Raw genomic sequence first — 60,948 nt, forward strand, 5'->3', positions numbered from 1 at the left:
TGAATTGTCTCGGGGTCTCTTACCCTTCTTTACACCCCTGGGTTTGTTCAAACATAGCACCCCAACAGCGCTTCCTTCCCACATTCCCTTAGAAAATGGCTTCCTTCTTTAATGGCTGTTTATATTCTTAATGATAACCCCACCTTCCTAAACCACCGTTGTGGATAAAAACTCTGAGGTAGGGTTTTACTGAAATGTATACAAATGATTGGGAATCCCAGGCTGAGAGGTTAAGTGACTTGCAGAGTTAGAAAATTAGAAACTCTTATTCGGAGGAGTTAATAATCATAGCCAAGAATTTCTCCCAACAACCCTTTGAGGTAATTTCTAATATCCTCCTTGTGGATGAGGAAACTGAAGGTTTTAAGTGGTAAGTGATAGAGCCAAAATTCCGGCACCAACCTGTGTTTATTCTAAAAGGCTCATCTACTTAGCCACAACTATACTGCAACATACAACATCTGGGCCTGATCGGCTACCCTTAAACGTGGATGTCTCAGTTTTTACATCTTAAGAATATAAAAATAATATGGTTTATATGTTTCCAGTTTAAAATAGGGAATATTAAAATAAAAATAGCACAAGCAAAAAAGCGAAATATAATTAGAATGTGTATTGTGAACAAATAAGAGACGGGAACACAATACTATTGAGATGGGCAAAATACAAGAAAGAATCAGTTAGACAGATAGCACAAAACCCAAATATGATGAGAGGTCCTACAGAAAAATGACGAACAGAAAGAGAGCCAACTATATAAGCAGAGTTTCTAGGTATATATTGAAAAAAGATTTAAAGCAAAAAAAAAAATAAAAGAGAGATGAAATCCGTAATGAAAATCTAAGCTCCCATTAGGTGGAACATGTTTTAATATTTCAAGGTCACAAACTTTGTACCCTCCCCTTTCCAGACTTTTTTTCACACGTCCTTTAAGTCTTAGCTTTTGTACTCTTTCCCTGGGAAAAGTATTCCTGGACATCCGAGTTGACTTAGACTCTCCTGGGCTGCCCTTCCCACCTCATATGAGTTCTAAACTACCCTGTAAATGAAGGCAAATCCTACACCTTACAGGGATTCATATATATATGTATATTTTTAAAAAATTTTTTCAGGTACCCGGCGAGGGACTGACTGGGATCTTTTATGTGGTAAGCCGGTTCTCAACCATTGAGCTACATCAGCTTCTCTTGTAGGGATTCTTTGTTTCTTCCTTTACCTTTCTTTTGACACAGCTGTGCTGTGGAGCCTTTTTCATCAAGGACATTTTCTTTGGGTAAGAAAAACTTAAAATCTCAACTTATTTGTTTTTTACATATTAAGTAATGAGGCAAACAGAACCCTCCTGATGCCATATTTAATAAGATGGCAACACATAATAGCATAATATTTGTTAAAAGAGTAAGGAAACAAATGCATTCCACAGCTTACTCCTCTACCCACCCTCCCCTATTACTCATGCTTGCTTGCTTTTTTTTTTTTTTAAAGGAAATAGCTGGGTTTGAGCTATACCCATTCCTCTTTTATGCTTTCTTTTTAATGAAGATTATGTGGAACCAAAAATTGAGTTACTCTATAGTTTAGCTTAAATCTGAAAAATTGTATTTTAAGAGGCACTTCCTGAAAGCACAAACTGTCTCTTAGAAACAGGCAAAGTCACACATACATATACCAGTTTACAACTGAGGAATATACCTTGCTTGAGTCACCCAGCTAGTAATTGGAGTCAGGAGTTCTTCACACTGTACACTGTTCTCTTCCCATGGAAGGTACTCAACTCAGGTTAGATCTGAGATATAAGCAAGTCAAGTCATATTCATTTCTAAGCCCAGTGCCAGTTATATAATAAATAGTCATTAAATGGTAGCTATTACTTTTTAAACAAATCAATTTTATTGATACATATTAATGAAGCATACAATCCATCCAAAGTATACAATCAGTGGTATTTGGTATAATCACCTAGTTGTGCTTTCATCTCTTCAGTCATTATAGAGCATTTTTATTATTTCTTTTTTTTTTTTTTTTTAAAGATTTATTTATTTATTTCTCTCCCCTCCCCCCGCCACCCTGGTTGTCTGTTCTCTGTGTCTATTTGCTGTGTCTTCTTTGTCCACTTCTGTTGTTGTCAGTGGCACGGGAATCTATGTTTCTTTTTGTTGCATCATCTTGCTGTGTCAGCTCTCCGTGTGTGCAGCACTATTCCTGGGCAGGCTGCGCTTTCTTTCGTGCTGGGCAGCTCTCCTTACGGGGTGCCCTCCTTGTGCGTGGGGCTCCCCTATGCGGGGACACCCGGCGTGGCATGGCACTCCTTGCACGCATCAGCACTGCGTGTGGGCCACCTCCACACGGGGTCAGGGAGGCCCGGGGTTTGAACCGCGTACCTGCCATGTGGTAGACGGACGCCCTAACCACTGGGCCAAGTCCACCGCCTATTATTTTTTTAATAATAAACAAAAAAAAGAGACAAAAAATTCACCATCTCTCAATCTTGCTGTGCTTCTCCTGTTGTACATAGCTGCTATTTCTGGCAAGCCTTGCATATTTATTTATTTCAATGCAGCTTTATTGAGATATATTCACATACCATACAATCTATACAAAGTATAATCAGTGACTTTTAGTGTCATCATAATGTTGTGCATACATCACCACAAAAAATTTTAAAATGATCTCATCCCTCTGAAAAGAGAAATCTATATCCCCTAGCTGTCAATTCTCAAGTCCTTTATCCCTCTCCAGTCCTACAAGAACACTAATTTCATTTTTATAAATTGATTTATATTTAACTTTATTTTGTATATTTAATAATTAAAGACATAATTATAAACTAAAAAGAAAATACAGTTGAATAAAAATGTACATTTCTCAGTTGAATGTACTGGATACCTATACTTTTTTTTAAATCATACAATACGTTGCACGATATATTTGGTTCATAGTAATGCAATTACACAGTATTTTGTGTCTGACTCACTTAGCTCAACATAATGTCCTCAAGATTCATCCATGTTGTCATATGTTTTATGACTTCATTTCTTCTTACAGCTGCATAATATTCCATTGTATGATGAGACCACAGTTTATCCATTCTTCTATTGCTGGATACCTGGTTGTTTGCAATTTTGGGCAATCGTGAATAATGTCATTATGAACATCGGTGTGCAGATGTCTGTCTGTGTCACTGCTCTCCGTTCTTCTGGGTATATACCCAGTAGTGGTATTGCAGGGTCACGTGGGAAGTCTTTAGGAACTGCCAAACAGTCTTCCACAGTAGGTACACTGTTCTGCATTCCCACCAGCAGTGAATAAGTGTTCCTATCTCTCTATATCCTCTCCAACACTTGTAGTTCTCTGTCTTTTTAATAGTGGCCATTCTGATGGGTGTGAAATAATATCTCATTGTAGTTTTGATTTGTATTTCCCTAATCATTAGTGATGTTGAGCATTTTTTCATTTTTTTTTTCCATTTTTTTCCACTTCTTTGAACAAATGTCTATTCAAGTCTTTTGGTCGTTTTTTAATTGGGTCATTTGTCTTTTTATTGTTGAGTTGTAACATCTCTTTGTATATCCTGGATATTAAACCCTTATTGGACATGTGATTTCCAAATATTTTCTCCCATTGAGTCAGTTGCCTTTTCACCCTTTTGACAAATTCCTGTGAGATGCAAAAGTGTTTAATTTTGAGGAGGTCCCATTTATCAATTTTTTCTTTTGTTGGATTTGCTTTGGGTGCAAGGCCCAAGAAACCACCACCTACTACAAGGTCTTGAAGGTGTTTCCCTACATTTGCTTCTAGTAGTTTTATGGTCCTGGCTTTTATATTTAGGTCTTTGATCCATTTTGAGTTGATTCTTGCATAGGGAGTGAGATAGGGGTCCTCTTTTATTCTTTTGGTTATAGATATCCAGTTGTCCCAGCACCATTTATTGAAGAGACTAGTTTGTCCCATTAATGTTAATTTGGTAGGTTTGTCAAAAACCAGTTGACCGTATAGGTGAGGATTTATTTCTGGGTTCTCAATTCTATTCTCCTGATTGATGTGTCTATCTTTATACTATTGCCATGCTGTTTTGGCCATTGTAGCTTTGTAATATGTTTCAAGGTCAGGCAGTGAAATTCTTCCCATGTCACTCTTCTTTTTCAAAATGCTTTTGGCTATTCAGGTGCACTTTCCCTTCCAAATGAATTTGGTAATTGCCTTTTCTAATTCTGTAAAATAAGCTGTTGAGATTTTGGTTAGTATTACATTGAATCTAAAAATCAGTTTGGGTAAGATTGGCATCTTCACAATATTTATTCTTCCTATCCAGAACACAGAATATCTTTCCATTTGTGTAGGTCTTTTAAAATTTCTTTTAGCATTGTTCTATAGTTTTCTGCATTTCCTGTACTTTGGTTAGATTAATTCCCAGGTATTTGAGTCTTTTTGTTGCTATTGAGAATGGAATTTCCCCCCCTGATTTCCTTCTCAGATTGTTCAGTACTAGTGTACAAAAATATTACTGATTTTTGCATGTTGATCTTGTATCCTTCCACTTTGCTGAACTCATTTATTAGCTCAAGTAGCTTTGTCGTGGATACTTCAGGATCATGTCATTTGCAAGCAGTGAGAGTTTTATTTCCGATTTTCCTATTTGGATGCCTTTAATTTTTTTTTTTTTTTTTTGTCTAATTGCCCTAGCTAGAATTTCTGTTACAATATCGAATAACAGTGGTGACAATGGGCATCCTTGTCTAGTTCCCGATCTTAGAGGGAAAGTTTTCAACCTTACCCCAATGAGTATGATGTTGGCTATGGACTTTTCATCTAAGACTTTTATCATGTAGAGGAATTTTCCGTTTACCCCTATCTTTTGAATTGTTTTTTTTTAAGATTTTTTTTTAAAATTTCTCCTCCCCCATTTTCTGCTCTCTGTGTCCATTTGTTGTGTGTTCTTCTGTGTTCTGTGTTCACTTTAGGTGGCTCTGGGAACTGATCCTGGGGCCTTCCTGAGTGGAAGAGAGGCGATTACTCTCTCGCACAACCACATCTCCCTGTTGTGCTACATCTTCTTATTTTCTCTCCTCTGTGTCTTCTTGTTGTGTCATCTTGCTGCACCAGCTCTCCACATCGGCCAGCACTCCTGTGCGGGGCAACTTTCACATGCTGGGCAACATTCCACACAGGGCGGCACTCCTGCACTGGACCGCACTTCTCCATGGGGCCAACCCTCTGCGTGGGCCAGCTTGCCCTCATCAGGAGGCCCTGGGCATCAAACCCTGGACCTCCTATATGGTAGATGGGAGCCCAGCTGGTTGAGCCACATCTGTTTCCCTTTTGAATTGTTTTTATCAAAAAAGGCTGCTGGAGGGAACCGGCTGTGGCTCAATCAGTTGGGCTCCCATCTACCATATGGAAGGCCCTGGGTTTGTGTCCTGGGGCCTCCTTGTGAAGGCAGGTTCACCCACACTCTGCCGAGAGCCACCTGGCCCGTGAGTACCGCAGAACGCTGCCCAGCCCACAGACGCCGCAGAGAGCCAACTCAGCAAGGTGATGCAACAAAAAAAAGGAGACAAGCAAAAACACCGAAGAGCACGCAGCAAATGGACGCAGAGCAGAAAGCAAGCAAGCTGCAAGGGGGAAGGGGCAATGAAATAAATATAGATACAGAAGAACGCACAGTGAATGGACACAGAGAGTAGACTGCACACAAAAAGCCCCAAGGGGGGAGAATTAAAAAAAAAAAAAAGAATGCTGGATTTTTTTTTTGTTTCTGTTGTATTTTTGCATTTTTTTTTTCTTTTTTTATTGTCTTTTTTTTTTTTTTTTAAGACACATGGATCACACAAAACAGGATGCTGGATTTTGTCGAATACCTTTTCTGCGTCTTTTGAGATGATCATTTTTTTTTCCCTTCAGTTTGTTAATGTGGTGTCATACATTGCTTGATTTTCTTATGATGAACCAGCCTTGCATACCAGGAATAAATCCCACTTAGTTGTGATGTATATGTTTCTTGATATGCTGTTGGATTCGATTTGCAATTATTTTGTTGAGAAGTTTTGTATCTATGTTCATTGGAGAGATTGGTCTGTAATTTTCTTTTCTTGTATCTTTTTCTGGCTTTGGTATTAGGGTGATGTTGGCTTCAGAAAGTGTGTTGGGTAATTCACCCACCTCTTCAATTTCTTGGAAGAGTGTAAACAGTATTGGTGTAAATTCTTTTCAAAATACTTGGTAGAATTCACCTGTGAAGCCATCTGGTCCTGGACTTTTCTTTGCTGTGAGATTTTTGATGATGGATTCAATCTCCTTAAATGTGATTGGTTTGTTAAGTTCCTGTATTTCTTGTATCATCAGTGTAGGTTGTGCTTTACTAGGAATTTGTCCATTTCATGTAAGTTGTCTAGTTTGTTGACATACATTTTCTCAAAATACCCTCTTATGACTTTTTATTTCTTTGCGGTCAGTTGAACTTCCCCCTTTCATTTCTGATTTTATTTATTTGCATCTTTTCTCTTTTTTTTCTTTGATAGTCTAGTTAGGGGATTGTCAATTTTATTGATCTTCTCAAAGAACCAGCTTTTGGGTTTGTTGATTTTCTCTGTTTGTTTTTTTTTTGTTCTCAATTTCATTTATTTCTGCTCTCATCTTTATTATTTCTTTTCTTCTGTTTGCTTTGGGATTGGTTTGCTGTTATTTTTCTAGTGTCTCTAGTTCAGTTAAATCTTTGAGTTTTGTTCTTTTTTGACATAGGCACTTAGGGCCATAAATTTGCCCTCAAGACTGCCTTCGCTATATCCCATAAGTTCTTATACATTGTGTTCTTGTTTTCATTTGTCTCTGTTTACTGATTTCACTTGCAATTTCTTCTTTTACCCACTGATTATTTAGAAGGATGCTGTTTAGCCTTCACACATTTGTAAATTTGCCTCTTTCCTGTCTGTTATTGATTTCAGGTTCATTCTATTATGATCTGAGAAGGTGCTTTGTATAATTTAATCCTTTTATATTTATTGAGGCTGCCCTTTGTGCCCTAATATGTGGTCTATCCTGGAGAAAGACCCATGGCCATTTGAGAAGAATGTATAACCCACTGAGTTTGGAATTAGTGGTCTGTATATGTCTGTTAGGTCTAACTTGTTAATCATGTTGTTCAAATTCTCTGTTTCCTTATTGATCTTCTGTCTAGTTATTCTATTTAATGATGTGAGTGGGGTGTTGAAGTCTCCAACGATTATTGTAGAGATGTCTGTTTTTCCCTTCAGTTTTCCCACAGTTTGTCTCATGTATTTTGAGGCACCCTGGTTAGGTGCATAGATATTTATGACGGTTTTATCTTCCTGGTGGATTTTCCCCTTTATTAATATTTAATGGCCTTCTGTATCTCTTATAACTTTTTTGCATTTACAGTCTGTTTGTCTAATAGTAATATAGCTACCCCTGCTCTTTTCTGATTACTATTCATGTGGTTTCCAACCTTTCACTTTCAGCCTGTGTCTATCCCTAATTTAAAGTGAGTTTATTGTGAGCAGCATATGGATGGCTCATGGTTTTTTTAATCCATCTGGCAGCCTGTATCTTTTGATTAGGGCGTTTAATCCATTCACATTCAATAATATTACTGTAAATGCATCATTTACTTCCTCTATTTTATTCTTTGGTTTTCATATGTCGTATCTTATTTTTGTCTGTCTTTTTATGCTTTTGGTTATCCTTTCTGCCATTCTTTCTTTTATACTCTCCTCCAAGCCTGTCTCTACTGTCTTTTTCTTTCAGGTTTTAAGGCTCTTTTTAATATTTCCTGCAAAGGTGGATTCTTTTTTGCAAACTTCCTTAGTTTCTGTTTGTGAATATTTTATACTCACCTTCATATTTTAAGGAAATTTTGCTGGATAAAGAATTCTTGGCTGGCAGTTTTTCTCTTTCAATATCCTAATTGTGTCTTACTGGACATCCCTTGTATTTGATGGTTTGCTTTTCCCTTGCTGCTCAGAGAATTATGTCATTATCTTTGACATTTGACATTCTGAGTAGTATGTGTTTTGGAGTAGGTCTATTCAGATTCATTCTGATTGGGATATGGTGTGTTTCTTGGACACCTAAGTTCATTTCTTTTGTGAGAGTTGGGAAATTTTCAGCTATAATTTCCTCAACTACTCTTTTTGCCACTTTTCCCTTCTCTTCTCCTTTTGGAACTCCAGAATGTTGTTGTTGTGTTTTGCGTTGTCATTGAATTCTGAGCCCCTGCTCAATTTTTTCCATTCTTTTCTCTCTTCAATTTTGGTTTTTCTGTCTTCAGTATCACTTATTCTTTTCTTCTGTCATTTTGAGTCTGCTCTTAAATGCCTCGAATGTTTTTTTTTTTAAGATTTATGTTATTTATTTCTCTCCCCTCCCCCCCACCCCAGTTGTCTATTCTCTGTGTCCATTTGCTGTGTGTGCTTCTTTTTGTCCGCTTCTGTTGTTGTCAGCGGCACGGGAATCTGTGTTTCTTTTTGTTGCGTCATCTTGCTGCGTCAGCTCTCCATGTGTGCAGCGCCATTCTTGGGCAGGCTGCACTTTCTTTCACGCTGGGCGGCTCTCCTCATGGGGTGCACTCCTTACGCGTGGGGCTCCCCTATGTGGGGGACACCCCTGCATGGCACGGCACTCCTTGCACGCATTAGCACTGTGCGTGGGCCAGCTCCACACAGATCAAGGAGGCCCAGGGTTTGAACCGCAGACCTCCCATATGGTAGACAGACGCCCTATCCATTGGGCCAAGTCCACTTCCCTGGAGGCTAGCCTTGTAATCAAACTTTCTCTGTGACAGTTCTGCAGCCTTCTCTGGCAGCCTCTCCCCTTTCCTGGCTAGGAAATATTTCCATTCCACTCTGAGTCCCCAACGATCAGTCCCTGTTAGTAGAGAAGAAGATTGGGAGGGTCATACATCTTTAGCCCCTTGCTGGCTCCCAAGGCAAACAATGGTGTGTCCACACCCGGCCTGGAAGAGTTCCTGAGACACAGAAAACCAAATCTGTGGGTCAGAAGCTGAGTCAGCTTTTGGCTGTGTCCCTCTCTCTCCCCTTTCCTGGGGTGGTAGATCCCTGGAGCGTCCTTTGTCTGTACTTACAGACCCAGAGGCCTGAGAATTCTGAAGTGTCTGTAGTGTGGGGGATGGTGCCAACAGCAGCAGCCTCTGGTTTCAACTCACAGTTCTGTTGTCCATGATTTCCCTTCTTTGTCCCTCTCTCCTCTGGGTGGTATCCAGCATTTGCCTGGTGTCCTAAACCCTAGAAGATCTTTTTCTAGGCTCTTTTAGCCTGTCCTCTAGCTACTTTTCTGGAGAAGAGAGTCCAGTGTCTTTCTAGTCTGCCATCTTCCCAGAACTCTTTTGATTTATATTTACATTTTATATAAGTGGAATCATACAATAGATAGTACTTGGCGCCTGGTTCTTTCACTTAACATAATTGGTTTTTTCCCCTGATATTAACATCTTGTAACATTAGCATACTTTTGTTCAGATTCAAAGAAAAATAGTGTTATATATTCAATATTACCCATATTTATATTTCATGTGTGGTTTTACTATGATACACAGTCCCATGTTACATTTTTTAGCTTTTCTTTTAGTAATTTACATGACCTTAGACTTTCCCTTTCAACTACTCTCATACATATATAGTAGCACTGCTAGTTACAAACATTTTATTGGCCTTTCATCTTTTCTGTTCGTTTCCAAAGATTAATACACAACCTTTTTACCAATTTTGCACTACTTAACTCTCAGCTTTCTATTCTCTAGCCTCATTCTATTTTCTGGTGACCCATATTCAAGTTATTAGCTTCATAAATTACATAATATATTTAGTTCACAATAGCACAATCATACTGTATTTGTCCTTTTGTATCTGGCTTGCTTCGCTCAACATTAATGTCCTCTATGTTCATCCATGTTTATAATTATTAAAGTATTAGTATTAGAATTTATTTGTGCTTAGCCTGGGATCACATTTAGAGGTTTCCATCCATTTTTGTTCAATTTCTGTATTCCAGGACCAGAAGGTGAGCTGAGTGAGTGTGGGAATATCTCCAACTCTCTAATTCCAAAAATCAGTAAAGGGTTAAGGCAAGGAAGACAGAAACACGTTAGGCTGAAATTTCATAACTCCCCAGTCAGTGAAACTGTGGGTCATGATGAAGTGGTAAGAGGGTAATGAGGTAATGGGGCCATCTTAGTTGCTGGGCAATGGCCTAGTCGGGGAGTCCATAAGTGGCAATACTTGGGAGTGGATGCCATATTCTAGACTCTGGACCTCAGCATTAGCAGTCCATAGATTTAGCCATTATTCACAGAATTATTTGTTCTTTGGGAAATAAATAAATCATATTGTCATTTTTTTTTTGGTTTATTTGTTTATGTATAGTGTCAATTTTGTATTAAGCTATAAATAACCCTACTGTGAATTAAAACACCTTTATCCAAATTTCATATTATTAAAGATAGGATTCCTTTCTATTTTTTCCTCCTTGATGAAGATGCTTATATGCTTTTCTTCCCTCTTTTGCCTTATTAATATGGTGAATTTTAATTCACTCATATTGGTGCATCCTTGCTTTTCTAGTATTTCTTACATAGTCATAGTCTGTTTTCATATGCCTTTGTCCACCATTGTATTTTATGCTGTTGCATCAATATTTGTAAGTGAGCCTGGCCTGTAGTTTTCTTTTTAAGACCATTTTGTCAATTTTTGCTTTGGGATTTTTTAAAGAAACAATTCTGTTTTATAGAATCAAACCTGCAGCTAGTATAACTTGTGATAAATGAGCTGGCTGAAGGGCAGACTCTACCCTGTTATGGAGGGGGGGATGTGCTCCAATTGGGAAACTATGCATTTTATCTGATCCTAGTTGTTTGTTGTTTTTGAGCTCTTTTAGAACTCTGTGTACAGTAGATAAACTGAGACCTGTTAATTCTGTCCAGATCAATTGATTTTCTTACCTTATCCCCACCCCCACTGGAGGCCATTTATTTGCACATTCATTTTAATATCCCTGATCTTATTTTGAATTTTCCTTGTAGAATCACCCCAGAGCAGATGGTATTCAGAGTGGGAGTGACGCTCCTGGAGAGTTTTAAGCAGAGGAGTGACAAGATCTGGCTTAGATCCTAAGAGGTCCAAGGGTAGGAGCAAGGAGACAAGTTAAAAGGCCATTTGCAATGTTTGGGAGGTAGGATGCTGGTGGCTTGGTAACAGTGGAAGTGAGAAGTAGTCAGAACCTAGGTATATTTTGGAGGTGGAGTCAACACAATTGACATGGGGTTTGGGGACAGTGTCCATGGGGTGTTCATGGTGATCTTGATGATAAAGGCAAAAGTGGAATATTTGCTGTGAGTCCCCTCCTTCGTGCCATGGAAAGCCTTCACATTGCACCTTCTCCACCTTCCATCATGGTTCCCTTTCTGGAAACGAAATGCACAACAGAACATTTGGAAATCAAAAATCATTATCTGCCCCTTGTCAAAAAGAAAAACAGAAACAAAAAAAAAATTAAATAAAAACTTGAAAAAAAAAAGTTTGAAAAAAAAATTAAAAAATGAAGTTTGAAAAAAAAGTAACAAAAAAATGAAAGTTTGATTTTTTTTTTTTTTAAGTGGGATATTTGGGCCAATTCAAAGGCTCCTAAGCCTAGCAAGGAATAGATCTGAAACCATGAGGTCCTGCACCCCACATCCCTTCAGTAGTGTCTGAGGGGGCCACTGAGTCTCAGACTTACAAGACCCAATTGCAGATTTTAGATCATGAGTGGAGCCGGTTTCTTGGTCCCCTTGCCAGAGCTTTGTCCTGTGAGGGATGTGAGGGATGCTGAGTAAGGGGAGGTCTAACAATTTCTACCTTTTTCTGCAGCAGGTTCATGGAGATGAGCACTCCAGCCCTACCAAAGCTCTTGGAACTTGCAGCCTCTAGCCTGCTGAGCAACGAGGCTTCCTCTCTACCTGCTTTGGAAGAGTTCACAGTCGACCTCTTCCCGCCCTTGCTCACTGCCGCGTTTGCCAAGGGTCACAAGAAGGCCCTGAAGGCCCTGGTGCAGGCCTGGCCTTTCCCCTTTCTCCGCCTGGGCTCTTTAATAGTGCGGTGGCCCAACCAAGACAGCTTGCAGGCTGTGCTGGATGGGCTGGAGGGCTTCTCTGCCCACGGAACTTGTCCCAGGTAAAGGGGATCCTGGGAGCAAGGCAGGGGTACTGTGAGGCAAAGGGAGCATGAGCTGGGATCCTGGAAAGTGGGGTCTTTAAATCAGCTAGGCATACAGATGGGGAAGCTCTGGACTTCCAGATTAAATGATGGTTGATGAAGCTGATGTGTGTGTGTGGGGGGCTAATCTTCTAGGAATTAGCAGAACAGGTGGTATGAAGAATGGAAACTGGAAGGATGCCAGGTGTAGAAGGGAAAGCCCAATAGAGAAGGGAGGGTGAGCGGGCTGATGTTGGCATGGGGAACCAAGGAGAGGCTTGCGCACTGGTCCAGGACCACTGCCTTCTCACCTCATCCTGGGTCCTGCTGGGCTCCCCTGAAATGTCAGCATCTTATCACAAGCCTTTCTCTCTCTCTCTCTCTCTCTCTTTTTTTTTTTTTTTTTTTTTTTTTGTGGTACTGGGGGCCAGGGATTGAACCTGGGACCTCATGTGTGGGAAGCCGGTGCTTTACCACTCAAACATATCGGCTTCCCTGAATTGATTCTTTTGCTTGTTTTGCTTGGTGTTTGTTCTTGTTTTATTTAGGAGGCACTGGGAACTGAACCCAGGACCGCCCATGTGGGAGTGGGAGTTCAACCGCTTGAGCCACATCCACTCCCACAAACCTCTCTTGCCCACAGGAGGTCAGAACTGAGGGTCCTGGATTTGACACTGGACTTTGAGCAGGTCCAAGGTAAAGGGGCCTCTGAGGCCTTGGCCAAGTTCCCTTTCTGGTTACCATCGACGGTGAAGATGGAGAAGTTCCAAGACATGGCCATGCCTGAGTCAGTAGAAGACACTAGAAAAGGACCTCAGCAGGCCTGGGAACCAGTGGAATTACACATCGATCTTTTCCTGCGAGGTCCCTTCAAGTTAGATACGTTCCTTTCTGGCCTCCTGACAAAAGTGGAACAGAGCAGTGGGTCCCTGCGACTCTGCTGTAGGAAATTGCATATTGAGGAGATGCCATTCAACAGCCTCAGAGGGATCCTGAAGACGCTGGATCTGGCTTTCATCCAGGAGCTGGAGGTGTTTGACTGGTTCCGGGCACTGTCAGAGCAGAGCCTGTTTGCCACCCAGCTGGGAAAGATCCACAACCTGCGCAGCCTCAAGCTGTCCTACTACCACTGGGCCTTCTCCACCGAGGGTGAGCCGTCCTCCAGCTACTTCCTCTCCCAGCTTGGCCGGCTGGTCCACCTCCGGAAGCTCCACCTGTCCTACTCCTATCTCTCAGGCAACCTGCATCAAGTGCTCAGGTGAACGGGTGGGCTGCGTCCCCGAGAACCCCGGGCATGCCCCTAAGTCAGATCAGGTCAGGCACACAAGCAGGAAGTGGTGCCCATTCTCCACCCACTCATGGAATCATAGCCACAAGCTAGGAGCAGAGGGCCCAGAGGCCAGTGATAGCTGGGACCTGCTTTGGAAAACACAGCTTTGTTAGAGGAAGACATTGCAGGCATGCATTTTTTTACTCAGCCCAACTTTGGGACAATGCTAAGTGCCCTGGAGAAGAAATTAAAACCAGGCCAGGCCCTCCCTCCTGGAGTACCCACTGCCTTGGAGAGACAGGTACAGGCCCAGCAAGATGAATTGGGGCGGGGGGGAGGTGTATCCCTCTGGACATGCCACTTAGAAATTCCCAGGGTCGCAGCAGTCCATGGGTTAAATAGAAACTAGAGTGGTGCCTTCTCCAAACCCCAACCTAAGTGAGAATGGGCACATCTGTGTAGTCTTTTTTTTTTTCTTTTTTAAGGAGGTACTGGGAGCCAAACCCAGGACCTCCTACATGGAAGGGAGGCACTTAATGGCTTGAGCCATCTCCGCTCCCAACAGGCTCTTTGTCATCAAATAAGTTCTTTGCAGGCATCTCCTCTCAGCAGTCATATAGGGTCATTAGAGTGTGGGTCTCCATTTCACCCAAGAGAAACTTTGAGTTGGGGGGGTCCAGTGGAGGACCTGGTAGGTGCATCTGTTGAAACAGAGCAGACCTGTTGAAACAGAGCAGACCTGGTGATACCAGAGGCCATGCTCCTAACCCAGTGGTAAATGATGCCCTCCCCAGGAGGAGCAGGCCTTAGCACTAGCCTCATGGCTGGGCAGGCAGTTGTTGCCAGCGAAGGGCCTGGACCATCCCCTGAAATCACTGCCCCTCTCTCCACAGCTGCCTGCAGAACCCCCTGCACACCCTGGAGATCCGCTCCTGTACCCTCCTGGACACTGACATCGCTTACTTGTCCAGGAGCCTCCATGCCCCACACCTGAAGAAGCTGGACCTGAGTGGCAACAACCTGGCGTGCGTGGTACCTGGGCCCTTGGAGAGCCTGCTGAGGGAGGCCTCAGGGACCCTGCAGTACCTGGACCTGAACCACTGCCGGCTGAAAGACGCCCACCTCAACACCCTCCTGCCTGCCCTGAGCCGTTGCTCCCACCTCCGCTCCCTGGGCCTCTCGGACAACCCTGTGTCCAGGGCGGGCCTCCTGAGCCTGCTGGAGCACACGGCAGCATTGCTGGAGCTGAAGCGGGTGCTGTACCCCATCCCTGTGGAATGCTGCATGTACCTGCATGGCCTCTCCTGGGGGCCAATCCACAAAGGGAAGCTGGGCCAGGTGCAGGCCGAGATGCAGAGGTTGCTGCAGGCTGTACAGCGGACCGACATGCAGTGGAGCCCTCCCCTGCCCTCATCCCTGCCTATGAGGCTAGTGCAGCCCGAGTAAGGAAGCTGTGGTGGGAGGGAGAGGCTGGGAGCAGAGAGGCCGGCAGCTGGGGCCACAGGCTTCCCATCGGGTGTGTGTGGTTTCACCTGAACTCTAGCATAAAGGAAACATCCTGGGAACTGTCTAGTGCCTTTTTCTTCCCCATCCCTTCCCTCCCTCGGGCCAAAGTCCCCATTCTGTTCCAGTGCTCATTCTTTGCACATACATGCCACTGTGAGTTGCAGGGAACAAAGAAACACCAGAGGCCCAGCCCTTGTCAGGGGGCCTTCCCTATGGGCCACTCCATCTTCTAGCCACTCATTCTCTTTCTCATTCTTGTCTTTTGTTTCTGGGCAGAATGAAATTGGGTCTTAGCTGGGTCCTGGGGGCGTCATAGCAGCTCGGGTTTCTCGAGATTTGATGGAGGCACATCTGGTCAACTGATTGTCACTGAGCATTTGCTGGGTGCAGGAGCTGCTGTCCTTAGATCTGGGTGACACAATAAACACAAGTCCCAGACAAGAGCATGGGGACAGTGCTGGCTAGAGTTCCCAGTAAGCAAGTCCAAAAAACAAGGCAAAATAAGAGAAACCAGGAGTGGATTGGTTACTAAACAAAATGTTACCAGATTTTGTTTAGGTTCTTGGCTATGCTGCAGAAATGAATTCCAAGAGCACATTGGGTGAGTTAGGCCAGTAATTTATTCAGGTAGGGAGGGAAGAGAAATGGGAAAAAATAATAGATCAGGGATCTCAGGTAGAGAGGAAGGGGATGAAAGATGATAAAGAGGGCTGATAACAGGCTACAGTTCCCCATTATAGATTATAAATGCCCAGGTTTTACTTGCATGGCCACATGGCAGAGGACAAACAGCGAGAGTCGTGTGCAGAGGGCAGGAAGGGGTGAGCACACAAGCGAGAGCTCAGGCCCTGTATGTGCCCTTTTGAACTGTTGATTATCCCACCCCTTTGCTAATGGCAGGGGAGGAGTTCAGGCTGTTTACCATTTTGATTGCTTATTTCTCCCATCAGTCTCCCAGGAGGGCCCAATGATAAAGTCCTTGGGGAATATCTGGGGCTTCTGGCTTCCAGAGGAAGTCTTCTGAGTGGCAGAATCTTGGGGAGGGTCTTTGAGCAGCAGTCTTGGGGCTATTGATGTCCACGTGAACTTCTTGCCAGGTTCCAGATCCGTCTGTTGATTCTCTATCTTACTAACTGGCTTCAGACCTCTGGAAAGGATATTTGAGCTGAGACCAGAATCAGCTGAAAGAAAGCTAGGAGCCAGGCATCCTGGGAAGGGCACTGTTATTGGCTAGGCTACCAAAATACAGTATACTAAAGATGGGTTGGCTTTTTACTGTGGGGATTTATTAGGTTGTAAGCTTACGGTTTTGAGGCTGAGAAAAATGTCCAAATCAGGGTGTCATCAGGCAATGCTTTCTCCCAAAGACTGGACTGCTCTCGCATATGGCAGGTCACAAGGTGGCATCCGCTTGTTTCTTCAAGGTTTCATTGCTTTTAGCTCCTGGCTTCTTCTGGCTTTCTTTCTCTCTGTTCATCCCATTTATGAAGGGTTCCAGTATGAGGATTAAGACCCATCTTGGGCCACATCATACCAAAGTAACCTAATCAAAAGTTCTCACCTACAATAGGTTCACAACCACAGGAATGGATTAGCTCTAAGGACATGATTTTCTGGGGTCCCTAAAAGACTCAGACTACAAGTGCCACAAATGTAGTGGCCATGCTTTGGGCCTGAGCTTAGCCAGAGAGGGAGTCAGGCTGGTCACGACCTGAGGTCAGAAGTTCACAGAGGCCAGGCCCCAGTGCCACGTGGGTGGAATGCACTTGAAGGCTCCTACAGACGGAGACACGAGAAGGCCGAGAAAGCTGAAATAAATGACTGAGACCCCAGGTACACCAAAACAGCTGGATCAAAAAGGCACACAGTGCCAGGGTGCCATGGGTGAGGAGAGGAGAACAGACAGCAGGCAGGCTGGAGCCACCAGTCCCCCACCAGCCTGGGGAGGAGTGGGCAAAGGAGCACCAGGGCCTGCCCCTGGGCTGGGCCCCTCAGCCTCATTGCTACCTTCTTGTCTCCTCACTGATGCTGTCTTGGGCTTCTGGAGCCCCTCACGTGACCCCTAGAACCAAAGATGGGGAAGGCAGCCACACTCCCTGGGCTCTGAGCAGGTCTTGTTCAGGTCACAACCTTCCTTGGCTGCCCTGAACTTATAGAGTATATTAATCCCCAGTAGATCTTTCAGCAAATCCTAGACAGGGTCAGGGAGAAGGCCTCCGCTTAGGACATGACAGCCCATCACCCACTGTCTCTTACAGGTCCCAGTATCACACACGGAGAGCCAGGTCAGAGAACATGCAGTCATCTTCCAAAAGTCTGCACGTGGTTATTTTCAAATTCTCCATTGATATAACAAATACTCTATCAAGTGCCTGCTGGTGACAGGGACTTTTACAAGTGCCAGAAATAGAGGGAAAATAAGACCAAGTCCCTGCCCTCTAGTATAAACAAACAGGCCCACAAAGAAGAGGCACTATTTCAGGCTGTACCAGGGTCATGGCTAAGAGAATGGAGCCCAGTGGTGAAATGAGTGGTATAGGAACCATTTGAGATAAAGTATTGGTCTAGGTTGTCTGGGCAGAGACTACATTTGAAGAGACCCGATTGAGGACAAACCCTCTAGGCAAACCCTCAGATTAGCAGAAGAGTACAAAGGCCTCCAAGTGGAGGCAACCTGGAGTCTTGATATTGTCACAAACTAGACAAGAATATGAAATAGAAGGCACCCAGGTAGGAATGGAAGAAGTAAAGGTATCTCCATTTGCAAATGACATGATCCTCTATAGAGAAATCCCAAATTAAGAAAGTAATTCCATTTACAATAACATCTGAAAAAATCATGTATCTGGGAATAAATTTAAATGAAAAGAAAAACTTGTACACCAAAAACTAAAAAACATTGCTGAGAAAAAAAATTTAAGAAAAATATAAAGATAGTCTATGTTTCTGGATTGAAGTCTTAATATTGTTAAGATGACAATACTACCCAATGCAACCTACAGATTCAACACAATTCCTATAAAAAAATCCAGCATCCTTCACAGAAATGGAATAGCCAACCCTCAAATTCATGTGGGATGACAAGGGGCTCCAAAGAGCCAAAATAATCTTGAAAAAGAACAAGGCTGGAGAACTCAATCCTCACAACTTCAAAACTTACTACAAAACAACAGAAATCAAAGCAGTGTGGTGCAGGCATAAGGAGAGAGAGAAATGAACTGGGGGTGGGGGTGGGGAGTGAATGTGGCTCAAGCTGTCCAGCACCTACTTCCCTCATGGGAGGTCCCGGGTTCAGACCCTGGTACCTCGTAGGAAAAAAAAAAGGACAAGCAAACAAAAAACCAACTCAGGGGAGCCAATGGGGCTCTGTTGTTGAGCACCAGCTTCCCACATACAAGGTCCTGGGTCCTGGGTTCAATCCTCAGCCATAGTACCTCAAAAAGCAAAACCGGGAAGGTGGATTTGGCTCAAGCAATTGGGCTTCCATCTACTGTATAGGAGATCCAGGGTTTGATACCCAGGGCCTCCTGGTGAAGGCAAGCTGGCCCACATGGAGTGCTGCCCTGCACAGGAGTGCTGTCCTGCACAGGAGTACTGGCCCATGTGGAGAACTGATGCAGCAAGATGATGCAACAAAAAGAGACACAGAGGAGGGACGATGAGAGATGCAGCAGACCAGGGAGTTGAGGTGGCACAAGAGAATGATTGCCTCTCTCCCACTCCAGAATGTCCCAGGATTGGTTCCCAGAGATGCCTAATGAGAATACAAACAGACACAGAAGAACACACAGTGAATAGACACAGAGAGCAGACAGTGGAGGGAGGGTGAAGAAATAAAATCTTGAAAAACAAAACAATTGCATAGACGTGATAGCCCAGAAGTAAACCACAGATATTGAGAATTGGTGGTTTTTTTCCTTAAGGTTTACTTATTGAGAAGCAGATGTGGGTCAAGCAATTGGGCTCCCATCTACCATATAGGAGGTCACTTCCCAGGGCCTCCTGGTGAAGGGAAACTGTTCTGCGCAGTGAGCTGGCCTGAGCAGAGTGCTGGTCCATGTGGAGTGCTGACCTGCGTGGCATATGGCCCACAGGGCTGCTGGCCCATAGGGAGTGCTGGCCAATGCAGAGAGCTAGTGCAGGAAGATGATGCAAAAAAAAAAAAAAAAAAAGAGACACAGGAAAGAGAATAAGAGACACAGCAGACCAGGGAGCTGAGAGTGGCACAAGAGATTGAGTGCCTCTCTCCCACACTAGAAGTTCCCAGGATCAGTTCCCAGTGCTGCCTAAGGAGAAGACAAGCAGGCTCAAAACATACAGCGAATGGACATAGGAAGCAAAACAATGAGGGGGAAGAAATAAAGAAATAAAATTTTTTTAAAAAGGATTTATTTATTTCTCCCCCCCTTGTTGTTTGCACTCTCTGTCTTTTAGTTGTATACTCATCTTCTTTTTTAGGAGGCACCAGAAACCAAACCCAGGCCCTCCCATGTGAGAGGGAGGTGCCCAATGGCTTGAGGCCACTTCCACTTGCCGCTTGTGTCTTCCATTGTGTTTCCTCATTGTGTCTCTTCATTGCATCATCTCATTGCATGAGCTTGTTGCATCATTTCCTTACATCAGCTTATTGCATTAGCTTGCTACATCAGCTGGTCTTCTTTTAGGAGGCACCAGGAACTGAACCCAGGACCTCTCATGTGGTAGGTGGGTGCCCAACTGCCTGAGCCACATCCACTTCCTGTGAATTGATTTTTGACAAGGGCACTGTATTAGTCAGCCAAAGAGGTGCTGATGCAAAATAATAGAATTTGGTTGGTTTTCATAAAGGGTGTTTATTTGGGGTATGAGCTTACAGATACCATGCCATAAAGCATAAGTTACTTCCCTCACCAAAGTCTATTTTCACGTGTTGGAGCAAGATGGCTGCCAATGTCTGTGAGGGTTCAGGCTTCCTGGGTTCCTCCCTTCCAGGGTCTTGATTCTCTCTGGGTTCAGGGTTCCTCTCTTCCCAGGGCTTCCTTCTTCCTGGGCTCAGAGTTCCTCTTTCCCTGGGATTTGCTTGTCTTTTGTCTGTGAGCTTACTTCCCGGGGCTCCAGCTTAAGGCTTCAGCATCAAACTCCAACATCAGAAACCCTCAACACTCGGGAAGTGGATTTGGCCCAACAGATAGGGTGTCTGCCTACCACATGGGAGGCTCAAAGTTCAAACCCAGGGCCTCCTGACCCATGTGATGAGCTGGCCAATGCACAGTGCTGATGCATGTAAGGAGTGCCATGCCATGCAAGGGTATCCCTTGTGTAGCAGAGCCCCACACACAAGGAGTACACCCCATAAGGAGAGCCGCCCAGCACGAAAAAAGTGCAGCCTGACCAACAGTGGTGCCACACTCATAGAGAGCTGACACAGCAAGATGACACAACAAAAAGAGACACAGATTCCCAGAGCCACTGACAAGAATACAAGTGGACACAGAAGAACACACAGTGAATGGACACAGAGAGCAGGCAACTGGGGGTGGGGGGAGGTGAGAGAAATAATAAATCTTTAAGGAAAAAAAAAAAACCTCAGCACTGTCCTTTGCCATGCCTTTTACCTGTGAGTCCCCACCCACCAAGGGGTGGGGTCTCAAAGTCCTAATGATGTGGACCAATCAAAGCCCTAATCATAAATTAATCACACCCAGATACAAATCAGATTACAAACATAATCCACTATCTATCTTTGGAATTCATAACCATATCACATTGCTACATTCCACCCTCTGAATTCCAAAAAGACATTACAATATTCAAAAAAACTTTAGTAACAATGGAAGTACTAAATCATATCACAATTTAAAGAAATACAGTTTGTCTTGGGGCAAATTCCTGTCTGCTATAGACCTCTGAAATTTCCAAAACCATTTATCTGTTTCTAGTACACAAATGGACAGACAAAGGATAAACATTTTCATTACAATAAGGCGACATGAGTCACAGGTCCTCTACAGTTTGGTAAACCTGCAGGGTATCCTCCATTTTATTTCATTCTGAGAGTCATTCTTTAGATGATGGTTTCTTTTCTTTGATGCCTTATGGGAACACACCATTTTCACATGCTTGCCCAATGGCCATTTTCTTGGTTCTATCCTCATCAAGCATCTGGGTATCGAAGAAGCTCCAGACCTCCCCCTCCAAATTGTGATTGCCACACCTTACCCAATCTTTGGGTTAGAGTCTTAACCCCCCTAGTACAGTGATGTGAAGACAACATTCCCCCAAACCTTTGGCATACAGGCTCAGTGCTCTCAGAGCAACAAGTTGGCCACCTGGCCTTCCCTAATCCATAGGGGACAAGTCCACCCCTCTCAGACCTATGTGGCATTGACCTCAACCTCCCTAATCATTGAGGAATGTGTTTCACTCTCTCTCTGTACCTTGGGGTTGCAAAACTCTCTCCAAACATTGGGTAAGAATATCCACCCTCTTCAACTGCTGGTGCAAACTCACCCTCTCTGTACCGATTTCAGCTACTGATTAGTAGACTTGGCTGACTAAGATGTAACCCTAGGAACAGCTAGGGTGTGAATCTGTCCAAGTTGGAAAGAGGCCAGTGGCTGCCATTTTGACTCCACCCCCAACATGAGGGGAAGCCAGGTTGATGGAAAATCACAGTGATGGTAGGAACCAGTTTCTTTCACCCAAATTGGCCTGCAGCCCTAGGCTAGGCTTCAGCCCTACCTCTGGCAGGGAGAAGGCTGGTGGGCCCTGCACCAGCCTATCCAGGTAACTGGAGTACCTTTGGCTGGCACAGACTGAATAATCAGAAGTCTACCGGGGCAACTGCAGTATCTTGGACAGACACTGCATAGATTGTTGCCTATACCTGCAGGTCCATCCCTGCATCAGGCAGGGAAGAAAGGGGCATGAAGCTTCATCAGTGTCTCTGGGCAACTACAGTCTAGGCCTGCACAACTTGCAATATTCCACATGGCTCTGACTCTGTCCCTACCGCTGGCAAAGGAGAAAGTTGGGAAGAGCTTCATTGGTCCCTGGGGTAATGAGGGCAGCTTGAGCCTCCACAGCTTATAGCACCAACTACATCCTTTGTTCCTATTGCACAACAAACAAGTAAAAAGGGGCAGGAAGCCCTAAACTAAAGAGAAAATCTGCACCCAGAATAAATACTCTAGTAAGCCAGACGCCAAGACACCAACAAAAAATTACAATGCAGAGAAAAGGAAGATATGGCCCAGTTAAAGGAACAAGATAAGCCTCCAGATGACATAGAAGAGTTGAGACAACTATCATAGATGTTCAAGCAAATCTCTTAAATAAATTTCATGAGATGGCTAGAGAGATTAAGGATATTAAGAAGACATTGGATGAGCACAAAGAAGAATTTGAAAGCATACATAGAAAAATAGCAGATCTTATGGGAATGAAAGGTGCAATAAATTAAATAAAAAATACATTGGAATCATATAATAGCAGATTTGAGGAGGCAGAAGAAAGGATTGGTGAGCTTGAAGAAATGGCCTCTGAAAGTGAACATACAAAAGAACAGATGAAGAAAAAAGTGGAAAAAATTGAACAAGGTCTTAGGGAACTAAATGACAGCAAAAGACATGGGTAACATATGTGTCATGGGTGTCCCAGAAGGCGAATAGAAGGGAAAAGGGACAGAAGGAATATTTGAAGAAATAATGGTAGAAAATTTCCCAGCCCTATTGAAGGACATAGATATCCATGTCCAAGAAGCACAATGTACTCCCATCCGAAAACATCCAACTAGACCAACTCTGAGACACATACTAAACAGGATGTCAAATGCCAAAGACAAAGAGAGAATTCTGAGAACAGCAAGAGAAAAGCAATGCATAACATATTAGGGATACCCAATAAGATTAAATGCTGCTTTCTCACCAGAAACCATGGAGGCAAGAAGACAATAGTATTTAAGATACTACAAGAGAAAAACTTCCAGCCAAGAATCTTACATCTGGCAAGACTGTCTTTCAAAACGGAGGGTGAGATTAGAATATTCACAGATAAACAAACTGAGAGAATTTCTAAGCATGAGATCAGATTTTGAGGAAATACTAAAGGGTGTGCTTAGAGTCTGCAAAGAAAAGACAGGAGAGAGAGGCCTGGAAGAGTGTCTAGAAATGAAAATTAAATCAATAAAAGTAACTATAAGTGTCAAAAGAGAGGTGAAAATAAAATATGACATAAATAGTCAGGAATACCTTAACCAACAATGTAAAGCACTTGTATTCAGAAAACTGCAACTCAATGTTAAAAGAAATTTAAAAAGGCCTAAATAATTGGAAGAACATTCCATGCTCATGGATTGGAAGACTAAATTAAGATATCAGTTCTACTCAAATTGATAAACAGAGTCAATGCAATCCTGATAAAAAAATTCCACCAGCATTTTTTAAATTGAAAACATGATTATCAAGTTTATTTGGAAGGGTAAGGGTCCTGAATAGCCAGAGACATCATAAAAAGGAAAAACAAACCCTCATCTCCAGACTTTAAATCGTATTACCTAGCTATAGTGGCAAAAACAGATTAGTACTGGCATAAAGACAGACACATAGATCAATGGAACCAAATTGATGATTCAGAAACAGACTCTCACATGGTTGGTCACATGGTAGCCCATCAAACCCACACAGGTCGGGCAGAACAGTCCATTCAACAAATGGTGCTGGAAGAACTGGATATCCATAACCAAAAGAAGGAAAGAAGACCCCTATCTCACACCTTATCCAAAAATTAACTCAAAATGGATCAAAAACCTAGAAATAAAAGCAAGAACCATAAAGTTTCTAGAAGAAATTGTAGGAAAATATCTTCAAGACCTGGTGGTAGGTGGTGGATTCTTAAAGGAGATAAGAGGAGGACTGAGATGGATTACTGATATTTAATGTATGTAGAAGTTTTAATTAGCTTTACTGTAAAAGTGTGGAAATGTATAGAATGGATGGTAACAAATAGTGATTAACAGCTAGTTTATAAATGGGGATGTGGCTGAAAATGGTAGTCTAGGTACATAAATGCCAATTGACAGAATGATAGAGAATAATCTAGGAATTGAATAGCATAGTAAACCAAGAGGTGGGTGAGAATTGTGGTTGATGGCACAGATGCAAGAGTGTCCTTTGTGAGCTAGAGCAAATGTACATCACTACCGCAGGGTTGTGGGAATGTGGAGAAGCATGGGAAAAATACAACTGGAGTGACCTATGGGCTGTGGTTAGCAGTAATAATATAATATTCTTGCATCTATGCCAAAGATGTACTGTGTTGATAATGGGGCAGTATGGAAAATGTGAGACAAATGTACACTATGGACGTGGTAACAATGAGATGTTATTATCTTATCTGTAACAAATGTTCCACGACAGTGTGGTGTGTTGATAGAGGGGTGTTGTTTGGGAGTTCTGTACATGTGCATGATTGTTTTATAAGTTTACAACTTCTGTCATAAAAATATATTTTAAAAATTATAATAGGGTGGGTTGGGGGAAAACACAAAATATAAGATAGGGACTATAATTGGTAGTAAGATTTTGACAATATTCTTTCATAATTTGACAATGCAAGGTGTTGGTGGAGGGTTGATGAATGGGACTCCTGTATGATGTTATGTGTGTTTGCTTTGTAAGTCCACAACTTTTACTATATACTTATTGTTTATGTATGTTCGTATATAAATGATATAAAGATAGTAGTAATAATAGGGTGGGTTTGGGGAAAAATACTTTGGTTACTAGTAATATTTTGACAATGCTCTTTAATCATTAAAGAGTTAAAAAGGTTTAACAATAATGCAAGGTGTTGGTGGTCGGGTGAGTTATGAGGGTCCTGTATGTTTGTTTTGTAAATTCACAACTATTACTGTATATTTATTGTTTATGTATGTTTATGTATGAGTGATATACTTCAATACATTTTTTTAAGTGAAAAAGACAGCCTACACAACGGGAGGAAATATTTAGAAATCGTATATCTGAAAAGGGTTTACTATCTAGACTATATAATGAAATATAATTCAACAACCTAAAGACAGTTAAAATTGGGCCAAGGACTTGAATAAATATTTCTCCATGTAAGAAATACAAATGGCCAATAAGCACATGAAAAGTTGCTCAAAATCATCAGCCATTAGGGAAATGCAAATCAAAACCATAATGACAGACCACCTCATACCGGCTGGAATGGCTATTCTTTTAATATTAATATTAATAATAACAAAAGTAATTGAAAGAATATAAAGTGGTGCAGCTCATGGTAGGGGATGGTCCTAGCACAGCCTGCTGCTTTTCCCTGGGACCCACAAATACGTCCTGAGCTCTGGACAAGGCAGGACAAAACACAGTCTCCTAGAGGATGAAGAGTCTGCTGGAACATTCCTTTCCCTACCATCCTAGTCATGTTCAGATATCCACTGAGGACAGGCTGGTTGAAGTGGATGTGTTTTATGGCACCCAGCTTACACACGGGTGTGAGCAGGCTTCTTCCATTTATGATGCACACACACAAGAGAGGGCTGCTGTGCTAGAACACCTCCCTGCATCGACGGGAAATGAAATTCATTGGCTATGGGAAACTGACACCCACTTGCGAAGGTGAACTTTTTCTGTCTCTTCTCTCTGGCAGTAAACTGTTTCATCCAGTGCTATATAAGTCATACTTCCGTTGGCACCCACATCTGCAAACCACGGAGTGCCTGGATTCTCCTAGGACTGAGTTCCTGGTGGCAGGAATTGTTATGCTCTTGTCACCCACCTAATGGTGAAACTCCTCCGCTGGAGGTGGTACCAGGTGTCTCTCTCTGACCAATCCAGCCACTGGTGGAAAACGGTTTGGCCGTTCCTCAGAAAGTTAAGTGTAAACGAACATATATCTCAGAGCTCCTGCTCTTGGTATATACCCCAAAGAACTGAAAGCTGGGACTCCGATATTTACACACGAGTGTGTATAGCAGTATTATTCACAGGGCCAAAAGATGGAAATATCCCAAATGTTCATCAGCAGATGTTGGATAAACAAATTGTAATATATACATGCAATGGAATGCTATTCAGGCATGTAAAGGAATGGAGGCAGGGATATAGATGGAACTAACATAAAAACCCAAAAATGCAAGAACAGGTTTACAAACTGTCTTCGTGACAACAAAGACTAAAACTGGCCCAGCACAAATACAGAACAGCTAAAACAATGGTCTCACAATGTGCCATAGAAGCAGCTGTTATCATGGGATTGGGGGTCAAGAGCAAACCTTATTTCTCCATCAGGACCCACTGGTCTATTGTGGCTGGCAAATACATTTAAGGAAGACAGGTAAACAGAATGCCACTTTTTTTTTTTTTTTTTTTTTTTTTGAGGTACCGGGGCTGGGAACTGAATCCGGGACCAACGTCATTCCTCAACCACTGAGCCACATCAGCTCCCCTGAGTTGGTTTTCTCTTTTTTAGAGATTTATTTTATTTATTTATTCCCTCCCCCTTTGCCACCTGCGCTCAGGGTCTGTTCTCTGTGTCCATTCACTGCACGTTCTTTTGTGCCTGCTTGTCTTCTCTTCTTGCCTTCTCTTTAGGAAGCACTGGGACCTCCAACATGGGAGAGAGGCACCCAATAGCCTGAGCTACCTAAGCTCCCTGGTTTGTTGTGTCTCTCATTGTCTTTCCTCTGTGTTTCTTTATCGTTGCATCATCTAGTTGCGTCAGTTTGCGGCATGGGCCAGCTCTCTGCGGCAAGGACCAGCTTCACCTTTATCAGGAGGCCCTGGGAACCAAACCCGGGACCCCCCCCCCCCCATATGGTATATGGGAGCCCAGTCGCTTCTATCCACTTCCTGGTTTTTTCAGTTATTTGCTTGTCGTTTGTTTTTAGGAGTCGCCAGGAGCCAAACCCAGGACCTCCCGTGTGGGAAACAGGCATTCAGCCATTTGAGTCACTTCTGCTCCCCCCACTATTTTTATTGACATATAGAAATGGGATGGGATAAAAGCTAGGGGTGTTGGGATAGTCATTAAAGAAAGTAGAAATATAACAAAGGAGTAACGAAACGAGTTGGCCCAGCAAACAACCTCAAAGATGTGCTGGAGAAGACGGGCGTTTTGTGTCCCACCACCCCTTGGGGCTGGCACTCTGAGCCAAGCAGGCCTAATAGTGATGTCATTCGAGTGACACTCCTCATCAGCCTCGTCCCCAGCCTGGAGCCTAGGGAGGGTCGGGAAGGCCCTGTGGCCCCAACTTGGAGTCTAAGAACCAAGTCAGGTTCCCTGAGGGTCATTTGTTCTTGTAGAAAAGCCCTTTGGGGACCTGGCCTAGCAGATGCTGGTCCCAGTGGGGGGCATATCCCACTATGGTGCTGCTGTTCCCTGTGCAAGACATCGGGACTGTCTATCCCAAGTACCCCAACCCTGAGGCCGACTGAGTCAGCACAGACTGGACCCCAGAGCCTGGCAAGACAAACAGAATGAGAAACCAGAGAGAAGCCCTGCAGCCAGGAATTCAGAACTTGGCCTAGTTTTAAAGCCTGGCTCTGCCATTTACATCCTTCATGTGACCTTTAGTGTAAAATGGTTGGTTGTTTCCTTATATGTAAAATGAGGATAAGAATAATCCCCAGTTCCCAAGTTTGTAATGGGTAAATATCGCCAAGTGTCTAGAACAAAGTAAGCACCGGATGTTTGTCAACTATTAAAGAATACTCATTACCGGGTCATGGCCAGCCTGTGCTCAACCAGGAGGAGACCCAGAAGCCCCCCAGGTATCCCATCTGAAGCCCCAGTTTCTGTCTGATGGCTTCTCCTCACCCCTTGGGGAAGGGGCTCCACGTGCAAATCTCCACGTGCCCCTCCTCCTTCGGTGAGCCCAGCCCCTCACCCAGGATGGGGAAAGCGACAAGGCCCTTCCAGCCGAGCTGATCCTAGGCCATTTCTCTGCAATCCTAGAGACTAGACCCAAGTCTGGGTGATTTGTCAAATGCGGGGCAGCCTGGCTCGCAGCTCTCTGGGAGGCCTGTGGGAAGGTCTCCCACCAGCATCTGTACCGCTTCTCCAGTGTGACCAAGCCTAGGGAACGTGCCACCTCCAGGGCTGATCTCTCAGCGCCCCCTGCTGGGAGCAGGCCTCAGGTCCTTCCTCCCATTTAGCTGAATGAGCTCCTGAGACGGATTAACTGAGCAGAGGAGCTCAGTCTTTGCCTCTCTGCCAATCGTTTGCACCCCTCAGATCTAACCTTAACCCTGGCCACAGGACTGAGCTACTGTTCTCTGGGGTTCCTAAGGAGACCAGGGGGAGACATGATGCTTAGATCAGGATGGCCAAGCAGGGAGGAGAAATTGGATCTTGAATATATTTTTAAGATAGTTCAGGCAGGATTTGTGCTTGGGTAAGGGGTTGTAAGAGAAAGGAGTGGAGATGTCTGTGAGTCACTTATCCTGAGTAAGACAGAATTGCCATTTCAGTGTTAAGGAACCCTGCCAAGAAGTTGGTTTGAAGGCAGGAATCAGGAGTTCTGTTTCAAAGCTGTAAATTCACAAAGTGTCTTTTTTTTTTTTTTAAGGAGGCACTGGGGATTGAATCCAGGACTTTGTCCATGGGAAGCAGGTGCTCAACCACTGAGCTTACACCTGCTCCCTACAGAGTCTTAATGTATGACATTTCCCAACCTTAATTTTTTTTTTTAGTTAGGCCAGCAATTTATTAAGGAAAGGGGGGGGGGGAGAGAAATGAGAGGAAATAACAGACTATGGGTCCCAGGTAGAGAGAAGAGGGGCTGAAAAGGCATAAAAAGAGGGATAAAGAGGGCTGATTTACAGACTACAATTACCCTTTACATATTACAAAATGCCCAGGTTTACTTGAGTGCTGATCCAGGCAGGCAGGAAGAAGGCAAGAACAGGGTTGTTTTGATTTCACAGTTGCTTTTTTTTTTTTTTAAGATTTATTTTTTATTTATTTCTCTTCTCCCCCCCACCCCCAGTTGTCTGCTCTCTGTGTCCGTTTGCTGTGTGCTTCTCTGTGTTCACTTGTATTCTTGTCAGCAGCTCTGGGAATCTGCGTCTTTTTGCTGCGTCATCTTGCTGCGTCAGCTCTCCGTGTGTGCGGCACCATTCCTGGGCAGGCTGCACTTTTTTTGTGCAGGGTGGCTCTCCTTACGGGGTGCACTCCTTGTGCATGGGGCTCCCCTATGCAGGGGACACCCCTGCGTGGCACGACACTCCTTGTGTGTATCAGCACTGCTTGTGGGCCGGCTTGTCACACAGGTCGGGAGGTCCTGGGTTTGAACTTTGGACCTCCCATCTGGTAGGCAGATGCTCTATCCGTTGGGCCAAATCCGCTTCCCCTCACAGTTGCTTTTTAAACCATTAATTATTCTGCTCCTTTGCTAATGACAGGAAAGGAGTCCCAGTTGTTTGCTGTTTTGATTGATTACCCCACCCTTCAGTCTCCCGAGAATGCCCAATTACAAGGCCCCTGGAGAATATCCAAGGCTTCTCCTTTATTCTGGAGGAAATCTCATCCGGAAGGGGACTCTCGCAAGGGTCTCCCAGCAGCCATCTTGTAGGGTATCCATGGCCATATGGGTTTCCTGCCAGGTTCCAGATCCATCTCTTGATTTCCTAATTTACTAGTCTGCCTCAACTGTCCTCTCAGAGCCAACCTTAATTTGACCATAGCACTTTTCTTTTTCTATAGTATCTCTCAGGGTTAGTATTCCAATAAAGGCAGGTTGGGGCAAGTGTCAAAGAAAATGGGAGTCCTTGTTGTTTAAAATATATTAAAATGAGGTTATGAAAATTATTTTGAACTTTGTTAAATCCTAATGATGTCAGAGAAACACTGGGAGGTCTTGTAGAAAGACCTCAATCTAGGGTAGGAGGGTTCTTGACACAGTCACGAGAAAGAATTCAAGAACTAGTCATAGAGTAGCAGGAGAATTTAACGTCAAGCGAAAATACACACTCAAGATGGGAGTACGGGTGTGCTAGTATGCGTTGCAAGAGTTGCACCTGCTGGGGCTGGGGATACTATTTTATTAAGGCTGGATTCCCCCACTTCTTCCCCATCCAGGTAAATTAGGACTTGTAAATCCCACGTTCTCACTCTTCTGCCTTATGCAAAAGCAGGATTGAAAACTACAACTTTTTACTGGTTCTATATTCCTTGTAACGGGAACTGTGCAGGGGAAGAGTCAGTGAAGCATGTGGCGGTTGAGTGATAAATGGGCCTTTTGTCATCTGGTATCTTCTGGAATTAGGCTTTGGACCCTAGACCCTGGGCAGGTAATTTCCCGCTGAGGGTAGTTATTATCTGATGGTGATTTTCCATTGGTCTTCTACCACTGTCGAGTAATCTACCTTCTCCTCCTACCTCACTACTGCTCTAACACTGGGGTTCTTAACAAGGGGTCTGTGAGTTTGAACTTAAATCAAAACAAAAACACTATTCTTGTGGGGAGGTGTTGGTGCAGGTGTGGTATATTTATTATAAAATACACAGTATATTGTGGACTTAGTGAGGGGTCCGTGGTTTTCACCTGACTGCCAAAGGTGTCCATGGAACAAAAAAAAGGTTAAGGATCCCTGCAAGTCTAACACAAATTACCTTTATTTTTCAATTCTTCTAGATACATTTTGAAATTTCATTCTTTCATGCCACTGATGTTTACTGCATTGAAAGAAGCCTGCTATACACACACCTGTAGTTTTAAATTGCTTTAATTACGAATAGTAAATGCTTTAAATGTTTGTTATACAGTTTTCATAATCATTGTAACGATAATTGTTATTGCCATTTGAATGGGATGATAAATGATGGCAAGGATTTTGAGACCCCGTGCAGAACCAACAGCGGTGTCAGAGTGGATGGTTCAGGGACCTTCTTGCGGATCGCGGTAGGGAAGAGGAACCTCGGTGGAAGGGTTGGGGACACCCCGTAGATAAGGCGTGGATTACCCGAATCCGGAATCACCCCCAAATGCGCGAGCCGCGGAACCTTCTGACGCGGACAGGCGGACGTGCGGCAGCCGGAGGGCAGATGTGGGGACGCCGGAAGCGGCCGGGCCCGGAAGTGGGAGGTGCAGGTGTCCGCCCCGGGAGAGGGAAGCGGAGCTACATCCACGGCGGGGCTGCTGGTGAGCGGCGGGCGCCGGGCTGGGCCGCCCAGGGCAGCGGAAAGCGCGAACCCCTTTCGGGCGTTTTTCCCCGAGGCCTGGCCGAGCGCGAAGGGCCCTTAGTCCCCCGGGCTCAGAGCGGGGTCGGGAAGAGAAGGTTCCGGGCCGGGGTCTTTGCATTGTCCGTCGGGTGACGTCCCCACTTTCTGCCTGCTCTCGGGGTTCAGAGAGGGGGTGATGGGACAGTGCTTCGCGCCGTGCCTGGTTGGAGCGGACACTACGGTTAATGCTTTTCCTCGAGCCCTCTCCCGGCTCTTTGCGGTGGGGTTTGTTGCCCGCACCCCACAGATGGGGAAACTGAGACTCAGGAAAGCATGCAGAGGTCAAGGTCGGAATCTGGGCTAAGATCAGGCCCAGCTCGCGGCGGCCCCACATCGGGATCGGTTCCACTCGCCAGCGCCCCGGCCGCAGTGGGACTTGGAGGCGCCTAGACGTGATGCTCTGAGCAGTTACCCGGAGGGTACTTGTGTGAACAAATCCAGGGGCTGGAGTTTGTCATAGAGGTGAAAAGGGAGGGGATAGCCTTTTGCCTCTGTCGCTCCCACCTTTGGGAACAGGATGAGAGAGGCCAGTCCAGCCAGGCAGCACCAGCGCTATTGCAAAAAGGAGGCCACCTAACAATAGTTTGAATTGTTCTGAACCCCAGTTTTCTCATGGTTAAAGAAAGTCAGGGTCCCTATCTTCCAGGGTTGTTGGCAAGATTAAATAAAGTAGCATTCCAGCATGGCTGATACAGAGGAGGAGCTTATTCTCTTGAAAACAGAGCCTCCCAAAGTGCAAGGCAAACCCCTGCTGTTTACTCTTGTGAGACAGACATTAGAAAATCTGAGGAAATGTTTCAGGACAAAAACTTTTTTCCAACTTGGGTGGAGATAGGAAACTCAAAAGCCCCCAGGGAGCAATCTCCCGCTATTGCAGTTTCCTTTCTAGCATCTGGCTTCTCAGGATGGGAGAAAGGGAGTCTCTTAAAACCTCACTCCTGGACCTCCAAAATTGATATTTCCCTAGCACAGAGAACAAAGGTTGGGAAGAATGGCCCTGGTTATTTACTCTCTTGTTTGGCAAACATCTTGTGAGTAACTGGTGCCGTAGATACAACAGTGGACCAGACACAATCCACTGGGGGGATGGACCAGTGAGGCCGGGCCTGGTTGGGTTGTTTTGTTTTGTTTTGTTTTGAGGGGGGTGGGTATCAGAGCAAGTAGACATCTAGGAAGAAGTGACAGTTGAGCTCACAGTGTCTGAGGCAGAGGGCTGGAGGCAGGTGGAAGCAGGACACAGGAGTGTTTCGCTCACAGTAGCATTTGGGGTACAAAGTGTGGGGTGCAAACAGCAGGGTGGTGGGGAGTGGTTTTCAGGTCTGGGCAAGGAACCAAGTAGCTATACCAGACTGCCAGCACCCTCCTGTCCACCTAATCTCAGTTTTTTTCCTTATGGGTGACTGTAATTAGGGGGGAATATCCAACTATGTGCTTTGGGGGCAAAAGGCAATTGTTTTATTTGGGGTGGCATTTTCATTTGAAGTAAACAGATTTCACTGTAGTCCTAGGTGTCAAGGGCAGGTTGACAACCTTTTCTGGAAATTGGGAAGAGTAATGGAGTCCCCTGAGGAAAGGTGATTGCATTGACTTCCTTCCTAGATGGTGCCTTTTCCAGCCCTCCTTTGTTTTTCTGCTTTTATTTTGTCTTTATTTGTAAACCCATTGTCCTAGTTCTTTGTCATCCATCCCATATGTCACAGGCACTCCATGGAGGCTCCTTTGTTTTTCTGCTTTTAATTTGTCTTTATTTGTAAACCCATTGTCCTAGTTCTTTGTCATCCATCCCATATGTCACAGGCACTCCATGGAGGCTCCCACAGCCTGACCTCCAGGCCCTAACCTGTTGGACTTCAACCCATTTCTTTTGAGTTCTACCCAGTCAAACACATGTATACAAACAGGTGTGTGCATTGTCCCACACCCGGCTTCTCCCTGGGATTTACCTGGGCGTTAGCGTTTACAGGGCAGGTGCATGTCTTTCTGACTGTTTGCTTTCTCAGCACTGCACAGCCTGAGCCCCTCTGATCTCTGGTTCACCCACCCTTGGACAGTCACTTCCTTTGATCCCCCCACCACAGTGCCTCACTTGCGACAGCACATGGTCCCTACTGGAGCCTGCCTTCTGTGGGCCTCTTCCTTCAACTCCCACCCCTTGTTCTTCCCTAACGGGTCCCCTCCTGGCTAAATCCAGCCCTCCCCTGCTGAGAGCCAACCCCACACCTGCCCCGTAGTTCTGGCCTTCTTCCCTCATCCATTCCCAGTGCCTCAGATACGCCTCACTCCTCAGGCCTCTCCTCCCCTCCCACGCCTCACTCCTCAGGCCTCTCCTCCCCTCCCACGCCTCACTCCTCAGGCCTCTCCTCCCCTCGGAAACTTCCAGGACCACCTCCCAGCTGACAGCCACACTTCTTTGTCAATGGGAGGAGAGTTTCCACTGTCAGACCAACATGGCAGACTCCGAGGCTGCCTCCCTCCTCCTACATGGATGGCTCTCCACCTTCGCTCCCTGCTGGCACTCACCCCTTTGCCCTGTCAGCACTCCCCTCCCCTCCTGCATCTTCTCTCTCCTGACTATACCCATCAGCGCTCAAACACATTGGCCTTTCTTCCATCGTAAAATATGATATTGAAAGCACACCATCCTCTACCCTTTCTCCAGACTTTCTTACCTCCCTCCCTTAGACTTTCGCCTCTCTTCCTCCTCCAAACAGCTCCCATCAAAGTCACAGTAACCTTCAAATTGCCAGGTCCACTGGAAAGTTCTCAGTTGTCCCTCACACAGCCAGTCAGCAGCCTCTGACACAGTGATGGCTCCCCGGAAATGCTTTTGCCCTCGACTTCCAGGGCGCCAGTGCCTTCTGACTGGCTTGGCCATTCCTTCTCCTCTCCTGACCTCTAGCCTGGGTTCCTTCCCACTCGCCACACCCACATACACCTCCTCCACATCCTGCCTTGGCTGTCTAGTAGGCAACGGAATTCTCCGGTCCCCACGTCTACCTGTTCCTTGCTCCAAATTTCCCATCTCAATCAATGGAATGCCATCCTGTAGATGTTCAAACCAAAGCCTTGGAGTCGTTCCTGACTCGACCCTCCCTCCCCAATCTCACCCACCATGGTCTTGTCAGCTCTGCCCAGACTCTGACTTCTGGGCTGACTTCTCACCACCATTGTGGCTGCCCCCACTGGGCCAAGCCCCTCCCTTGTCTTTTGGCAGCCAGAAAGGACCCTTTAACCCATGAAGTCAGACCATGTGCTTCTGTGCAGAACCTCAGACCAAGGTTATTCTCATTGTCCACGAGGCCCCGTGTGCTCTATCCCTCCTCCCACCTGGTCTCCTGTCACATGCTCACTCACCCAGCCTCACCAACCTCCTCCCTCGGGGCCTCACCTTCCCTGTCCTGCTCAGACCCTCTTCCCCCAGATGCCACCCAGCTCGCACCTGCCCTGCCCCTCTCCTCTCCCTTGCTGTCCTTCGCCCCACCTGGCATGTACTGATGCGCCATCTCCTGCCGCTCCAAATACATTCCCTGAGAACTGGCACTTGGTTCTGCAGGGGTTGGCTGCATTCCCAGCACTCAAGTCTGTGCTGAGCGGGTAGCGGGTACTTGATGAATAGCTGGAACCATCAACTTCACGCCTAGAGGTGGGACAGCTGGGGATATGCAGTTGTAATTACTGGAGATTGACTCGTGTCCCCAATAAAGTCATGTTCACGTCCCAATCCCTGGGGGAAAACCCATTTATAAATAGGACCTTGGAAGATGTTACTAGTTAAGACATGTCCAAACCGAATGAGGATGGACCTGAATCCAATATGGCTGAAATCCTGATAAGCCAAGGAAGTTGGACAAGGAAGGAAGCCATGAAGGGTAGCCAGATGCTGGAAGTCAGCAGAACCCAGGAAAGGGAAAGAAGATCCCAGCATATACATTGTCCTGTGACGGAAAAGCCAAGGGCCAAGGTTCAGCTGGCACTAGAATGCCACAGTCTTTGGGGAGAAAACATCAAATTGCCGACACCTCGACTTTGGATTTCTCTGAGCCTCAAAACCATGAACCAATAAATTCCTGTTGTTTAAACCAACCCATTGTATGGTATTTATTTTAGCAGCTAGGAAGCTCAGCCAGCATTTTGGGGAGATATGTCAAATTGCTCCACATAGAGGTTGCACTGATTCAATTTCCACCAACTACATTTCAGTTTGCCTGTTTTCCCACACCCTCGTCTACATGGTGGGCTCAGACTTTGGATCTTGGCTAGTGGGATAAGAACAGAATCATTTTAGTGCTATTTTGCTTTTCTCTTACCTGCATTGCTGGACATCACTTTGCATCACAAATGAGCCAATTTCCTCATATAAAGACTACTAAAAAATGAGTAAAAGAAACAATCCTACTGAAAACAATGGGTAAAAAAAAGAGAGAGGAAAGTGTATGTGGCTCAAGTGATAGAGCTTCCGCCTACCATATGGGAGGACCCAGGTTAAATCCCTGGGGCCTCCTGGTGAAAAAGAAGAAGAGAAAGTGTGCCTGTGCGGTAAGCCAGTGCCCGCGCGAGTGCCCGCATGGTGAGCCAGTACCTGTGTGCGCACCTACGTGGTGAGCCAGCACCTGCGCAAGTGAGTCACGCAGCAAGATGATGATGCATCAAAAGAAAGAGAGACAAGGGGAAAGTCTAGGTGAAGCACATTAGAAACCAGGAACTGAGGTGGCGCAATCGACAGGGAACCTCTGTCTCCATCAGAGGTCTTCAGGATCGAAACCTGGTGAATCCTAGAGGAGAGAAAATGAGAAGAGAAGACAACGTGGACAGTAAAAACAGCAGGGCGGGAGGAGGGGAAGGGGGAAAAATAAATAGGAAAAACGGAAGTGCACACAAATTAAAAAAAAAAAGAGAAGTTCAGAGAATGGGAAACCAAATACTTTTACTTCTTTTTATTCCCCCCCCCCTTTTAAACATAAAGAGAAGTTTTTGAGTTGTGGGTGCTTAGTTTTTTTGTTTGGTTGGTTGGTTTTTTAAATCCATAGAGATTAGTTTTAAAATTCATGTTTTCTTCTGGTGTTTTTCTGGTTTCTTTTTTTAAACATCAATCTTTACCAGGTCTGGAATCTTTTATGGAGGAGGGTGTGAAGTAGAAGTCCAACTTTATTTTTGTTTCCCAATAGGTTTTCGAGCCATCCCAATACCAATCTTTTAAAAATACAATGCTATATTTTTAAACATCAGTGCTATTTTTTTAATGACCCAAAAGACGGGAGGCGTTCTCATGTTTGCTTTATTCAGCCAGCAGGTATTAAGTGTTATATATCAGGCCTGGGGCCAGCTGGTGCAATCACCAGTGGTACTTAAGATACTAAGCCACTTGTGTCCCAGCAGGAAACAAGGCAATATTGTGGCGTGATGTGCAGTGGGTTGTAATGGAAATCCATCCCGAGAGCTGTGGGGCATAAGAGGAAATGATTAACCCTGCCGGTGGGTGTTGGGAGAAGTCATCAGAGTAGAGTTAGCGCTTGAGCTGAGCTGTCAGACAGTTGCGCTGCATTCTCCAAGCTTGGCAGAGCATTCCCAGCAGAGGGAATGGAGGCACAGAGGCCCGAAAATATACTTGCTCATTAGATAGTGTCCATTTTAGTCTGGCCAATGCATGGCCTGCAAAGGAAGATGGGAAGGTAGGTGGGGCCCATTGAAGGGCCTCACAGGCTCCACCGAGGACTGGCTCCAGTGGCCAGTGGATCTCAGGCCTGACCGTGCAACAGAACGAGCTGGGGCATCCAGCCTGTGCGCCTACATTTTATAGAGCGTCTCAGGGCATCCTAATGCTCAGCCAAAGTGGAGGAGCTGCTCACAGCCCCAGGGAGTCAGTAGAACCGTGGCACAGGAGGAGAGGCCACATCTGTCTCTCCTCTGCGTGCATCTCCTTGGAGATGGGAAAACTAGCCCAGGAAAAAGGAACCAGCTTCCAGCTGCCCTGGGCCCATCAGTCTATGTCCAAAGGCCCTGTCTTCCTACCACAGATCTGGGGGCAAAATTGACTTAGATCATTGGGACCACCCTTGGCTTCCCCCAAAGGAAGCAAATTCCTGGGGTCATCTTTCAACGGGTTGGCCTGAGCAGTTGTTTGTTTTTATGTCAAATAGCTTCGTGTCTCTATTTATTATTTTAATTCTCCCCTCCCCCCCAAGATGGCTCCCTTGTCTGTCTGCTCGCTGTGTCTGTTCTTCTTTAGGAGGCTAGGAGGCACTGGGAACTGAACCCAGGACCTCCCACGAGGGAGTGCCCAAAAGCACGAGTCACATCCGTTCCCCACTGGCCACGGCCTCTGCTGTTTGTGACATCTGCTCGTTGCAGTGGTTGCAGCATCTGGTTGCAGTGTCTGGTCATTGTGGTTACTGCTCGTTGCTGCAGTGGTTGTGGCATCTACTCATTGTGGTGTCTGCTCGACTTCTTTAGGAGGCACCAGGAACCGAGCCCAGGACCTTCCGTGTGGGAGGCAGGCACCTAACTGCTCAAACCACATCTGCTCCCCCAAGTCTCTGGTTTCTTTGTGTGAATTTCTCAGCGATATAGATTCCATTGGAAGCCTTGCTATTTTCTAAGTGTCTTTTTCTTCTCTTTAGGAGTCAGAGTTTGGCAGCCGTGCTTAGCTGCTGAAGAGCAGTTTCAGAACTAGTTTCCTTGCCATCTTTCTGAACCTGGAGAGTGAAGGGCTTGGAGGCCCTGACAACTTGAAGCAAGATGAAGACAGTGCTCATGGTCGCAGAAAAGCCGTCCTTGGCACAGTCCATTGCCAAAATCCTCTCTCGAGGTAGGGAAGACCCACCCTCTGCTTCCTTTCTTGTTTTTCTCTGTGAGCACTTACACTTCACAGGCCATCTCTTTCTTTTTCAAAGTGTGACCTCACCCCTCCCCTCCCCCAGGTGGGGTAGATTCAGTTCAGGCCAGCAGGCATTAATGAGGCACCTTAATATTCATCACCATGCGATCCGCCTATATCTGCAGGCGCCTGACATGCCTAGCGGGTGCCTGGCTGGGGCTCCCAAGAGGTTAGAGTTGCTATGCCATTCGGGTTGTTGGTCACAAGCAACAGAAAGCAACCCTGACTTAAGCAGAAAAGGAAGTATTGGAAAGAAGGAGATGCAGCCACCACCACCCACTGGCATCGTCACCACGGGCCACTGGCCACAGCCCTCTGGACTCTTAACTCTGCCACAGCCGCAATCTGGTGACCTCCGTCATTCACTCAGGAGTAGCCAGCAGGTTGGACTTTGGCCATGGGCACTCTTGAGACAATGGAAAGCCGGGGAGGGGGATGCCTGGCCCTCACTGCCATTCTGGCCCTGGAGGTGGTTTGTGGGCACCTGTGTCCCCTCCAATCTTGGAGTTCCCTCCAAACAGGAAGAGTGTTTAGATGCTGGGTACCCAGAAGTTTCAGAGTCTACTTTGACCCCACCATGGTCCAGTGGGTGGGGGAGGAAGAGGCCCTAGGACAGCTGGCTGAGGTGTCATAGTTTGAGAAAGGGGGGGAGGCACAAGAGGGCAGTGCCCAGCCCCCACAAGCTGAGGGAGGTCCAGTGAGTGCCATCAGTGGACAGGGTAAGGAGATGCCAGGGGTCTGCTAATTTCCTGGTCACCTTAGAATTCAAGTTTACATGAAACGAGGCAGAAATGGAGTTCAAGAGGAGAAAAAGCAATGAAGAATAAGAGCCAGAGTATCTGCTTTTTTTTTTTTAAGTTTTTATTTTGAAATAATGTCAAACTTAGAGGACAGTTGCAAAAAATACAAAATCTTTTTTGTATTTTTGTATTGTGGTTGAGTACCTGCTTTACACATACAAGGTCCCAGGTTCAATCCCCAGTATCTCCTAAAAAAAAAAAAGGAGAAAAAATACAAAATTTATACCAACAACTCTAACCTACCCCCCCCACCCAGATACTCAGATTTCCCAGCTTTTAATGATTTGCCCCATGTGTTGTATATCATCCTATCTGTCTGCCTGCCTGTCTATTGTTAGTTTTATAAACATCTGAGAGTAAGTTGTATACATCATGCTCCTTAAACGCTTCCTGCTTCCCAGTCCATATCCTACACATCTGCCCTTTTGAGAATGTTTAGAGAGGCTGCTCTGCCTGCCCCCAGCTGACCACAAGTGGTGTTTTCTGGAGAACCATTAAATCTCTTAACTACCTGATGACCCACAGTGGCCTAAGGAGATATCACTGACCGCTGTAGAAAAAAGGACTCTGGCCCACCCAGGTGCAGCATCTGGCCCCAGGGTGCCCACCGTGGCCACAGCTGGCAGAGCACCACTCCTGGGCTTTCTGTACTTTTTTCATGCGGGGTGGCTTTCCTTGTGGAACGCATTCCTTGCAGGTGGGGCTCCCTATGTGGGGGCCACCCCTGTGTGGCAGGGCACTCCTTGCATGCAGCAGCACTGCATGTGGTCCAGCTTACCATACAGGCCAGGAGGCCCTGGATTTGAACCCTGGACCTCCTATATGGTGGGTAAACGCTCTATCAGTTGAGCCACATCCACTTCTCTGCCATCGCTTCTTGTCTCACCGCCAGGGAACATGTCTTCACACAAAGGGCTGAACGGAGCATGCTCAGTGCACGAGTACCCTGGGACCTTTGCCGGCCAGCCTGTCCACTTCAAGATGACATCTGTCTGTGGCCACGTGATGACCCTGGATTTCCTGGGTGAGCTTCCTCCCCAGCCCACCCTCCATGCTGCTGAGGAGTGCTCTGGGGTGAGAGGTTTCCAGAACCCATGAGCTACAAGGCCAGCAAACCATGGGGTGGTAACTCGGGTCCCAAGGTGAGGTGAGCACCCAAAAGCCCAGGCTCTGGAGCTCAGCACACTGGGGTCCTCATCCCAGCAGCACCTCCTTACTCCCTGCACGGCCTCCAGCAAGTTCCTATGTGGATGGAGGTGGCCGAGCATCCTGTAGAGGGGTCTGAGCCAAGTGGGCATCCTGGAAGGAGCTGCTGCTCCTGCTGAGGTGGCCACTGGCTCTTGGTGACTTGGCCACTGCCCTCATCATCCACATTCCATTACTGTCACCCCATCATTACCATGGAAGGGCCAGTGTCAGCAATTGTGAAGCTGCTTCCACTGGGCCTAGGTGCAGTGCTGTGGGATTGAATCTGTGCTCTGCTCCCCAGCCAGGGCCCCAGGACCCCATGCATTTCTATGTCACGTAAATGGCTTCTGCCTTCAGGACCATATGAGGATTTGGTGTGGCTGCGAGGGCTTAGCACAGGAAAGGCTTCAGGGATTGTTTTCACTGTTTGGTGGCAACTGCAATGACGATGGCAGTGATGGGGGTATGTGCTTAAGTTTTTGGACCCTAAACTGTCAGGTGAGGAGCCAGGATTTGAACTCGACTCCTTCAGTCTCTGTTCTCCTGGAAATGGGGCCTGACAGGAAGCCAGAGCTGAGCCTTAAGTAGATAAGTGGGTAAATGTTGCAGGATGGGCTGCCCAAAGGATTGGTCTGCCATGGAGACCCATCAAGTGCCTCCAAGGGCTGGGGATGGAGTAGGGTGGGGGCAGGGTTACAGAAAATCCAGGCTGGAGTTGAAGACAGAGGCCCAAGTGGCATGTTGAGGTGCTCTGGCTAGATAAACCAGCCCAAGGGGTGGTGCTTCAAGCAACGGGGAAAGTGCCATATGGGAGGCTGAGAGCAGCAGCCCCTGCCCAACTGACTCGGCTCCCAAAGGGGGCTGAGAGGTACTGTGTGAGCTCAGCAGCATAGCAGAAGGAAGGAAGGCATGGCCCGACTTCACCCAAGAGCTACTTCACACCCTGCCTCCACCTCGGGCTGCTGGGCCAGTCATCCCCCGAGCCTCCCTTTCCTCATTGGTAAAACAGGAACACCACCATCGTCCTCCCAGGGCCATGGCGACTGGGGAAGCAGAGCCTCATAAACCAGGAAGGGTGACTCACAAAGCTGTGCTTTGTAGGGAAGTATAACAAGTGGGACAAAGTGGACCCTGCAGAGCTGTTCAGCCAGGCCCCGACGGAGAAGAAGGAAGCCAACCCCAAGCTGAACATGGTGAAGTTCCTACAGGTGTGTGGGGCAGGGCCAGGGCACAGGCACACCAGGAGACCCCGCTCTGGCCCCTGCACTGCCCACGCCCTTCCACAGCACTGGGGAAAGCAGCCGTCCCTGCATTATTTGGGGTCAGCAGTCCGTGAGTCTCTGCATCTTAGAAAGGGAGGCCTGCAGCTCCTACTCCTTCAGCCCTTTTGCCAAATGAGGCCCCTGAGGCCCCTTTCAGACCTCATTCTCCCCACGTGGCACCACTCGCCTCCACTCCTGGAGAGCAGGCCTTCCATTTTTAAAAAGGAGTTGGTTTTTTTCTAATTTTAAAATAAATTCTTGCTCATTACAGAAAACTGGAAAATACAGATAAGTAGAAAGAAGAAGCAGTTCATAAATGCACTTTCCAAGCCAACCAATGTGAACAGCTGGGGTTCTTTCAGCCCTTTCTGCAGTATTTCCCCAGAGTTAAGCTCATGCTACGTATACAATTCTTTTAAATTTTTTTTATTACAGAAGTGATCGACTTCTAAAACAATCATGCACATATGCAGAATTCCCATACAATACCCCTTCACCAACACACCACACCGTTGTGGAACATTTGTTACAGATTATGAGATAGTATCATCTGACTATTACCACTAACCATCGTCCACAGCGCATACTTGGCATACCTCTTCCATATCCCCAACCACTAACCTGTCCGTCTTTGGCATTGAGGCAAGAATATTACAGTATTGCTGTTACTGTCGTCCCTGGGTTATATTGCATTTTCCCCATGCGTCTCCACATTCTCACTACCCTGCAATAGTGATATGCATCCATTCTGGTTCACAGAAGGACATTCTCGCATTTGTACTATGAACCACAGTCCTCATCCACCTCCGGGTTCACTCAGGCCCTAGATTATTCTCTAGCTCTCTTTCAATTGACATTTACATCCCTAGACTACCCTTTTCAGCCACAATCCCATTTATAAACCAGCTGCTACTCATTGTAATGTGTCACCATCAACTATCCATTTCCATACATTTGCAGTCAAGTTAAAACTTCTACATACGTTAAGCATCAGTGCTCCTTCACAGCCCTCCTCTTATCTCCTAATAACCTATACTCTAGGTTTTAACTCCATGCACTTATTCTTCGTATTTGGTTCATGTTAGTGAAACCGTGCAATATTTGTCCTTTGGTGTCTGGCTTATTTCACTTAGCATAATGTTTTCAAGATTCATCCATGCTATCATATGTGTCCCATATATAATTTTTTAAATCCAAGGAAACAGTGATTCTGATCCAACTTCTTTTCTGAGTACCTAAGCCAGCCTACTTGCAGCCCTGGGCAGGAGTCCTGAGACGTGGACACCCGGGGCCATGGTCTTTGCGGGGTTGAGGGGGTTGACATGTTGTAAGTAAGCACACCGGACGTGCGGCTCCTGTGGGACCTGAGCCTGGTGTGCATTGATGGGCTGTCGTGCGGCAGGTGGAGGGCCGAGGCTGTGACTACATCGTGCTGTGGCTGGACTGCGACAAGGAAGGGGAGAACATCTGCTTCGAGGTAAGTGGAGAGGCCACCCTCAACTCAGGTTGAAACGCTCTTGGTCTTCCATCAGCCACTCCACACCACCACCCGCTGCCACACTGTTCCTGGGCCAAGGTAGGCAACAGACCGTGTCAGCTTAAAAATCCTTTCCCCCATTTAGTTTGGAAATCCTCTAGACACTTTAAAAATGCATAGGCTTCGGGAGCTGAGGTGGCTCAAGCAATTGAGTGCTTCTCTCCCACATTGGAGGTCCCAGAATTGGTTCCTGGTGCCTCCTAAAGAGAAAGACAAGAAGAAAAAAGATAAGGAGACACAGAAGAACACACAGCAAATGGACACAGAGAACAGACAGCAAACACAACAGGGCAGGGGATAATAAAAAGATTTAAAAATATATAAATAAAAGAATACCATGGGGGGAAAAAACACATCGACTTGCTCAGAGCAATGAAGTGTTACTTCACTTGCTGGGGATACCTTCTCAAACATCACCTGATCAAACGTAGAAGGGGCACAACCTTCTAGGGCAATGATGAAGAAGCAGCCGTGTGAGGTTCAGAAGGGGGCTGTCCCAGCATGCCACCCTCCAGTCCACGGGGTGGACTGTGCCATTCCAGCCTCATTGCTGCCACTCTCCCCAGCACACTTCCTTTCTCCCGGCTTCCCTATCTTTGTCAGCCAGGCTGCTATGACAGACCACGCAGTGCACTGCCTTGACCACCAGCATCTATTGCCTCACAGTTTCAGAGGCTAGAAGGCCAAAATCGAGGCATCAACAGGGCCCTGCTTTCCCCCATAGTCTGTGGTGGTCTGGCGCTGGCTTGCCATGACCTTTTAAGGCTTGTGTCTCTGTTTCCTGTCTTCAGCCTCCCTCTTCTTGGGTCTGCCCTTCCGGTTTCTACCACTTCTGCCTTCTGGCTCCTTTTATGAAGCCCCCAGTAAGGCCCACCCTGATTCAGCTAACTATACCATAACAAAGAAAAATGTCTTCACAAGGTTCCATGTATACATGGGTTCATGCCCACAGGATCATGGTTTAAGAACATCCTTTTCGGGAAGCAAGTGCAGCTCAAGTGGTTGAGCGCCTGTTTCCCACACATGAGGTCCCAGTTCAATCCCCAGTAGTTCCTAAAAACAAAACAAACAAATGAAGAAACCAACTCGGGGGAGCCAGTGTAGCTCAGTGGTTGAGTGCCAGCTTCCCGCATATATGGGGACCTGGGTTCAATCCCCAGCCCCAGTACCCCCCCCCCCAAAAAAAAGAACATCCTTTTTGCTGGTGTAGATAATTCAGTCGACCATACTCTTCCTCCCTCCATCATCTCCTGGCTGCTGTCCCCAAGGCTTTCTCAGCAGGGAAGCCAGCAACCCCTGCTGACCTGGGTCATGGCTACTCCTTGCCTCGGGTCCCTTGAGCTGCAAGTCCTTCCAGGGTCTCATTCAAGGCTTTGCACCCCCAGCTCTCTCCCAGGACCCCACCTCAGGGCTCAGGGCATGACCGCCAGACGAATGCAGGCTGCCACCGTTCCAGGGAGGCAGGGGGACAGCACACCCCAGGGCCCAGAGCAGTCCTCTGTCCCTTCCCTGTCCCCTGCAGGATGGCCTCTCCCTGGGAGCCTTGGCATCTGGACATGGAGAACGGTGGCAGCCCCACAGCTCTCCCTTCAGAAACGAAGCCACTTCTTTCCTATGTTGGCCTTGGATGCCCAGGCCCCAGTGGTGACCGCCTTCCCCTGTACAGCCCTCTATGAGTCTAGACTCCGGGATCCCCACTGTAAGAGTCCCCACACACAAGCCAGGGGGCCACCTGCTACCTTCCCACATTCCTTACCCCCTCCCTTTTTTATTTTATTTTACTTTCTTATTTTTAGGAGGTACTGAGGATTGAACCCAGAACCTCCTACGTGAGAGGCAGGTGCTTAACCACTGAGCTATACCCTCTTCCTTGGCCTTTTTTTTTTTTTAAGATTTATTTATGTATTTCTCCCCACCCCCTTGTAGTTTGCACTTGCTGTGTCTGTTGGTCTTCCTTGTTTCTTTAGGAGAGACCAGGAACTGAACCTGGGACCTCCAATGTAGGAGGAAGGCACCTAATTGCTTGCACCATCCCTGTTCCCTGCTTTGTTGTGTCTCTCGTTATGTTTTTTTCTTATTGTGTCTTTTGTTGCATCATCCTGCTGTGTCAGGTCTCCGCACCTGCCCATCGTATCAGCTTGCTGTCTTGCTAGTTCTCTCTAGGAGGCACCAGGGACCTCCACTCCCTGCTTTATTGCGTCTCATTATGTTTTTCTTCTTGTGTCTTCTTGTTGCATCATCATGTTGTGTCAGCTTGCTGCACCTGCCAGTCGCACCAGCTCACTCTCTTCTTTTTTTTACCCCCTCTCCTCTTCCCCGCCCTACTGTTTTTGCTGTCAGTATCCATTCGCTGTGTGATATTCTGTATGTTTCTCTCTTTGTCGTCTCACACAGGCACTCGTGCGGTCACTGACTCACCATGCGGGCACTCATGCGGGTACTGGCTTGCCACCTGGGCATGCTTTCTCTTCTTTTTCACCAGGAGGCCCCAGGGATCGAACCTAGGTCCTCCCATGTGGTAGGCAGAGGCCTGATCACTTGAGCCACATCCATTTCCCTCACTGTCTTCTTAAAAAGGTACCAGGAACTGAACCAGGAACCCCCCATGTGGTAGGCAGAAGTTCAGTCAAGCTCAGTTGCTTCTGCCACATCCACTTCCCTTGCCCTTTTCTTTTACCTCTTTACTGTTTTTCCCTTCTCTCTCTTCTCCAGTGCCTGAAAAGTCAAACCCTCTCCCTGATCACTCTCTCCTTCTAGGAGGAGGGGAAGTGGGTCAAGTAGGGTGGATTTGGCACTTCTGTGGTCTCTTGCATCCTGGGCAGTAACATTTACTGGTCAGGCGGGGATGGAGGCAGGAGTAAGATGACAGTGCATTGGCTGGAGAGGCAGGAGGCAGAAGGGAATAATTGGACATTCTGTAGCTAGAAGGAAAGGAAGTCCCATGGGTGGGGACTGCTGAGAGCCTAAGGCCCCTGGAGAGAGGAGGTGACCGGAGAAGACCTGGCGGGCACGGCAGGGGTTGCCTACCCATGTGGCAAGTCCAGAAAGGCACCAGGGGAGCAGGGGACAGAACCGCCACAGGAGAATCGAAGAGGGTCTTACGGGGTCCCGGGTGCTTGCCGAGCCACCCTCCTCCCCAGGTCCTTGATGCCGTCCTGCCTGTAATGAACAAGGCCCACGGCGGTGAGAAGACCGTGTTCCGGGCCAAATTCAGCTCCATCACAGACACCGACATCTGCAATGCCATGGCCCGCCTGGGCGAGCCCGACCACAACGAGGCACTCTCAGTGGACGCCCGCCAGGAGCTGGACCTGCGCATTGGCTGTGCCTTCACCAGGTGAGACCCTCCCTGCACCATCCTCCTCCACGTGCTTCAGAGGAGAGGGTGAGAGGGATGGCCCCCGAGACAGCAGAACCTCGGCCCTTCCCTCCCTTCCTCGTTCACGTACGCTCACGAGTCCACGCCATTCTTACCCTGCCCTGGGACCCATACCCACCTATCCTTCATGAAGGCCACATGTGTCCTGGCTGCCCTCCACCTCCTGGCCCAGGCCCAGATACACACCCACCATTGAGGACGGCATCTCATGGAAGTGCCTGCTCAAAATATCCCCCGGACCCCATCCCACCTCTCCCTCTAGGTTTCAAACAAAATATTTCCAAGGGAAATATGGCGATTTAGACAGCTCTCTCATCTCCTTTGGGCCGTGTCAAACCCCTACCCTGGGCTTCTGTGTGGAGAGACACGATAAGATCCAGTCCTTCAGACCGGAGACCTACTGGGTGCTGCAGGCCAAGGTTTGCTTTCCGTTCTCTGGGCGGGCCGGGTCTTTCCAGGTTTAGGGTGAGGCTCCTGATAGTCTTTCTTCTCCCCTGTCTTCCTCACCCTCTAATTACATAATAAAAATACTAACTCACGTTTAGCCAGCGCTCTCTCCTTACTCCTGCTTGCCGGGCTGCTTTCCCTCATGTGTCGTCCTTTCATCCTGCGCCCTGCAGGTGAACACTGATAAAGACAGAACTCTCCTTTTGGACTGGGACCGCGTGAGAGTGTTCGACCGGGAGATTGCACAGATGTTTTTAAACATAACCAAGCTGGAGAAGGAAGCCCAGGTGAGCCTGCTCTGCCCACACCTGTCACACTTTGGCTGGGATGGGGCCAGGCCTTGGAAGCCTTTGCTAGACGAGTAGCTTGTGACCCGGGATCACCCCTTCCTCCCCCTTTCTCAAACATAAACATTTCTGGAGAAGAATGGTTATTCGTTCACATATACATGCGTATAAGTACCTGCCGTGGAGGTACTTCTGCCCTGCACACTGGCAAGAGTGTATTACATACCTGCTTGAGACCAGTCTCTCACACACCCACCCACACACACACACCCACACACCCACACACACCCCCGCCATGGCCCTGCCAGGCTCCTTCCATTCCCCTTGCCCCAGGACCCAATGGGCATTGCCTCCTTGCAAGACTCCATGGCACACGGATGTCCTTTTTCCGTGACACCTAAAGCCACAACTGGCTGGACCTCTGTGTGGCTGTCAAGGGGTGGAGCTTCTGACCTTGGTCAGCTTCTGTGTTCTTTGGCAGCCTTGTGTTTCTCAGTCAGGGTTCTTACGAGCTGATGGAAATGCTGCTTGGCCCTCCTCCGAGGGAGACCCTTTCCAAATTCCCTCTCTTTGTAAGGCCGCCAGCCTTATGGATTAAGGCCCACCCACATTCAGTTGGGCCTCACCTAAACAGAACCTTTGAAGATCCTACTCACCAACGAGTCCACACCTGGACTCATTTTAATGTCTTCAAAGACACTATTTACAAATGGAGGACCAGATTCAACCCCAATGATGGTCATCACAACAGATGCCCTGCAGTGTCTTTGGAGCATGGCCAGGCCTCTGATAGCCCTCCTCCCTCCTTCTCAGGCCCTCTTTGGGTGTCCTCTTACCTACCCAACCCATGCAGCTGGCACAGGCTTCTGGACCTTCTTCTCAAGCTGCTCCTTGCTTAGGCCATCAATGGCATCTCTCCAGGGACACCATCTCTACCTGTAGCCCTCACCCCACATGGCCGCCCAGTCTCCCCTGCTGCCCTTGTGCAACCTGGCCCCACCATCGTCCTCTGTGAGCATCAGCACCCACATCTGCCTGTCTGGAACTCACAGGTGGTGTTGGCGAGGGTGAGGGGCCCAACTGTTTGGGTTTTTTATGCAGCAGTCAAAACCAAGAGTTGTCTCTTCTGACAACTGTTCAGTCCAGAGGTGGAAAGTGCCAGCCGAAGGCAGCCCACAGCCTCCATGGTGTTTACAGGAATTTCAAAATAGTTACAAACACTTAAAAATTGTCAGGTTTCCCATAAAATCCTGACTTCTAGCTTCTTGTGCAAAGTCAGAAGGCCCAGCAGGCCCAGCTGGCAGAGCTCACACACAGCGAGGACCCCACCTCCTAGGACAGGCACCCAGTCTCCACCTCCTCCCTAGGGTCTGCCTGTCTGCCTTCTGGAAGATTCTGAATTTGTAGCCCCTTCTCTTGACGTGTCTCCTCATTCCTCCAGGTTTTCCCTCTTTTTCTAGAAAAGAACCTTCGTTCTTTGTCCCTTCCCAGTTCTGAAAAAACGTTTAATCGAATACATAGACTGCTAGGAAGAGTGAATTTGAGAAGCAAGGAGACCCACATGTCTGAGAACTACACATCTTGGTTCCCTCTGTCATGGCCGCTTCCCTTCCCCCAGAACTCACTGCATCTGTCCCGTCTTCTAGGTGGAGGCCACGAGCAGGAAAGAAAAGGCCAAGCAGAGGCCCCTGGCCCTGAACACCGTGGAGATGCTGCGTGTGGCCAGCTCCTCCCTGGGTGAGTGCAGGCATTTCTCGGAAGCCCCGAAGGCTTCTCAGGGTGGGCACACGGCAGCTGCCCAGCACTGATGCAGCAGGGAGCCCCGGGTGCGAGAGGAGGCAGGGCTAACGCCCTCACCTCTGCTCAGCGCCTCCCTCCATGTGGGGACGTAAGGGCTCAGAGGGAACGCGGGGCCACACACAGACTCCATTCCTTCTGAAATGTCAGGGAAACAGGAGAGAGGACTCTGTTGGGGTTGCTGGTAAACACTCCACAGCTTCTTTGAATTTATGTGATGAAAACATGGACAATTTCATGTGGTCAAATGTATAGACTGTCAGGTGACCAAGCAGCTGCCAGCAGGAGTGAATACTCAGAAGGTTCCAGAAAGGCTCACCCTCACAGTGGGGCCCTCTGAGGCATTTAAACCAGGAGAGTTCCAGCTCTGGAGGCAACATCTGGTCCAGTCCCAGCCCAGCCACTTCCTTGTTTCTCCTGAGGGTCCCTCAGGTGCCTTGTGGGAAAATGGGGGCAATGATGGTCCCTGTCTCTTTGGGTTGCCATAAGGATTAAATGACGTGAAGCAGTACATTTTTTTTTACGAGGTACCAGGGATTGAACCTGGGCCCTCGTTCATAGAAAGCAGGAGCTCAACCACTAGGCTACACCTGCTCCCCTAGCAGTATGTTCTATCAGCAGTGATGAGTGTCACTGCAGGAGAGGAACATCCTGGCATCAGTCCCAGGACAGCGTCCCAGGTGCAGGAGTGGGAGGCTGAGGCCCCTCTCCTGCTGTCGGGTTCTGTCAGCCTCGTTTCCTCAGTAGTGAAAAGGGGCTGGGCTGGGAAGTTGGTGGTCTCTGACCAGCTGGTAGCCTCTAGGCATTTGCTGTGGCAGCCTTCCCTGCTTCCAGAAGCCCAGGGCCTTGGGAACATCTCTAGGAGGGAGCACAGGAGGGCAGCACAGACTGGGTGACAGCCAGCTGGTGCCAGCCTCCCCTGGTCAGGGCGCAGCAGGACGAGCCACCCCTCCACGTGCTATGGTCCGTGTCTTAGTTTGCTAGTCCCTCTGACAGAGGCCACACACTGGTTGGCTTAAACAACAGGAATGTACTTGTCTCATAGTTTGGGAGGCTAGACTGGCCCTGCCTTCTCCAAAGTCTGTAGCGTTCTGGTAGGAGCTTGCTAGCAAGCTTCTATCACGTGGCCGTTTGTCTGTCTCCTCTTCACTCTTAACTATATCCAAATTTTCTCTGCTTGATTGTGATCAAGTATGGGCAAGCTACCCTATGCACATGGAAGAGCCAATTCTGTGACACCGGGGTTTCAAAGAGAGAAAGTAAGTGCAGAGAAAGATCAGAAAGTCTCTGGGCCTTAAATCTGTCACCCTGACAGATACTGTAGAAGAAACTATAGTATGCAAACAAAGGCAGGCAGGCTCAGGAAAACGAGCAAGGCAGCCAGTTCCAGGCTGGCTCACCTTTAGTAATTATTAAGGGAGCTGCTTGGAAGGGCACCTGGCTTCAGGGTTGCAAAACAAGATAAGGGGAGACAAGCAGGGCCAGTCATGTGTTGTTTCACTACTGTCCAGTTACAGGGTGAAAATTTTGCAGTTACAGAAAATTGCATCAGAATCAAAGAAACAAGGCATCTGGGTTACAGGTCAACAAGTTACAATAGTTATAGATATCAGCTTCTGGCTATATCGCCAGGCTAACATGCATCAAGGTTAGAGTTCAGTGAACTATTACAGTTACTGGTATTTATTTTTGGCACATTGCACTATATCAGAAGGTTAGCAAGGACCTAAAATACAATTTAGTGAATACATCTGGTCATTTCTCAGTTACATGTTTATCATGACTATAATCACGTAAGGTTAGGGCCCTGATTCAGTTTGGCCTCCTGTTAGCAGGCTCTTCTAAGATCCCATTTACAAACGAGTTCACACCCACTGGACCAGGCCTGAGGACTTGAACGTGTCTCTACAGGGGGACGTGACACCATCCACCATAGCCCTGGGAGTGCTGAGGGCACAAGGTGCCCCTAGGAGCCAGAACTGGAGGTGGGCACTGGCCCTGCCCTCAAAGCGAGACGTTAACCGGCCCCCAGGCACGGCTGCAGCCATTAGGCCTGGGAGCGAGGCACCCTGAGGGCGCCCAGCACTATGAGGGTGACACCATGGGCCAGAAAGAGAAAGGACGAGCAGCGTGTCATCATCATGCTCCCTGACCTGAGTCCCCCACCTGATTCAGGGCAACGCCACGTGGGCTCCACACTGTGGGTCAGTGCCAGTTCAGAGTCCCGGCTGAGAGCGTGGCCCCCGCACCCTCCAGGCTGGCTGACACCTCCCGTCTCCCACAGGCCTGGGGCCGCAGCACGCCATGCAGACCGCAGAACGGCTCTACACCCAGGGCTACATCAGCTACCCGCGGACCGAGACCACCCACTACCCGGAGAACTTTGACCTGAAGGGCCCGCTGCGCCAGCAGGCCAACCACCCCTACTGGGCCGACACGGTGAGCTGCAGCTGGCCGGGGGGGCCCTGCACTGCCCACGAGGCCTCACCAGCTCAGGCTCTGCAGCCAGACCCAAACTGGCCATGGCTCCCCTCCCTGTGGGAGAGCAACCAGGCCTGGACTCAGACTTGGCCTTGTCTTCTCTCCCTCAGGTGAAGCAGCTGTTGGCAGAGGGCATCAACCGCCCACGGAAAGGCCACGATGCTGGAGACCACCCCCCAATCACTCCCATGAGGTCTGCCACAGAGGCCGAATTAGGTATCAACCCCCACCCCACCCCCAGATACACAGTCCTCAGGGCTTGGGGTTGGGAGGCGAGAAGCTAAAGTAGCACAGCCACCGTTGTGCCCATTGCCATAGTGTGGTGTGGGCGGGCAGCCGTGCAAGGGCCCCGGGACAGCGAGGCCGTGCAAGAGGTTGGAGGGCTTTGTGGGGAGACAGGATACAGATGAGGAGAGAGAGGGCTTAATGACAGGGACTCCTCCCACCTCCCCTCAGTCAGAGGCAGGGAGAAGGGAGCACGCTGGGATGGAAACAGGCGTCACCTCTGCACATTCCGAGTTTGCATGGCACGGTGTGCATCCAGGCAGCGGAGGCAGGATGGGCAGAGGGCCCTGTGTGGGAGCAGATGTGGGCAGGGGAGGTGGGGCCACAGCAGAGGAAGGCCTACCGTGGTCCAGGATGCCCCCACGTTCCCTTCCTGTGCTGGGGCAGGCCCAGCCTTGGCTTCTCATACCGAAGTTGGGGGCCTCACCCGGGAAGGCCTGGCGAGGAACCACGAGGGCCCGTATGCAGAGCACTGCTGACGGAGCTGGGCACTGGGTGTTGTGAGAGCAGGGCTCCCCACCGGGTTCCCAGGGTGATCCCTCCCGGGCCCATCCCAGGGGGTGACGCCTGGCGCCTGTACGAGTACATCACCCGCCACTTCATCGCCACGGTCAGCGCCGATTGCAAGTACCTGCAGAGCTCCATCTCCTTCAGGATCGGGCCCGAGCACTTTTCCTGCTCGGGGAGGACCGTCATCTCACCAGGTAGGACACCAGCCCCAGCCCTCTTCCTCTCCACCCTCACGGGCCAAACAGCCTCCTTCAGACCTGAGGGCGGGGGGTTCCATCTGTGCAGGCTTCACGGAGATCATGCCCTGGCAGAGCGTGCCCCTGGAGGAGAGCCTGCCCACCTGCCAGAAGGGCGACACCTTCCCCATCAGCGAGGTGAAGATGCTGGAGAAGCAGACCAGCCCCCCCGACTACCTAACAGAGGCCGAGCTCATTACGCTCATGGAGAAGCACGGTATCGGTGAGTGTGCCCGCCCAGACCCCAGCCCATTCTCCAGGACCCTCATCGCCAGGGGAGGGCAGCGATTCCACCAGCCCCGCCCAGCTCAGGTGTGCCGAGTAGCGTCTGGCAGCTAGTGGCCCGGGTTGCGTCCAGCGAGCCTGCCAGGCTTCTGTGGGCAGCCCCTCGCCACACCCTCGGGCACTGTGGGGCTGGCACCCACCTCAGAAGTCAGGTCAGAATCCCCCCACCTAAGTCCACGGAACCAGCTGGTACCAGTCCTGTGACTGGGTGACCGGGACCCTGATTCTCACAGGAGCTGCTGCCCTGCTGGAGCAGTGGGAGCACAGTGGTGGGGATGAGCAGAAGTTCTTGGGATCGGAGCAGGCAGCAGACTTGAAAGCACACTCCTCACGGGCGTGGTGGCCCCCCAAGACCCCAGCCTAGGGGCCGGGACGTGTCTCCATTTCCAGTGCTCAGCCGGTCCCTGATGCACAGCCTTGGCCTCCCAGACCTCCCCATCGACCAGCCCTGGAGGGCCATGGCCCGGGAGGGGGCCCGTGTCCCCAGACTCCCTTCATGAGAGTCAGTCCAACAGGCTCCTTGGGAGCGTCTCACCTTTACCTGGGGTCCTCAGTGGCCTTGGCAGGGCGCCTGGGCCCTGGGCTGCTCTTGCTGGGCCTGACGTAGCATCTCAGCCTCTGAGTGTGGGTCACCCCCCACCCGCCCAGCGACAGGGCGCCCCCACCTGGGTGGGGAGAACTCATCATGTCTGCGGCATCTGGCACCCACGTTCTAGGCAGCAGTCCAGACCAGCAGACACACCCTCCTGCTGAAGGAGCAGGGGGCAGCTGAGGGCAGCCCTGTTGACTGGGGCAGCCACCGGGGCCCATCGGGGCTGTGGCGGGAACGCACCACGGGGTGAGCTGGGAGCCACCCAGGGCAGCAGCGGGGGGGAAGCCTTCTCGGAGCCGCCAGACCTGGGTCCTGACCCAGCCTCATCCCTGCAAGCACCGGGACCTGGGGGCCCCTTGACCTCTGAACCCGGGCTTCTTCACACGTGACGCTCTCACTCAGAGCTGCTGTGCGAGGGAAAGAGCAGATGTATGTCTGGCAAGCGTGCAGACTCCCATTCCTTTTTGTCCCCTCGCCTGATGCTATCCCGACTGGAATGCCTCATCCTCAGTCCTGCCTTTTCTAAGAAGGAGGCTTTCAGGGTGGGAAAGCCGCCATGACGACATCTTCTGGGGGTGGGTGGGCGCGCCCTGGGACGGGCTTGTGGTGGCCTCTGGTCTCTGGAATCTTAGGACCCAGGGAAGCAGTAGAAGAGGGGTCTTCCTTGGAACCCCTTGAGGCCCACCCCCTGCTCCTCGGCGGGGTCTGGGCAGGATCCTGGAGTAGGTTCTGGAGCAAAGGCATTGCCAGCCGCTGGGGAAGGGGCTCCCCACCCTCACCCCCAGACTCAGCTTCTCATTTCAACACGATCTGATCCCATTCGTCAACTCGTGATTTTAAAGTGCCGGGCCGAGTGGGCCAGTGGATGTGCCCTCTGCGCAGACGAGGTGGGCGAAAGGGATGGCGTGGTCGTGCAGGGCGGTGGATTCCTGACACCCGAGTGCATGGGCAAGAGGCAGCAGGGCATGGTGGTGTCAAAAACAACCGAGGCGGCACTGACGCCGCCAGGTGCCGAGGTGCCCAGTGCACAGTGAGGGAGGGGCAGTCTTTGGCCTCCCCTGGCTTGGCCAGCGTCTCTGGAATATTGCGCCCTGGGCGATGTCAAGGCAAGCAGCACGGGTGGTGAGACCGAGGTGCCCAGGAAACCTGGCCCTTGGCGGCTGCAGTGGGTGCTGGGGCAGAGGCGGGAACGGGCACAGAGGTGGAAAGAGCCCTGACTGGAAAGGGGGTGGTGCCGCAGGAGAGGCCGCGAGGTCACTCGTACCAGCTTGAGAGCTGACTTGGCAGCAGGCGCAGAGCCAGCCGCATGACCTTGGCTGAGCTCCTTTCTCTCTGAGCCTCCATGTTCTCGTAAGAGAAGTGACAGTCACTCCCCCCAGTGCCGTGAGGGCCACCCTCACATTCAGCACGTGGACAGCAGGGCGTCCGGTGCCCATCCACCTTCCTCCTACGGGCGGCCAGAGCAGCAAAGGGGCTGAGTGCACGGCGCAGTATGGCAGGCAGGGAAGACACGGGGCCCCTGGGGCTCACTCGCCTCCCGCGTTCCAGGGACAGACGCCAGCATCCCCGTGCACATCAACAACATCTGCCAGCGGAACTACGTCACCGTGGAGAGCGGGCGCCGGCTCAGGCCCACCAACCTCGGCATCGTCTTGGTGCACGGCTACTACAAGATCGGTGAGTAGGTCCACCCCTGGCCCTCCAGGCCGCGGGTCCCTCACCTCCCCAGATAGCGAGGTGCGTGGGCCTCGGCCCTGCGGGGAGCCCCCGGCCACCCCACACACATACTCCTCCAACTCCTATCACAAGGGCGCTGATCCAGGGCCCCCTAGGCCCCGCCAAGAGCAGGGCCAGGTGCCCCGGATGGGCGAATGGGCATGTGCGGTGAGGGGCTCCTCCCCGCTGACCAGCTCCTTTAGGCCTGGCTATGGTGCTTGTCCCTGCTCTGTCCCCTGAGGCCCCGCAGGGGGATGGAGGCGTGCGGAGCGGGCCCAAGCACTGCCAGGAGCTCGTCAGCCACTTGGTCCTGGAGACAGGCAGGCCCAGCCACTCCGCACGGGATTTTCTGGGTGGGCCTGTTGGCGGTGGTGACCAAGGGACCTGCCCAGTATTGGCTGAGTCAGGGGGAGGCTGGGGGCCGGGCCGGAGCTGGAGGTGGGGGCCTCCACCTCACAGCAGCCCCCGCCTCCACCGGCAGACGCGGAGCTGGTGCTGCCCACCATCCGCAGCGCCGTTGAGAAGCAGCTGAACCTGATCGCCCAGGGCAAGGCCGACTACCAGCAGGTCCTGGGGCACACCCTGGACATCTTCAAGAGGAAGTTCCACTACTTTGTCGACTCCATCGCTGGTAGGGGCCGCCTCCCTCCTGCCCAGCCCAGTGCCTCCACTCCCAGCTCAGGACTGCGGGCCCATGGCCTCTGTCCACCCTTCGGAGGGGTCCTGCCCCCCTACATGACCCAATGCAGCGGTCTCTCCCAGCCACCTCGGCCTGCCCAGTCACCCTTTTGGCCACTGGAGCACCTGGGCACAGGGACCCCCACCCCTGCCCAGGGACCGCTGTGACCCTGCTGGGCTCCCTTTGCTTCCAGGCATGGACGAGTTGATGGAGGTGTCTTTTTCGCCACTGGCAGCCACGGGCAAGCCCCTGTCCCGGTGTGGGAAGTGCCACCGGTTCATGAAGTACATCCAGGTAGGTGGGCGGGCAGGAGTGGATGGGCAGATAGGGGTGGGGAGAGCTGCAGGGAGGCACTGCAGCCGTCCCTCTGCCCGCTGCAGACTTGCTGCAGACTTGGGCAAGTCACTTCTCCTCCGTAGGCCTCGGCTTTACCTTCGGTCATCCCCGAAGTTGATCCTTTTCAGGTTGCCCCACAAAAACAATCGGGAGGCCTCAAGCAGCCTTGCCAGCAAACACCCGGAGTTTTCCCATTGCTAAACCCACAGCTGCTAAACCCCTTGAACCCATTGCCCAGCGTTACTAGCCGCCCACACGTTCACATCCATGAGGGATTTTGCCCATCCTCACGGGGCGCTCAGGCCTGATGCGTGAGGGGAGCCCTGTCTGAGCAGTGGTGGCTGGGAGGGCAGTGCATTCCTCGTCACCGAGGGTAAGTAGAGGTGGGCAGGCGGGAGGCCCCACGGCCCCGTGACTCCCCCCGCCGTAGGCCAAGCCGAGCCGCCTGCACTGCTCCCACTGCGACGAGACCTACACGCTGCCCCAGAACGGCACCATCAAGCTCTACAAGGAGCTCCGGTGCCCCCTGGACGACTTCGAGCTGGTCCTGTGGTCCTCAGGCTCGCGGGGCAAGAGCTACCCGCTGTGCCCCTACTGCTACAACCACCCGCCTTTCAGAGACATGAAGAAAGGTGAGTCCCCACAGGGACTTTGCATCTCAACTCTGCACCCACCCCAGACTAGCACCAGGGTGAGGGGTAGCCCCTGGCCTCACTCTCAAAAGCTCCCAGAGCTGAGGTGGGAACCCGTGGGGGTGTCTCTAAGGCACCTGCTGGCTGGTTGGTCTAGCATCTTCTCTACAAGTCTGAATTGGTCGGTTGGTCTGGTCTTGGCAGGGGGTGCTGCATTGCCACCTGGTCGGGGTGACAGAGAAGCAAGAGATCCGTGGCGCCTGCCCAGCATGGGGTCTGCTCTCTAGCGGCTGTTCTCACTGTGCTGGGGCTCACCATTGGAGAGCAGAGGCCGCGTGTCCAGGCAGTAGAGAGCACCAAGTCAGGAGTCCGAAGGCAGGCCCAGGGCCTCTGCCCGCTCTGCCGCAGCTGGGGGCATCATCATCCCCTATCGCAGACGAGGAGTGGGGTGCTGGGGGAGTAAGGCCTTCACCCTCACCCCCAGGTGTGCAGGGAGCCCAGGGGGCCTGGGGAAGCACTTGAAGTCAGGCTGGCAGGAGGGGGCATGGGCAGGGAGCCCCACCCCCTCTTCCCAGCTGCTTCCAGAGCAGCCAACTCTCCCCCACGGCCCAGGGACAGAAGGGCCACAGATTGCTGGAAAGGAAAGTGAAGGACCTGTGCCTTGACTGGAACCAGCTGGGTGGGCTTCCTGGAAGCGATGTTTGCAGGCTTTGAAAGCTGAGGAGGTTTTAGATAAGCAGAGAATGGAGGGGGGTGGGCCAGGCTTGAGCAAGGGCCTTTCCCCAGAGGAAAGCTGAGAAGTGTTTCCTTCCAGGGCCATCCTGGAGCTCAAGGCACCGAGAGAAGGCGGTGGGGTCCTGCAGGGTACAGGGCAAAGAGCGGGAGGGTCAGGGGTGTACAGAGCTGAGGACAGGGGCAGGCGGGGAGGACGCGGGTCTGGGTTGCCTTGTCTCCCCGCGTACACGTGTGTGTGCCCCCCTCAGGCATGGGCTGCAACGAGTGCACGCACCCCACCTGCCAGCACTCGCTGAGCATGCTGGGCATCGGCCAGTGCGTGGAGTGCGAGAGCGGCGTGCTGGTGCTCGACCCCACCTCGGGCCCCAAGTGGAAGGTCGCCTGCAACCGGTGCAACGTGGTGGCGCACTGCTTCGAGAACGCCCACCGCGTGCGCGTGTCCGCCGACACCTGCGCCACCTGCGAGGCCGCCCTGCTCGACGTGGACTTCAACAAGGCCAAGTCCCCACTGCCTGGCGACGAGACGCAGCACACGGGCTGCGTCTTCTGCGACCCCGTCTTCCAGGAGCTGGTAGAGCTGAAGCACGCGGCCGCCTGCCACCCCATGCACCGCGGCGGCCCGGGGCGCCGGCAGGGCCGGGGCCGGGGCCGGGGTCGGCGGCCCCTGGGCAAGCCCAGCCCCCGGCGGCCCAAGGACAAGATGTCAGCCCTGGCCGCCTACTTCGTGTGACAACCCCATGGTTGTCCTTGGGGTCCCCAAGACCATTAAAACACATTTTCACTCTGGAGTCAGACACTCAACTGCCTTTTGCTGGCACAGAGGTGTCAGAGCGCTGAGCGAGTCCCTGGGTGCTCCCTCCTCCTCTCCTCAGCCTACCCTGGGGTCCTGAGGGCCCCCATCAGGGTGGCCATCCATTCTGGAAGCAGGAGTAAACACCACATGGCAGCTCACCTCCTTGTCAGCCAGTGGGAGCTGGCAGTGGCTGGGGACCCACTGAGGGGCAGCTGGGTGCCTGGGAGGAAGGCCTGTCAGTGGCCGAGCACCTAGCAGATGTGGAGACACCTCAGCCCTCGTGCACTCCCACTCCCAGCTCCCCAGCTCTGCGCGACTGGCTGCTCCCTGGGGCCCGGCCCCGTTCCTGTGCTTCTAACAGGGCCCTTACTGTCCCTGAGGGGCCAGGCCATGCCTTTATGGAGAGGGGGCTGCTGTGTGAATGCCCCGTGAAGCCAGTCAGGTGCAGGGTTTAGAAAATGCCCCAAAGGCCACAGTGCCCCGGCAGCCAGGTGTGGGCCACCCACCTCAACCCCTGCATCAGCCCCACGCCCTCTGCCTTCCCCCATGTGCCACTGTGTGGAGGCAGGAGTCTACAGCAGCCCTCCAGCTGGCCTGTGCAGTGCAAACCGCCAAGGGCAGCTGAGGAGCATTCCGGGTACACACTTCACACAAGAATTCTTCAGGCTCTGGAAGTTTCCCTTAGTAAATGCGTTTGCCTCACCCAGCATTCCCCAGTCACCTGACCGTCCGGCACCCTCCTGGAGGCCCCGGGAGCCAACACCACTTCCCTGGAACATAGCTTGGGAAACTGCTAGAAGGTCAAAGGAAGTCCTGTGAGGCAGAGAGGTGTCACCTTGAGAAGGTGCCGCTGGAGAGGGGGGGTTTTGAGGCGGGAGGCTTCTGGGGGGCTGTGCTCCAAGGAGGAGGGTCCCTGGGGAGTAGGTTCTGAGGAGGGAGCTCTTGGGAGGGTGGCTCTGGGCAGGAAGGTCATGCCCTCTACCCCCGTGTGGCCCAGGGAGGGGTCCCAGGAAGACCTCACTCCCTTTTTTTTTTTTTTTAAGATTTATTTCTCTCCCCTTCCCCCACCCTGCCCCAGTTGTCTGTTCTCTGTGTCCATTCACTGTGTGTTCTGTGTCCACTTGCATTCTTATCATGCGGCACCAGGAATCTATGTCTTTTTTTTGTTGCGTCATCTTGCTGCATCAGCTCTCCATGTGTGCAGCACCACTCTTGGGTGGGCTGCGCTTTCTTTGTGCAGATCGGTTCTCCTTACAGGGCGCACTCCTTGTGTGGGGGGCACCCCTAGGCAGGGGACGCCCCTGTCTGACACGGCACTCCTTGCACACAGCAGCACTGCACATGGGCCAGCTCCACATGGGTCAAGGAGGCCCTGGGTATCGAACCCTGGACCTTACATATAGTAGGCGGACGCTCTATCAGTTGAGCCACATCTGCTTCCCTCCCTCCCTCTCTTGAACCCTTCTGAGGAGGTGGCCTGGTGGGTCCTGAGTTCAGTTCGGGCTTAGAGCAAGGGTTCTTAACAAGGGGTCCATGAGCTTGGCCTGCCCAGGGGTGGCACCGCACACAAGGAGAGCTGATGCACGAGATGACGCAACAAAGAGAAACGCAGATTCCCGTGCTGCTGACAACAGAGGCAGACAGGGAGGAGCGTGCAGCAAATGAACACAGAGAGCAGACAGCGGTGGGGACGGGGAATAAATAAATCTTTTTTTAAAAAGAATACTACAGTATTTTTTTTTTTAAGTCAACTTACTATATTTTTTCCGACCCTGATGTTGAATATCATAAAACTATCCGCCACTACATTCTGAGAAGGGGTCTGTGGTCTTCACCTGTCTGACAAAGGGGTCCGTGAAAACAAAGTTTCAGAACCCATGGCTTAGAGGAATGGAGGCTGCCCTTCGCCTCAGACCCGACCACATACTCCTCCCCTCCCAGGACTCTGCACTGAGCTTTCAGCCACGAGCTGAGCCAGTTTTCTGCCATCGCTGCTGGTGCATGAATCGCCCTCGGCGCTGAATCCCACTTACCTGGGCATCTTTGCCTTAGGCATCCGGTAGCGTCTTTCCAACACAGCTACAGGAACAATGAGAAAGGAGAGACCAGGCAGCTTTAGGCCACAGCCGATTTCTGGGCAGCTGTGTTCACTGGGGTTGCACCTTCTGGGCCCCTCGGGCCAGGGGCATCAGGGGCCCCAGTGCAGGCCGCCCTGGGGGAGGCACGGGGCAAACTTGCCGAGCAGGCGTGCTCAGATCAGCCCAGGGCTCACAAAGCAAGGCCGAGATGTTTGTCCAGCTGCAAGGGCTGGATGCAGACTACGTCCCTTACCAGAATCCCATCCCTGTCTGCCTGAGGTCCTGGAACGTATTGACACAGTGGGGGGTGCCCCATACGTGGTCCTGGGGCTGCTAGACAGAAAGAGGCGGCACTGCTGACCTGCAGGCAGGAGCCCCCTCCCTCTACTCCTCCCCACCGCCTTAGATCAGTCCCTTGTGGCCTGACGACACCAGTGCCAGGGGACACCCAGCGGCCCCCGTTGGACGGTAGCACTGCTGTACGCAAGGAAACCAGGATGGCGCCATTGCAAGGGGACTTGAAAGTTGGGTGAAGAGCTGTCCTTCCTCCTGAGGTCATGGGCATCGCTGATGGATTGAAAGAAGGAGGCAGGAAGACCCTGGAGGAGGATGAGGGAGGGAGCAGAGAGCTCCAGGGCAGCGTTCAAGGACAGGGGACATTTGGGAACCGGAGAGGATCCAGCTAGAGGGGGCAGAAGTGGGAGGGAAACCCAGGGCCGAAAGCAGCATCCTGCCAGCCAACAAATAAGGTTCTAGAACCCCCCACCTTCCCCTTCCACTGCCCCCTGCCCCTTGTTCAGCCCAGCCTGGACTGGGTGG

At 49.4% G+C, this 60,948-nt stretch overlaps 2 protein-coding genes across 5 annotated transcripts in view; both read left to right on the forward strand.

Moving 5' to 3' along the window:
• Positions 1-15,035, forward strand: part of LOC101428796 (melanoma antigen preferentially expressed in tumors-like) — a 15,190-nt gene extending 155 nt beyond the window's left edge. For 2 of the 4 annotated variants that reach the window (XM_058281745.1, XM_058281748.1), the window contains exons 2-4: positions 11,877-12,179; positions 12,844-13,458; positions 14,364-15,035. In XM_058281745.1, coding sequence (XP_058137728.1) covers positions 11,877-12,179; positions 12,844-13,458; positions 14,364-14,916 — 1,471 coding nt within the window. In that variant the 3' untranslated portion in view covers positions 14,917-15,035. Of the gene's footprint in view, positions 1-1,112; positions 1,149-11,876; positions 12,180-12,843; positions 13,459-14,363 lie in introns of all 4 variants that reach the window. The other 2 variants (XM_058281747.2, XM_058281746.1) reach the window with 2 other exon arrangements.
• Positions 15,036-31,039: 16,004 nt separating this feature from the next.
• On the forward strand, positions 31,040-58,043 carry TOP3B (DNA topoisomerase III beta). The gene is made up of 18 exons (XM_058281749.1): positions 31,040-31,120; positions 37,818-38,005; positions 39,767-39,898; positions 41,164-41,270; positions 42,727-42,801; positions 46,002-46,198; positions 46,503-46,659; positions 46,861-46,974; positions 48,621-48,711; positions 51,056-51,210; positions 51,363-51,468; positions 52,095-52,241; positions 52,333-52,506; positions 54,709-54,837; positions 55,358-55,507; positions 55,749-55,849; positions 56,322-56,523; positions 57,507-58,043. Exons 2-18 carry the CDS (start codon positions 37,936-37,938, stop codon positions 57,986-57,988), a joined length of 2,589 nt encoding a protein of 862 aa, XP_058137732.1. The 5' UTR covers positions 31,040-31,120; positions 37,818-37,935; the 3' UTR covers positions 57,989-58,043.
• The last annotated feature ends 2,905 nt before the right edge of the window (positions 58,044-60,948 follow it).

This window comes from Dasypus novemcinctus, chromosome 19, assembly GCF_030445035.2.
Source record: "Dasypus novemcinctus isolate mDasNov1 chromosome 19, mDasNov1.1.hap2, whole genome shotgun sequence".
In the NCBI taxonomy this organism is placed as follows: domain Eukaryota; kingdom Metazoa; phylum Chordata; class Mammalia; order Cingulata; family Dasypodidae; genus Dasypus; species Dasypus novemcinctus.

Bases quoted from the DNA above. Each gene is read 5' to 3' on its own strand.
- TOP3B (XM_058281749.1), top strand. From the start codon at position 37,936: ATGAAGACAGTGCTCATGGTCGCAGAAAAGCCGTCCTTGGCACAGTCC. The intron at 52,507-54,708 runs GTGAGTGTGCCC...CCCGCGTTCCAG, and splicing joins CATGGAGAAGCACGGTATCG to GGACAGACGCCAGCATCCCC. The intron at 55,850-56,321 runs GTAGGTGGGCGG...CCCCCGCCGTAG, and splicing joins GGTTCATGAAGTACATCCAG to GCCAAGCCGAGCCGCCTGCA.